This window comes from Panicum hallii, chromosome 9 (genome assembly GCF_002211085.1).
Source record: "Panicum hallii strain FIL2 chromosome 9, PHallii_v3.1, whole genome shotgun sequence".
NCBI classification, from domain to species: Eukaryota; Viridiplantae; Streptophyta; class Magnoliopsida; order Poales; family Poaceae; genus Panicum; species Panicum hallii.
The window spans coordinates 67,814,004-67,880,114 of NC_038050.1; the positions used below are offsets into that span (position 1 = coordinate 67,814,004).

Here is a 66,111-nt window from a genome sequence, read left to right on the forward strand (position 1 = left end):
CGCCCCTCATCCTCCGCTCGAGCCGGCAGCTCTCGCCGCGCGCGCCACCCGCCCACCCACCCACCACATGCCACCGCCTTCCACCTCCCTCTTTCCTACCTTCTCATCGCCCCCGCCACCGGCCACCGTCCACTGGTTGTTCGGCCCCCGCCCGGCCAGTGGCGCTCCCGTGCCGTCTCGCCTCCGCCGCCGGCCAAACCACCACCACCGCCGGGCCACCGCCGCCGCCGACCTCCTCTTCTAAGGCTGGTGACCATGGAGCCGCCTCCACCCCCGGCAACCCTAGAACCCTAAGCTCCGTCGCCTCGACCACCACCCGGCCGCCGCGCGAGCTTGCCGACGGCCATCGCCCCACGACCCACCCCTCGCCGGCGGCCGCTCCACCCCCTCCCCTAGCTCACCGGTCGCCGTTCCCCTTCTGCGACGCCTCACCTGCCACCCGCGCGCAATATATAGATTTCCCCGCGCCGCCGGTCCCAAATCCCACCAAACCGGACCTGCTGGTGTAGCTCCGCCAAACCTCCACTCGAATCAGTGCCGCGCCCCACCCCAGCCCACAAATCGGACGCCGTTGCCTCCTTGAATCGGCGCCCCTGCTCCCAGACGCCGGCGTTTGCTGGAAATGCCCAACGCCGACCCCTTGTGCCCTGCAGGAGCTGCCCAGTGCCATCCTCTCTGGTGCACATCCTACCGCATATGTTGGTCGTCCTCTGTCCGAATCACTACACCATGAACTGAGTCTCATTATCTTTATTTATGCAAATCTGGACAGTATGGTCATGTAGGGGCATTTGGTGATTTTATATATTTTCTTTCTACTCTAAATTAGAAAATTATTATTTTAATGAATATGATGTGTTGTAGCAAATATCCAAACTTGAAAACTGTCCATGGACAAATGCATTATTGAGTAGTGTCCACCGGCAAAAACACATGGTACGAGCAGCTCCAAGCCCGCAAAAACACGTCATCATCCTTGGATGGCCCGGTGTCATTATCGCACATGGAGTAATAAATAATGTTGACATGCCAACAGATAACTTAATCGTGTGTGTGTGGTGGGGGGCACTTAATCGCTTCCTCGCAGGTGCGCGCGTGCGGGAGCAGACAGCAGAGCAGGAATGGCGGGGCGGCGGCGGCAGTGGACGCTGGCGCTCGTGAGCGTGGCGGCGCTGTTGGAGCGCGCAGACGAGGCGCTGCTGCCGGCGGTGTACAGGGAGGTGGGAGCGGCGCTGGGCGCGTCGCCCTCCGCTCTGGGCTCCCTCACGATGTGCCGCGCGCTCGTGCAGACCTTGTGCTACCCGCTCGCGACGTGGGCCGCGGCGCGCTACGACCGCGCGCGCGTCGTCGCCGCGGGGGCCTTCCTCTGGGCCGCCGCCACCTTGCTCGTCGGCGCCTCGGGCTCCTTCCTACAGGTGCGCCCCCCGCCCCCGCCCCGCCCCGCCCCCAACCACCCCCTCCCCCGATTGATCCGTGCCGTCACCCACTGACAAGTGGGCCTCGATCTCTTGCAGATGGCGCTGGCGAGGGGCTTCAACGGCGTCGGGCTGGCGGTCGCGGTGCCGGCGATCTACTCCCTGGTGGCCGACTACAGCGACGACACCACGCGCGGCTGGGCGTTCGGGTGGGTGGTGATGGCGCAGACCGTAGGTTTCATCGCCGGGAGCTCCTTCGGCTTGCTGCTCGCGCCCATAAGCTTACTCGGTGTCCCTGGCTGGCGGCTCGCGTTCTACGCGGTCGCGCTCATCAGCGTTTGCATCGCCGCCCTGGTGTGGCTGTTGGCCGCCGACCCCCGCCCCGTGGTTACGAAGGACGACGCGGCCCCCGCGCCGACGCTTGCCGACCTCGTCCGAGAAGCCAAGGACGTGGTGAGGGTTCCGACGTTTCAGCTCATCGTGGCGCTGGGCGTGGCCGGGTCGGTGCCGTGGTCGGCGTTCAACTTCATCACCATGTGGCTGGAGCTCATCGGGTTCTCGCACGGGCAGACCAGCCTGATCATCAGCCTGGCCAGCATCGCTAACCTGCTCGGCATCCTGTTCGCGGGGTTCCTCGGGGACACCATGGCGCGGCGATTCCCCCGCACCGGACGGGTCGCGCTGGCGCAGGCGAGCACCGCGTTGACCGTCCCGCTGGCCGCCGCCCTGCTGCTCGCGTTCCCCGGCGACCCCTCGGCGGTGGTCCCGTACGCCGCCGTGTGCTTCGCCTTCGGCTTCACCGTATCCTGGCCCCCCGTTTCCACCACCAAGTAAGGCCACTGCATCTCACGACATCTCCCTTTGTGGCAATGGCAGAATCTTGTTCTTCCTGAGTTTCCAAAAAAATCTTGTTCTTCCTGTAGCTAATTACTTGCTCACTTCCATCCGATTGCAGTCCTATCTTCGCGGAGATCGTGCCGGAGAAGGCGAGGACGACGGTGTACGCGCTGGACAGGTGCTTCGAGTCGGTGCTGGCATCGTTCGGGTCGCCCCTCGTGGGCATCCTGGCGGAGCGCGTGTTCGGGTACCAGCCGGGCACACCCGGCAAGAGCGCGGAGGCCGACCACAAGAACGCCGACGCGCTGAGCAAGGCCATCTTCTCGGAGATCGCCGTACCGGTCACCATCTGCTGCCTCACGTACACCGCGCTGTACTGGACCTACCCCGCCGACAGACGGCGAGCGCAGATGGCCGCTTTGCAGGCGGCGTCGGAGGACCAGGACGACGACTGCGAAGCGAGTGTGGTTGCCCATGCTGCAGCAGCTGATGGCTTGGACCAGGCTCTGCTACCCGGGACAAGAACGGGGTAGCAAATTATGAAGAGGCTCTACTTGCCTGGCTATAAACCAAGGGGCAGATTCGGCGTACATTTTAGGGAAGGCATGTAAGGATTTCAAATATTTGTACTAGTTAAATGCCTGTGCCTTGCTAAGGGCATTTTTTTCACAAGAACATTAGTTGGTTGAACTGATGGGAAACAGAACCACTTGTACGTGTTTTGTCAAGAAAAAAGACCAATGCATGGATAATATGGTTTTGTTGAACCATAGAGGTGGTTTCCTGTCAACCACACAAGTAGCATGTATCAATGCCTTGATTTGATCATCCTGGCACCAATAATGAAGCATGCTGTAATTTATCTTATAAAGTTTATCGCTTTGCGTGTTTCTTGTATGGCGAAAATGCAGACACTAGTTTCCATTACTTTGTCAACAAAAACAATTCACGTGATAATATAGATTTGTTGAACCATAAAGAGTTGGTTCCCAGTCAACCACACAAGCATGCATTAATGCCTTGACTTGATCTTGGCGCCTTGTTGTAATTTATATCATAAATTTGTGACATGCTTGTTTCGTATATTGTTGTAAATGCAGATACCCTCCATTAGGCAATTCCCAGTGGGAAGTTTCATGGGGTTTCATTTTCATCAATTAGGATGCCACATATGATTTCTTGATAACATGGCATCTAATTTAAGAAGAGAGAGAGGAAACCAGTTGCATCCAGATGAAATCATCTGTACACGGTTACCAACTCTTGTTGAGTCATAAAATTAAATGCTATTTGGAGCCTATGGAACCACACTATGAAATTATGCATTGTAGAGATAGTTTCAAACATCATTTCATTTCTTTGTTGCCCTTGGAAACATCAATATGAAACACTCCACTGGGATTAGCAATTTGCATGAAATTGTTACATCCACATCACAAAATGTCCTGTGCATGTGGATATATGGCAAGAAAAGATTTTATGGTGGCCACTGGCCACACAACAGGCAAGCAAAATTGCATTGACATATTACTGCTCAAGACCTCTCTGACTGCAATCATATACTATCATAGCAAATCTACCAATGAAAAGGGATGAAGTCAATCTCTTTGGCTTGATGTACCCTTTCAGCTTGCTTAGATGCAGATGGTGTGCTTCCCAACCCATGCCGGCATTCCATCGAGCGGATAATGGCCTAATGGCGATGGGGAGAGGCCAGACAGCCAGAGGTTAAGAGCAGAGGAAAGGCAACGCTTCTTTTCCTATGGCCGCTGAGGTTACGCATTCAACATGCAGGAAGCAAATGACTGCAGCAGCATCAGTGGAGAATGCTTCCTTGTTGGCCTTGCTGCGGCGGCTACTGCTAGTGTCCGGATTCCTTTTTTTTCCTTTTCTTTTTTTTGCTTTGACGCCTTTTTGCCTCGTTTCTTTCCTCTTCCTCTCTCGGATTTCTGCAGAGTAAATTGGGGGAGGACGGCCCAGTGCCGGAGCAGAGGCCGCAGAACGAGGCGGCTGTGACGGCTGTCGGCACCGTTTGACGCGAGGGTGACAGCGGCGCGGAAGGGAGGACGGAGGACCATGGAGGAGCGAAGACAACATGCAAGGTATTTTAATGCAGAACACTAGTGCATGTATATACTTCCAGATTGCATTCCACTTGTTGTTTTGTTTCATCCTTTTTTTTTTGAAAGGTTTTTTTGTTCATCCTAACGTAACTGGGGTGAGATTTGTACTACTCCCTCCATTTTCTTTTGATAATTCTGTTTCACCTTAACACAATGATCAAGAAAAACAACCTTAATAGATGCAACACAAACATTTTAGTTGGCCGTCCAATGTTTTAACTTGGAACTCCTCATTACTAATGCTATTTATTACTATAGCCCATGCCAATAGCAAAGAGAACTGTCATTTATAAACATTTGAATTTTTGAAATAAGACTATAAAAAAGAATGGAGGGAGTATCCGACTATCTGCTCAACCATGAAACACGGACGGGACATAAATTGTCTTCTGTTCAGTGCAGATAACATGACCTTGGCTTAATTTTGCTTCGCTGAATTACGATGGTGAGAAATAATCGGTATTTACAAGAGCCAGGTGGCTGATTCCACATGATTGACTAGTACCTTTATGTCTATAAGTCTATAACCAATGGACAAGTTCGACGTACATTTCAGCCAAGGCATACAAGGATTTCAAATACTTGTATAACATGCAGGATGTATGTTTGAATGCAGGCACTCGCACATGCATATACTTCAAGGTTTGGTATTTCACTTGAAGTTTATGTTTCATCCTAGCGCAACCGGGTGAGGTCTGGTATCTGACTATCTGTGAAACCATGAAGCATGGACGGGAAAGAAATTGTTTTCTACTTAAGTAGAGATAATACGACTGGGGATTAAATTTGCTGAGCTCAATTATGATGATCAGAAACAATCGGTATTTACAAGAAAAGCTAGGTGGAGCAGCTATTTAACAAGGGACTGAATAATTGGAAGTTCTTTAAACTGAACAAACTTCTATAAAGCAAGATTCCACATGCTGTCACATAAATTATTCCCTTTATAAACCAATTACAGAGGAAAAAGATGAAATGAAATACGAGCAACCATTCATCAAACCACTAAATTTCTTTCCAGTGCCCACTGATCAACCCTGCATCAAGACGAAAATCTGTTTCAGTTTATGTGGAACTAAAAAGACCAAGCATATTTGTCATTCTTGCATCATGTTAAAAATTCGGGGTAGGCACACACCCATAGGTGGTTCACAATAGGCAAAAGTAAAGGAATAACTACTGAAAAATCATCAAGAATGATGAACAGGATCTTTGCAAATGCAACAGTTAGAACAATGATAGCATTAGGCAAAAACAGTATACGTAAAAGCAGAAGCAATTTAAGACTTTGATAGAGTTAACCAAGTTCGTTTTAGTAAAAAAAGGAAACTGAATAATGACAAAGTTGATAGCACTAGAAATTACCACCGCTAGGACGAATTAATAAGAATATTTACAGAAGGAATATATCTGCTACAAAGATTAGGAAAGTGTGCTCACCTACTTACAAATTCAAGAAAGTCTCACATCTGTCCACTAAATCCGAAAATGTCCGGGTTCACTATGTCTGCACTGCTTCCGATGCTGTGGCTCAAGTTGTTAGTTGGAGACTCAACCTCATCCACTGCAAAGCGGCTTGGAATGCAAGTACCTTTCCCAACAAACCCATGATTCCTCCCTCGTCCTTGATCAGGCAACTTCCCAAGGGCCACGTTGGAACTCTGGTAGTTAGATGAAGTGGAGCCAGGGTGGCCTTGCCCAAGAGTATTTCCGTAACTATCAATATCTTGTGAAGGAGACCAGCTGCCCGTAATATCATTTGGATTCTGCAATAAACCATACTGTGGATTTTTGGACTGAGAAGAGAGCAAGCCAGAGTCCACGCTGGTGCTTCCACCGATATAGCCGTAACTACGATTCAGCGAGTCAGTGCTCTCAGTCTTCAGAACACCTGGTGGTCTTGAGCTAACTCCCATAGCATTCTGATTAACCACATAAGGATTATTCCCACTTTGAAAATTACAAATTCCTGATGAAGGCATTGCATTTGAGCTGCGGTTCATGAGACCAGGAAGATTTGCTCCATGGGTACTAATCAAAGGCTGACTTGTTGAAGCTTGATTAACCATATCAATCCCACCCAACAGACTGTTTGATGGTGAAGATGATGCAAGGAGAGGTTCATGTTTCATGGATGGAGGAATGGATGCCAGAAAACTTTGTGATTGAGAAGGTATAACCAAGGGATTTTGATTAGGCGAGATACCCTCACTAGCCGGGAACGCATTTAATGATTGAGAGGGCATAACTATGCCAGAAGGTTTGACATCAATATTCTGAAGGGTTCCTGTCAGCAAGGAGTCTGGCTGTTGTTGCAATTCATGCAATAGCAAATTGCTATTTTGAGAATTGCTCACATTTCCCAATGCGCTAGGTGAATCAGTCATACCAAGTTTGTTATTCGGCCAAGCTCCAAAAGATGGCAATCCTCCAAGTCCTGGGCTGCTTTGAGGGAATGCCCCATATGCGTTATTCTGACACTTGTATATGGGTTGACCAAATGCTATTTCTCTCTCTCCATGGGGCTTGTTTCCTTTGATTGCAGCAAGTCGTAAAGATGACTGGTCCCTTCCAGGCAACGCCAAACTGCTTGTAGGTCGACCTAGGAGTTCATCCTGCAAAGCAGCCAGAGCCTGAGGAGGGATCTGACCGGAAGCAGCCAAAGCTTGGAATTCCAATCCTCCCAGTGGGGCAACTTTAGCACTAGAAGCAGGCGCAACAAATGGATGAGGTATTCCTGCATGATGCTGAGCTATTCTCTTCAGATAGAGTCTGAATTTCTGCACATAGAGAAAATTTCATCACTATTTAATGTAATTTATACCATGTCATCAGCTATGAAAAGGAATGAGGCTAACAGGATTAGTTGGACTTGAAGCTCAACAGATAAGACAATAAAATTGGTAAAGCTAATGGAAATTCATAAATATTGCAAAATAAAGGGAGCAGAGATGACCCTCATTTAAGAACATTTTCAGAGCGATGTCTGCAGTTAAACATTTCTGAAAATTCTGCCGAAAGCTGTTTATGGTTCGACGATGTGTTGCATGGAGAGTTTCGCCCTCATTTAAGAACAGTTTCAAACCAACATGTTTTCACAATGTTCTCGGTCACAAAATTTAGAGTTTGACTCTTTGATGCAATTACATCGCATTCTACAACAAAAGAATGGAGAAGCACTGAAACAATAATAAAAGCATAAGTTGCTCAAATCTGAGTTCAGTCCGGCAGAAAGCCCTCTAATTATATCACTAACAAAGTCAGATTAAATTTAGGTAGAGCACTGAGGCGCAAAATGTGCAGAAGCTCAAGTGGTGAAATCATGTGAAGGTACTAAAAAAGGTAATGCAATCAGAAGGCCAGAATGAAAACCTGCAAATGGCTGGCAACATTTTCCCTTGTTAAGCCAGGGACATTCATCAACTCCAAAATTTTCTTCGGAACAGCTTCTGCAGAAAATATAAAATAAATGTAAGCATGATGGTGGAGAGATGACTTAGTTCCTAGGGTCAGGTTTTTAGTAATGAACAGTGCTCAAAATCAATCAAGAACGCACATAACTGGCAGTATGAATTTACAGCAATTTACCATCTATAAAAGAACTATAAAAGCAAGTAGCAAAAGCTTACTGTCTATTCCAAGGTGATTGACTGCATTTACAAATTGTTGATGAAGCTCAACTGACCAAACAACTCTTGGTTTCTTTGATGTAGAAGAAGGATCGCCACTTTCAAGATCAGCTTCATCCTCTTCTTTCTCTCTTTTCTTTTTCTGAGATTTCCAACTACCATCGCCTCCATCATTTGCAGAGGAAGCATATTCGTTATCATTATTGTTTGGTCTGTTACGATCAGTGTCATCTAGGCTACCTGAATGCTCATGATCCTTGTTTTCATTGAATTTTTTCCTAACAACATGTTGCCAGATGTTTTTCAATTCCTCCATTCTGACAGGTTTTATCAAATAGTCACATGCTCCATGCTTTATTCCCTTCATCACAATATCCGTTCTTGAATCAGCAGACATCACTGCAAGTTTCATCAAGTATTAGTGATGTGTTTCAGGAACACAGATTAGCATACGCAACATAAAGTAAACAAAATAAAAGGAAAAATATACTTACTAATAACTGGAAGGTCCATCTCAAGGCCTACAAGTTCAAGTAACCTGAATCCGTCCATATCTGGCATGTGGACATCACTTATTATAACATCAAAACCACGCCTATTCTCTCGCAACATAGTTAGTGCTCTTGTAGCCTGAGGACATGTTGTCACTGCAAAACGAAAGAAGAAAAGTCAACAAGGCTTAAGCATTAAAGAATATATACGAGGAAATTCAACAACACAAATCAAGAAAAAATTGAGACTGAGACATCCTTAGTACGCAAGAACAAGCTAACCAAGCAAGATTCTTTGCCTACAAAAGAGAAGAAGTTACTGAAAATTTGGACCTAAAAGAAAACAAACAAAATCCATAGCATGCAGCATTGTGTCATGGAGCAACAAGAAGGGACCGAATTACATTCAAAACCACAATAACAACAACAAATGTTGGATAATTCACCTACTACTGTGTATTTTTTTCTCGAACATGCAGGAGAGCTGCGCGTCATTGTATTAATAGTAAGAAAGCGGTCCGAGTACATGCCGGCTCCACGGCCTGGGTTAGTTTTTTGTTACATATGCGCCGGAAAAGAATAAAACCTACTATTGTGTATTTGTATTGCATTGTCATGAAATAGAAACATATCATAGCCAATTGCTTATTGCGGCTAATTCATGCATATCCAACTGACGGGTTTTGGCTTGTTCGTGGGAAGTCAGTCAACTGAAGCAAAAATGGGTAAGGAAAGCATGCCCAGGGCCTTGAATTCAATCAATATTCAGAGCCTTATATCTAGCAAACTGAAATAAACTTGTACTTTGCACTTTCTTATACTCCCAACGGACTGATTTGTAAGGCATATTAGCATTTTTCATTTTGGCCAAAATGTTGGGCGGACCAGCTTACCGAGGCATACAGCTGCTATAGCTGGCTGTCATTGATTACAAGAGAACCAATCACAAGAAGCAAGTTAAGCACTCAGCATACATGCATGCATTCATATCCGGAAGCTGAGCCAATCACCATACGCACGAATGAGGCACCCGGTTCTGAAATCAATATAGCGCACGCTCCCACCCTCTCATCTTGGTATGCATTTTTCCACTCCTGGCGCCTAAGAAAAGGGTCTGGAGGGAGTATATTCTATCAAACTATAGTATTACCATTGAAACTAAGCATCCAACAGCTATAGTTTCATAGCTCTAAGTTACACAAAGATATGCCCACAAATTCTCAAATATAACATGGAGAAATACAATAGCATCAATATACAAATACAACCTGATTCTCCCCTCACTCTATTTCACCATGCGCACATGTGGGTAATTTGTCCACAAAAGAATCACAAGAAACAAATATTTCAAGGAATTATGGATTTCTCGTAGATGGATACACCCAGAGTAAATGGCGACATGGCATACAAGGAGTATTTGGGTTTAAATATATGCCCAACATAAGATTATCAGGACGCAAGAGGGCATGATGTCTGCATCAACGATCCACCACAGATATAGTACTGGTAGAATCCGAATTTAGCTGGGTCGAATCCTCGAAATCTAATCTTAATACTTCAAATGCACAGGCGCTCTGAGTTAGAAGGTAGCAACAGTAGACATGCGCGTACAGTCATACTTCCCGTCCACTCAGATCTCTAGCCACCCTCCTTATGCAAATACATACCATCAAACCAAGTCCAGATACAAACGGGTCAAAATTTACTCAGAACCCGTTAGGAATCTCCCCGTTTTAGATTGAATAGTAGAACAACTAAAAATTCCCCAGAATTTACGTAAGGGGCGTATCAATCGCACGAAGCAGCGCCGTCTCTAACTCCGAACAGATAAAATCGTACAAAGCACGAAACATAAGCCAACATATTTTCCTTAATCGATTCGAGGCAACCAATCACCTCGCGCTCGCTACAGAACGAAGCACGCCAAAGGAAACCAGCCGAGGCGAGAAGGAGAGGGGGCGGGGAGCTAGCTCACCGTCGTATCGGCACTCGAGGAGCATCCTCTTGAGCACAACGAGGCACGTCGGGTCGTCGTCCACCACCAGCACCTTCATCCCCACGGGGAAGTCCCCTCCCCGCGCCTCCGCCGCCGCCGCCATCTCCTGCGCGGGGGGAAACCAGCACCCCGCCTCGCCTACCTCCCGCCCGAATCACGCCTCCATCGCCGCCGCAGATCCGGCGCCTCGCCGCTCACCAGGCCGCACCTCGGGAGCTCGCCGCTGCGCCGCCCGCCTCGGGAGCCGCCGCGGATTCAGGGACAGATGCCGCAGGCAGGGGGGGGAGAAAGGGAGCGGCGAGGCAGGGAGGGAGGAAGAGGTGGGGGGAAGGAGGGAGGAGGAGACTAAATCGCTAAGCGTGATTAGTAAAGCAAGTAAATCACGCGATTGGCCGCGGGCAGGCGGCGATTAGGAGTTACTGCTGCTAATGACGCCGCGGCGGGCGCTGCTGCTGCCGGGCTGCGGGGCGGGCTGCGGCTGCGCGTCCTCTCTCTCCTCCCTGTCTCTGCTTTCCACTTGCGGCGGCCGGGCCGCGGCGCCCTTTTCTCTCTCTCTCTCGAGATGGCTGCGTGCGCGCTTAGCTGGCCGCTACCGGGTGCTTCCTTTTAAAAACGGCTCGCGTTGATTTTGTCTTGATTTCCTTCCAATTTTTTGGAGGCCCCCATACATGGGACTTGAGCTTTCCATCTTTCGCGACTACTATTGATCGGGACTCTGCTGGAGCGCCTGAGTTGAAGTTGGTGAGGAGGAATAGTGCTGCTGTACTGCATGCTTGGACTGTAGCTTGAGCTTTCCTTTTTATGCTTGCATGTTTAGGGAAAGTCCTTGTTTGCCCATTTTTAGGATGTGATTTGTGCATCTTATTTTTTGGAATTTGAAGGTTTCGGCCTAAACGTGTTACGTGATTGTAGTATACATGCATCCATTTTCTTATATCTTATTATTTAATAAGCTCCTTTTGAAGTTTTCACGTGAAGCCAACTAGAATTTTAGGTGGACGCTCTAAAAAATAGATAAACTCTAGAAATTCTTACAAAAATTAGAAATATCCTGTCATCGATCCAACAACTCTAATCATAATAGTCATTGAATCTGTTATCTTTCCTAATAAATTTCCCACCTCTACCATTATAAAAATAGACTAAAGTAAACCCCTCTAAACATGTATCTAAATTACCCACCTCTGCTATTATAAAAAATATCTAAAGTAACCCCCTAATCTTCATGTAAATTACCCACCTATGCTATTACAAAAATAGTTCAAATAACCCTTAAATTTGCATATAAATTATCTAATTATGTCATTATTAAAAGTTAAAGTAACCCTAAAACTAAATCTAAATTATATAATTATAACAAAACTAGCATAGTGCACGTGCGATGCTACGGGTAATATAAATTTTACCTATACGAGACCATCAATTTTATACCCTTTCAGTCCACATACAGATCGTGCCGTGACCGCGTGAGATATTGATTGTCCGGGTTCGGATTAGGATTCTGATTGATTTGTTCAGGTTCCGATTAGGATTTGAAATGACTTTGAAATGACTTGTTCGGGTTCCAATTAGAATTCCAATTGACGGACTAAAAAATTATTATTTGCTTTAGAAATAGTAGAGATATTAAAGTGCACCAATATAATATTCTAAATTACTATTTCTATCGTTATTAATATATTATTTATGTTATTGCTTATGTAAAAATACTACCCATGATATATGTTACCATGTATTCATGCATGATAGAAGGGATAAGAATACCAATTCACGAACAAATGGTTCGATTAAATATATATCAAACACACATGGAGGGCAGTGGTGGAACGTGAGCTAAAGGTGGGGCAATTTGAAACAGCGGTGTGAAATAGGTAAGAAATAAAGAGTACTTGCATGTGCATATGCATGCATGGAGGCATGCAAGAGAGAAATTTTTATTGGAAGGGGGTCCAGGGCCTCCATTGTGTTCCGTTAGTACATGGAGGTACGATGCACAATGAAATCTATTGCAACTATATAATGATAAATATATATTTTAGAGTATGTGTTAAAATATTTAATAGATGAAAGAAGGCGTGAGATAGATAATTATAATTATTAGCTATAAATTTTATTTTTGTATTAATTATAATTAGCTCGTAAGGGAGCACGGGTTGATATGCTAGTTACTCGTAATTGGAAGGGTGGAATCACTTGCAACGGTGGACAAATGCGGTTTAAAGTTTTAAATACGGCACCAGGGGTGTATGGAAAATAGGTTGCATGTAAAGCATTTTGCTTAAGTAACTAGGGGTGCTTATATTCACACTTGTACGTGATAAGCATAGGTGAGCTTTATTTTGTAGGTTTGTTAAAATTTTCAACATTGTTTACGAGCGGAACCATTGAGGCTTGGCGCAGAAAACAACACTTGATTGCATTGACCCTTTGGTCCATCGATGCTAGTTTTTTCTCTTTTCATTGTTTCTTGCATTGGAACATCTATTTTAGCCCAAGTTTAACCGTATCTCTTCCAATCCATATTTTCTTAAGATAGTCCAGTCATATTGACGTAACGAAAGCGGCTTAACTATCGACACTAAAAATTCCATCCCTCTCCAATTAGACAAACAAATGAAGGTGCTAACTCGAGGACCCCTGTCTTTTGGATGGTGATGGATACCTATTTTTCCCTTTCATGCTAGTCAAGTACTAGTCTATATCATGACCTGCCACTCTATCGTCAGCTTTTATCCTTCAAGATTACCAGCGGAGGGTGAACCTAGAATTCGAGAGCAATTAATTATTGTACCTGACAACCAGCTCAAGTGGGCAAACTTATTATTAAATCTGATTATTTGAGAGCAAGTTTGAAATAAAAAAGTGTGCAACCTTACACGACCATTTGCCCTAAAACATATCTAATATCTAGGAAATGATAATTATTAATACTAGTTTTTTTTTGTTGCAAGTGGTGTCCACTTGCCACGTGTTCTAGCTTGTAAACATGTGCATGGTACTCTCGGTTCTACAAGTATACAGAGGAAAAAAAAATCTCCAACTGAACAAAACATGTTCGATCTTGGAGGAGAAAATAGCAGGCAGCAATATGGTTCGAAGTGAATAGATATGTCCAAAAGTTTCATGACTATTTCCTTTTAGCTGGCAAAGAATTTGGCACTCCCATCTGCTCTACTACTACAAGTTGCTGTCAGAAGCTGTCTCAACATCTCGCCCCGATCCCAAGCTGAAGCATACTCGCACGCACTCGTCAACTCGTTGCTACGACGAATCCTCGAAGATCACCATCAACTTCACTCATCCTCATTGTTCTTTTTTTTTTTGAGATTCACTCATCCTCATTGTTGCAGCCGAGCAAACACGGCAGTTGGCTCAAGAGAAAATAAAACGAGCTCCCAACACCTGGGCGCGAGCCGCGGCCACAAGGTGGGTCACACGACGCCCCACCAGGGAGAGGGAGGCGCGGACCGCGCTCACTGACCGCGCGTCTACGCGGCCATGATTGGTCAAGGTTCACTCGCGGTTGGGGATCCGGATCCTCTGAGGTGACGGGCGTGATGCGCTGCATGTGCTGGGATGGGACTGGACTGCCCGGCCCCGCAACAACACACGGCCGGGGGCGGATTCTGAAGCGGACGAGAGGGCCAGATGTGTGCAGTACTAGGCTGGCACGACCGCACGAGAGCCAGCAGGCCAGGGACACGGCATGATGAGCGGATCATGTGTTCTCCTGGCACTTGGCGAGCTACTTGGCTGCCTGATTACTCAGGCGTGGCCTACTTGTTAGCAGAAATACTGTGCAAGCTTAGAAAAATACTGCAAATTGATGCATCACGCTGGATTACTCAGGCATGCACGGTCTACTTGTCACCAAAAGTAATGTGCAAGCTTAAACAAATATTGCAACTTGAAATACCATAGGTGCTGGGTTCATATATTCATACGCCATCGCCACCTGAACCAGTACTAGTATCTCTAAAAGAAAATTTGGCACGTACACTGATGCGTGCCATCCTAGTCCCAATCAAAACTGAGCAAGGCATCCGGCAGCCGAAGCAATCTTTCTAGGTAGGGGTGCCGCTCAGCTCACAGTTTCCGGGCATAACAAATCGGCTGCTGCCAACGCGCGAAAGAGCACGGCGCAGCCACCACGGCGGAGCATCGGAACCGCCGACGGATTTTGACCGCCACCACCAGATGCGTCACGCGTCCCTCCACCGTGTGTGTTCTCTCCGTCACCGGCCCACCCCACCCTAAACCCTAGCTAGGGACATAGCGGTAGAAACTGGAAAGGAAGGAATCGCTTCCCTGGAACCAAATCTCCTCCATTGGTCGGAGGCAAAGCCCTTGAGATTCCACGACTACATTTCGAGTCGTCTGGAAAGCGATTAGGCACACAGACCACTCGCATCCGTGTCGCGTCATGGACTCTTAGTGCTTTTGATGTTAACCATGGTAACGTGCTGGGCAACAGTTCGAGATGCGTGCCACGGGGAATGGCCGGTCAGGCTGCAAAAAATGCAGCATCTCATAGTGCCACAAAGCAGCGTCGTACAAGTACAAAGGTGTTCGTGTCAGCAAGATAGATAGATAGATAGATACCTACGAGATGTGTGTGCCGGGTGCCTGCCTCTCTGCCTGATCGCGATTCCTCTTGTCCAACCAAGCACGGTTTGATTCGAAACACATGGACGCGCACGAATCTGCCGCTGCGTACAACAAGAAGCGGCCAAGCCCGAACACGATAGGGTCAGGTCAGGTCAGGTGACTCGTTGTTATCTTTTCGCTTGAGCCGAGGACCAGGTGACTGGCTACCTGACCGGTAGCTGTAGCCGGGAAAAGAATACGAGGATAAGATCTGGATCCTAGCATGGCAGCCTCCACGGGGTGCGAAGCCGAGCCGAGCCGTGGCGATGCGATGCGCGTACGAGATGCTGCTGGCCTGGGGAATCTCGGGGCTCCGCCCGCTTTCCCGATTTCTTTTCTGCGCGCCCCGAGAAAGGATGGATAGCCGGGGGTAGTTAACTCCGCCAGTGGCTAAACCCCCACCTGAAGGCGAATCTTTTGTGCGTGCCACTCACGGCCGCACAAGTGGTTCCGGCGGTGGCGCGCAAGTGTAGTGTGCTCCTGTACTTGTTAGAAGAGGGAGGAGCAGGTCACCACTGGTGTTTTTTTTTTTTAACCGGGGTGCTGCTACTCCACGTCGTCCGTCGTTTCCAAGCGCTCGTTTCGTTGGATTGGACGCCGGTGGTTTCCTTGGTGGCCATCCGTGGCCGAATCTGTTTTCTTTCGTTCACGCAAACGCTTCGCGGAGGGAACGGCGCTCGGCGCGCGGTCGCGGTCCCGCTAAAAGCGAATTACCACCGGTTGATCTTGATCAAGTCAGAGCGACACGCGTGCTGGGCGGTGTCCGTCGCGCGCACGCGGGTGATGGCCGTTGCTGTCGTAAGATGGGAGTAACCGCTGGCCGTCAGCGCGAGCCGCGGCTCCCAACTGGCAGGTCGCCACAGGGCGTAGGGCCGGACCACGGGTCCACGACGGGCGAGTCCTGGATGGGCGTCACGGCCCAGGACCACCATCTCTGACCGACCCAACAAGCCGGTGACTCCAGCTAGTACTAGTGTCATCCGGCCAATGGAGAGGCAACAGCTTGCAGTAGCGCATCTCCTCAGGCTTTTCATATCCCTCATCTACACGAAGATACACTGCTACACGCCTGGGGACGACGTGAGGCGGCCCGCGCGGCGGAAAGACGAGTCCGACTTGGGTGCCGCCGCGCGGCGGGCGCCGGCTCCCAGGGGCCGCGGGCGCCTTGCACTTTCGGTCGCCTTTTCCCCCATCACCCGCCACCGCATCATCCGCCGCGGGCAAATTTCCCACGCGCGCGAGCACGTCGCCCTCAAGGTCCAGTCCCCCACCCCCGCGTCGCCGTGCCACCTCGACTCTGTTCGTGGCTATCCACAAGGGGGGAAGGGGAGACCACGACGTGGCGGCTGGCGAGGCTCCGGCGACCCCGAGCCACAGCCACCGGTCGGTTGGATGGCAGCTCTCTGCTCTGTAAACAGGGATCAGAGGAGAGATCTGCTTGCTGGCGCGTCCAGGTGTCCAGCCCCAGCCCCCAGCTATGTTCAGCTACTAAAAAACATACACGGTCGCATCCCTGTCTGCAAACTTATATGGTCTAAAGTTTAACAATTTGTACACAGCTCGGCAAAATGGTTTTTCTACAAGGCAAACACCAAACAGTTGGCTGACACAGCCTATGAACCTGAAGGAAATTCTCCTAATAGAATGCTCAAGTGTTGAAACGAGGGTCATCAGGTGCTTACCCTGAACTGTAGCTTTCTAACCACTACCAACAACTTACTACAACGAATAGGAGCCGTGCATTTCAGCATTGTCCAGCAAGCTCTTCTTGGTCCATAGTGATCTTTCCAGACAGATGGCTCAGGAAATTAGTGTGCAGCGCATGACCAGCCTTTGTCACGGAAAAAGGGAAAGATAAGTTCAGGTGCCACAACAGAGCTCTAAGGATAGCATAAACAAGGTAACAAAGTAGAAGGAGAAAACAGAAAAAAAAAACAATTTACAATCAGTTTCCATTAGACAGAATCTTCTTGCACAGAAAGGGTGCACAGAGAATATGCTATGGTTTCAGATAAACCCTATTATCTCAGAACCACATGTTGCTTCAAAGCGAGAGGTTGCGATGCGCTAACGAAAAAAAAGGGGTGGCCTATAGTTTAAGGTCACATCAGAATAATGAGTGTCAAAGCAATATGCAAGGCTTTAGTTGAACTGGCCTATCACAGTAATGGTACTCTTTTGGGGTAACAGTAATTTTCCCTAACTTTGACTAGGCCTCTGATCCATTAGCAATCTGACGTGTCTGGTATTTTAACTGCCATGAACTACATAATCTTTGTACCTACCACTAAATGGTATCGAGAATTAACTTTGTAAAGGGAGTAGTCAACCAAAGCTAGTAAAGGCAAGGCAAAGCGATGATACAGAAAATTAAACACCCTAAAAAAGGGAGACCAACTCATAAAAGTTAATAAACTTCACGTAATCACATCAAATGAACACTTTATGTGAGAGTTGAACTAACATAGGCTAAGATCCACCGTATCATTAAGATATGGTGAAACTTCATGCTTTTTTATTAATATCATATTATCAAGAAGATAAGCAAATCAAACCCAAAGATCAACAAATCAGCAATTTCAGAAATGATGACTGGTGAACTTATACAATCCAAAATCCAAATAATGGAAGAAACCTGCAGAATATAACTTATGAGGCTCAGCATGCATTCATTCAAACTAGTGTACGGAGCAGCATGAGCCTGGAACTTGTGAGGTGGCTAGTCTATTGAACAGGAACCTATCTTAAAAGGCAGCTGCTAACTTGTTATAAAAGTATACAACAAACACACAGTTGAATTTAAAGAACATACCTTATAGGCAACTATATGAGCAATTGGGAAACCCTGGTTACCATTCTGTGCAAGAAGCGAGAAGTCACCTATAAGATCTAAAATCTTGTGACGGCAAGGTTCATCTTCAAACCGCAGCGGTGGATTTAGCCAGCCACCAGACATGCTGTCAATTGCCAAAAGAAAGTAGTATACAGTTATTTGATATAATGAAAAACAGAAAATACTGAATTTGAAAGACGCAGCAATTTCATTCCTACTCATAAGTCGCGACGTCATCGATGTCCAAAGTTTGAAAGAAAAAGGGGGGGGGGGGTTGCAATGTATGGCACACCAACTTTGGATGGTCAACCACTAGCTGACTTGATATGAACTTTGGCTTTTGTAAAGCAGTACATATTCATATTTAATTAATCAATACAAAAGGATGAGATTCACTGTGATGCTACCGCGGGGAGTATATATAAAAAAGCTTCTACGAAAATAAAATTGTTTGAAGCTTGGTCTACATGTCCATACTAAACTAGTTCATACAAAGGTAAATATGAAACAAAGCACCTCTCAGTTTTATAAATTCTCTAAGAGCAAAAAGATCATCTGTTCTAGCCATTTTTAACATATGGTATTTGAGAAATGAAGCAAAAAAAGGTTAATGTTATAGTTGCATTAGAGATGTCAAAATACGCCCAAATCGTGTCACTCTGTATTGGCAACATAGCAATAGAATATAAATTTGTTTATGAACCTATATCAACAAGGAGCCCACCAATATGCAGTTTTGCATGAAGTTAAATAGACAAGTAACATTTTCCAGAATATTAATTCTTCACCTGCAAACCATAGCATTTTCTAGTGACCCTCCTTTGATGAGCCCAGAACCACGCATTTTTTCGATCTGCAAAATTCAAAAATGCAGTGAGCCAAAACATGTTCACCAATAAAGAACCCCATAAGAAATTATCTCTGTAACACCCAAACAATAAAAGGAGAAAATGTAAAGCCAAGTGCCACAAGGCCAGCAAATTTGCAAGAAAGATATAGTTTTCAGCAACATTCCAAGAAAAAAAAAAGAAAAAAAAACACAGAACTAAAACCAGCAAACTTGTGAGGATGACCAAGTACACTAGAAGATGAAAACCATGTATGATGTATCACAAGATCATGACAAAGTACATTAGCATGAAACCATGCACTAGGCAAGTAACTTAGTCACACAGTATTAAAAGAGGTCCTATCAAGTAATTCATATATGTAAATGCAGATCCAATACATGTTAATAGCACGTAATCGACACAAGTGAAGAAAAACATATACTAGATGTATGAGACCTCTTCAAATATACAGAAAGTTCTTGCCGGAGCAATCTCGCTTGAGTATATATTAGCATCCAGGTATGTAAAAAACCATTGACACCCAATTGCTGGCACCTGCAATACAATGCACAGTTTGATCACGGTACAAACATGTTTCAAATATTTTCACCATTTTTATAGTCCAAAAGTAGTAAGATAGGAAATATGACAGGCATCTGCCAGAACCAATGCACAAGTATTTTACTAATGCAGACAAGTGAGGATACCCTTACCTCTTCCTGTTTCTAAAAAGAACATTTGATGATCATTCAGATAAGTGGTAATAACATTAACTAGAACAAAGCTAAGCCACAAAAGTTCCCAACATGAAACAAAATAAGGCCCCCAAAGGTCAAATTTGGGTAACACTGATCCATCTTAAAGTTTATAGTGACCGAAGACCTCAGCCCCCTTGCGTTATTCCATATACTGGTACACTGTTACTGATAATTTTATAACCTGTGCATCATTGATTCATATGAAACGAACCAGTTGCATATCCAGAACGAACTAGTTTTCCTGATTACCCAAGGAAGAGATGAATATACCTTTGGGAAATCAATTCCATAGCTGATGCGGATTCGTGAGCTAGGGAATGCAGCTACGAAGCAATCATCTCTCTGCAAGTAAACAGGTTCATGAATTTGGGGGGCCAGTTTCTCCAAGTTTTGGCCACTTGTATCCTCTGCCGCACACAAACCTGCACTTCGTATTGCCTCTACCCACTCTTGTGCTGATCCATCAAGCAAAGGAATCTGTCATTGCTTAAACAGTTTCACATAAATCGAGAAGACAACAAGTTGCAACAATCTTAGTTTCCTAGGAATCAAACATGGACAACTCACACCTATGCAAATGCAACTATAAGTACCAGTAACAAATTGCCAGTTGGGAGCTAGAACGAAGTGGCAACAGATCAAACGTCGACGCACCTCGTCGCCACCGCTGACCTCGACGCGGCAATTGTCGACGCCGAGCGCCTCCATCGCGGAGAGAAGGTGCTCCACCGTGCGGACCCGCGGGCCCCCGCCTTCGCCCCGCCGAAGCGTCGTGCAGAGCTGCGACCGTGGCTCGGCGTTCCCCACCTCCGCCGCCACCCTCGCCTCCTCGCCGTCCACGAGGAAATACCTACCCTCGCCGGCGTGCGTCGGGATTAGCGTGGATGTGACGCGCGCGCCCGAGTGGAGGCCCACGCCAGACCTGCTCACGGTCGCCGCCAGCGTTTGCTGCGGCCGTCCCGTCTGGCCGAAGGGGTTAGTCTGTAGAGATGGGTTTCAGATAAAGATTCTCAAACACTAAGGTGTCGCTGACTTTACTCACCGGCTTCCAGGAGAAGGCAGCGCGGGAGACGGACTTGAGGGCTCGGGCGGCGGAGGAGGACATGGCGACGGCGGGGCAGCGAGCAGCAGCGGAGGCACTGCTCAGCTCGGTCTAGCTCGTTAACGAGCTGGCTCGGCTCGTTAACAAAACGAGCTAAAACCTCAGCTCGGCTCGGCTCCTTTCGTAGAACCAAAGGGGACAAGAAGCTTTTGAATGCTGAACGCGAACGCAGGCAACGCAGGATCAAACCATCAGAAGAAAGGCATTTCGTTGAACTTTTGTAAGTAAATCTAGCACCCGAAAGCTCATTTGTTCTGCTGCAGATAGCAGTATCGACCGCAAATTCAAAAGACCCCGGAAGACTTCCCTTGTTCCAACTCAATCAATCAAGCACCATCTGCCAAAGGTAAAACCATGATGAGGCCTACAAATCTGGAGTCAAATCGCCGGCAAGGCAGCACGGAAAGGGAAAGGCAGATATTGAATGAGGATGAGGTCAGTTGATTTGCTGGTTCTGGAGGGGACGGCGTGAGAGCCGAGGAGGGGAAGGACACGTCCGGTACCTCTGGGCCATCGCCATCGATTGACGGCGCGAGCTCGAGCGGAACAGCAGAGGCGCGCTTCTCTCCCCTTCTCCGGCTGCTGCTACTGTGGGCTGTGACTTGTGAGCTGAATCGGACGGGCGCGCCGCGGGAGACGACCTAGACGGAAATGGGGGAGTTGGGGATGGAGTGGAGCGGCGGCGCAGCGTGCGGCTTGGCCTCTCCTGGAGGCTCTGGCGGCGCGAGACGAGATGAAGTACACGGGCTGATTACAAGGGTTGACGGCTTGTTAGGCTTTGACGGCCTGGGCTGCTTCGCTGCATTACAAGTCCTATGGATGAGCCTATTACATAGTTTGAGAATGTAGAAAAGTGGAAATCATTGAGATGTAACGAGGCAGATTAAATTCACAAAAACAAGGCCAAGCCCAAGAGAGCTTTCATGAAACAAACAATACCATACCTCCCAGAGATTAAATGGAACAGCATAGTCATTATATAGTTGAGTGATACCCTTGAGATTCAATGAAACCTCTTTTGCCTTAGCAGCTTTAGCAGTCTCTGTATCAGCAAGAATGCTGTAACGAGGGAATGGATGGCTTGATGATTTGAGAAGCACTTCAGTTCTCACTCTCCTCCTTTTGTTCAGCTGGATGGTGCCGCCTTGGTTCTTGGTTTCATCTCCAGTCTCCATCTGGAAGTTCAGGAGATCCTTATGTAACTCTCCTGCTACATTGCTAACTGCCAGGTTGACTTGTCAAGTATCTCAGCTTTTCTAGCATAAGCTCTAGCTCTTGCAGGCTCCCCGCAGGGCACAGCAGCTTCCAGTTGTGGACAAGATTCACTATCTGGTGCAGCACAATCTGTACATCCTTCCAGCTTCCATTCTGAAAGCAAAGAGAGATTCTTAGCTTCCAAAGCCCCCACAGGGCAGCAAAAGTAAAAATATTAACAACAGCATTTCTTTCATTACTAACCCAAAACTTGCCAATGGATGTAAAGTCAGAGGCTCAGAGCCACAATTTATGTTAACTACTTCAGAGATATGGCACCAAATTTGTGCTGCTACCACACAATCAAATAAGAAACGGTGGGATGTTTCCTCCTCATTACAGAAAAGGCATTTTTTATCCTCTATTCTTTCTTTTACTCACATTATCTCCAGTCATTTATGTAATCATATCACCAGTATTTAAGCAAGTTCTTCGCAGCTATTCATGGTAAAATAACTCGTCTATTAACTACCAGTAGAAGGTAGTAAAAAACACATTTGTCTAGTATTTGATGGGCATGCTATAGGCAAACCTTACCAAATCCAGCAACTTTTTTATTCATATTAAACAGGACACGTCAAAACATACTACTAGCTTTGTTTCTGTATTATCAAGATGCATGGGCCTTGGATCCTGTCCGGGAAATAAGCATATGAATGATAGAGTTGCAGTATAGACCATAAAATTCAGGCGAACTACACAAGAAATGAAGGTAACCTTCAACTAACACACAACATGATCAATGGCTTGTGCTTATGACTACCCAGAGACAACATAATTAAATCATCCACAATATAGTGGCCCCCGAATGATTTGCTCGTGTGTCAATAGAAAACCCCCAGAATAGGATAATTATCACCAAAACACCAGATAATGTTTCCAGTATGATGAAAGTATTAATGCATCCATAGTTCAAAATTTTAGTGTAAAAACAAGGATTAGGGCACACCTCTTCTGGATGCATATGATTAACACTCTGCAGAGAAACCAAATTAGAACCACCATACTCCAAAAGCTCATTTTCTAGACCGAGCTCGATCAGTGTCCTCTATAGATGCTCATGGAAAACTGTGTCCAGACATTGGACACTAAGTTGGATGATCTGTTTGATTGATATACTCGCTTCCAGAAGCTGGATCAACAGCAGTTGCTAAACCCGATGAGTTATCTGAACCATGCATTCCACTTTTCCCAACACCCTTGAGGGTGCGTAGAGCATTCATAACTATCTCATAGTACTATTCACGCTGCAACATTATCATATCATGGTGCCTTTGATCAATTTGACTATTGATAACATCGGCATTGGAGTCAGGTTCAAGTGCTTGAGATTTCTCCAGAGGCAACAGGACTACAGCCTCATAAAATCTGAACCCCCCACACAACACAAATAAAAATAATCAGCTAGCGGATATGAAAAAAACGTTATCAAGATTGATATATTTTAGGCTGAAAAATACCACAGCAAGTGATTAACCTTAGGTTCTCAAATCTCTTGCATATGGCACTCAAATTCAGCAGTCTAGAATCTTAGTTGAGAGGTTGAAGGCATCTCTAGCAAGAATATCTCTTTTATTAGGGTTATTAATCATTTTCTTTCAAAAAAAGGGTTATTAGTCATAGATGGTCTCTCAAGGCATTCCACTGCCAAGTAATATTTGTAGTCTGACTCATTGAAGTAACTAGGGGAACCCTTCCTCAACTTAGTACTGATTTCCTCAACAGTTCCTCTGTCCTCTGGGCCAATATATATAGTACTGCAAAAATCATATAAAATTACAGACCTAAATTCAAACAGTTGAGAAATTTTGAACACGAATGTTGCACTTGTAATTTCCCCGTTTTCATATTGGCAGAGTAAGGAAAGGGAGGCTGACAGTATTACCTCCATGAGTGCAGAAATAAGCCGCATCGCAAGCTGATCACCATTCTCAAAACATACCAATTGATGAAACGTTAGTTGAACTAATTTCTTGCGTAAATCATTGCCCAGTGTCTGAGCCAAGCGGGAACCGTTATGCTGGAAAAGAAGTTGAAGCAAAAAGAGTGCTTACCTTAGTTGCGTAGGAATCAAACATCGAAAGCTCACACTTACGCAACTAAAGTACCAGTGACTAATTGGCAGTTGGGAGCTGAAACGAGGTGGCAACGGAGCAAACGTCGACGGACCTCGTCCCGCCGCTGACATCGACGCGGCAATTGTCGACGCCGAGCGCCTCCATTGCGGAGAGAAGGTGTTCCACCGACCACCGTGCAGACCCGCGGGCTGTATTGTCCGGGTACACTACGACGAATCGATACAGGATTGAGATAGAATCAGGGTAGGGAAAGAAGCAAATCAAAGAAGCAGAGGAAGGGGGAAGAACAGACAGAGAAATAGTGCACGACATGACCGTGGCTCGGCGTTCCCCACCTCCGCCGCCAACCTCGCCTCCTCCGCACCGCCCACCAGAAAATACCTACCCTCGCCGGCGTGAGTCGGGATTAGCGTGGCAGTGACGCGCGGGCCGGAGTGGAGCCCCACGCCAGACCTGCTCACGGCCACCGCCAGCGTTTGCTGCGGCCGCCCCATCACGGACTTGAGGGCTTGGACGACAGCGGCAGAGGATATGGCGATGGCGGGCCAGCGAGCAGCAGCGGAGGCAGGCACAGTTTGCAAAACCCGAATATTTACATAAAACCCCCTAAACCGGATCGTATATTTACACAAACCCCCTAAATCGGACCGCGATTATGGATCGCGATCCAATTCATGGGGTTTTATGTAAACGTTTGGATCTCGATTTACACATAACACCCTATACACTTCTTCAGAAAACCACCGGCTCGCAGCCCCGCGCATCCGCCCGTCCGGCGACGGCGACGCCGCCTCAACATGGCGAGCGGACCTCCACTCCTCCCCCGGTTCTCCTCCGCACTCCCCCTCCATTATCCCCTTCCTCGATCCGGCGACGAAGCGGCGATTTGCTGGGGCCTGGGTTTGGCGGGGACGCTCTGCGGCAGATGACGGTAGCAGGGGGTGTCCGGCAGCGCGTGTTCGTGGGTTTGGCCGGCAAGGCCTCACGGACTGGCCAGACATCCTCCTCGTATTTCCGCGTCTTCGTCGGCGGCGGTCCTCCCTCCTCCGACTGATTTGAAACTGCTATTGCTGCCATTGATCAGTTCAGTCCACGCCATACTGATCCTAGCCTCGAGCGATAACTTATCCAGATTTATGGATTTTCTTACATGCCGCTTGATTTGGTGCCATTCGATGGGCACTGCTTAAGTGCTTAGTGCTTACCCTCGTCAGTGCGTCATGGACGGGAACTGATATGTGCTTGCAGTACTCCTTCATGTATGCCGGGTACGAAGCTGCGGAGTTCTTGGTTTTTTTAAGGAACAGGAGGGGTTTTCTTTTATCCATACTGATTATATCCTTATTCTTATCTTTACCTATTTCTAAAGCAAGGATTGATTCATTGGCCTGTTTTGGACTTGGACTTTATTTTACTCATGGGCCGAACCGTTCGCTCTTTCATCCACAGCCCGTTTCTCTTCCCTTTTTTTCCACGGCCACCGCCCCACGCCAGCGCCTCGCGTCGGAACTGGTGCGCGGCAACATCGGCCCATCTCCACCTCCAATCTATTTTCTCCTCAAATACCGAATCAAATCAAATACTAAACCCATATATCTTGCAAAAATCAAGACCACAGAGGGGAGAGATCAGAGGTGGAGGAGCTGACTGGGGAAGCCGAGAAGAAGGTTGGGCGGCAAGTACTGGCGGGCGGCGGTCCAGCCTGACGGAGATAGGGACTGCGGCCGACCGCCATCAGCGCAGCTGAGTCTCCCTCGCCGTGGCCCAGCAGATGGAGTCGTGTCACTCGTGGATGCGCTATGCTCGATTCAGGTGGAGCTCGGCTAGACTTGGATGACTTGCAGCTGCAGATCTTTGCTCGGTGAAAGGGAGCAGATTGGATTTGTGTAGATTTTGTTGCTCGACCGGGAAGAATATGGGAGCTTGAAATTAGAGAAGAGAAAGGGGCATGTAGGTGGCTAGCTGCTGCTTGGATTGGATTTGGATGGTAGTAGAGAGAGATGGGTGGAAGAAGCTAGCTGTTGTGCTTCTTGTGGAGAACAACGAAGGGAACAAAGGAACAGAGAGGAGTGGCGGCGGCAGCTTGGAAAAGAGAAGAAAGGGCTGGCCAGCGACTGCATTTCGTTTTGATATGGGTGCATCTTGAGTTCTTGACCATCAAGTGCCCAACCAAGGACAGGAGGGGTTTGATATTGGATTAGCGGGCCGAATCTTCTAGATGCATTGAAGTTATTAGATGAATCGAGATGCCAGCCCATTAAATATTTGGATAAATAATATCTTGGAGGAGATGATAATATTTGCCCCAAATATGCATGATGTAATAAATATTAGGGTCAGAATCAAATTCGAGGTTCTCAAAGCAAAGTAATAGAATTTGTATTCTTACAGTAGCAGCTAATGGACATTATACTATACGTAATATAATTCACCAGTATTTTATCATCTTCATCTATAGAGATATGGTATATATCCGTAACATCGCATAGGTATATTTGGTAGTATATTTAAAAAGAAGAAACAGGGAGACAAATTCGAGATCCAAACAAAGAGAGAAAGGAAAAAAAATAAGCTAGACTACAAATGATTTTCTATCCACTGAACCATCAGAAGGGACTTATGCGCTCGCGCACGAAGTGCAGCCCAGGAAAGCTCGCACTGAAAAAGACGACGTGCTTTTGCTACAGAAAGGAGCAGCTTCTGAAGATTAGATCATTCCTCACCATCCAAATACTTTAGGACATCAGGACATGAGGATGATAACTTGCATGAAGAAAGGAACATTTAGTTACCCTTTGAAGGTCTCCAGAGTTTGGTAGGATGCAAATGGATAGGTATATGCACTTGTATAGTCTGTCAGTAGGCTTTGGCAAAATGGCAGTGATGAAATAGATGGACTAGTGTTTCTTCAGTGTTTTGGAGCACAGCACATAGTTATAACTTTGCAAGATACATATTTTTCTTCTGAGAAACTTCGTGATGCTCAGTTTGTCTTTTAGAAGAAGCTAGAAGAAGACTTTATGTTTATACTGGCATGATGTTTTCCAAAGCCACCTGAATGATTGATGAATGATTGATGGGGATTGGCATAGTTCTTGGTTGTAAAATGGGGCGCCCACAATTAAGAATGAAAAAATTACATGTATACCATTGATAATTTAACTCATCCTTTCTATACCATCCAACTTTAAACCATCCCTTCAATATTATTTCGTTGGTTCTTATATTTTTCATCCCTCACGTGCCATTGCCGTTATCTTTATGGTTCTAAGGCTATCCGCACTACTTCCTCCAAATTTTTCCTCTAAAAGGAATATTCTAGCCTAGTCAGCAAGATTCTTTACTCTACTCCAACTTTTCTCGCACTCCTATTCCTCTAAATGTTTCCTCCATATCCAACTACCAATTATTCTATTCATTTCCTATCAACTACCTTCATCCACTTAAAAAACAATATACGTACCCAGGATGCATGGAATCTACATGCACTTCGCCCGTGGGTGTGCAAAGGCTGTTGCATGGCTTCATCGTTTGGATGTCTCGTACTCCAGCATTTCGCCCGTGACCAAAGGCCTGCATATCGGCTTGCATGTCCTGTCACTTTTGGCACGTCGGCGGGAATATATTCTCTACGTGATGCTCGTGCAATCGTGCTCCAGTGCTCCGCGAATATATTCTCTGCAGGCTACTCGCGCAGTATATATTGTGCGCCAACCTCTCTTGCATGTATGCTTGTTCATAACCACAATATATCCAATGGCTGCGTACCCTGGCTCAAGCTCGTTGGCAAAGTATTGGAGGATGGAGGAGGAAGAGGAGGACAACTTCACCGCCATGGTTGATGATGACGACGAGCTTGTGCTTGAGTTGGTCTCCATAAAGGAGGCCGAAGGATCTCGTCGTAGGAATAACAGGCCCCCCAAAGAAATCCGGCCACGAGACCATGGTTCCGGGGATATGAGGATCCGCCTGGACTACTTCTGCGAGAAGCCTGTGTACAATGATTTTCAGTTTCGTAGAAGGTATGGACAAAATACCAAACTTATCATTCTATATGATTCGTGAACATATGAAGACATTTTGATTTGCAGGTTCCGGATGCGACGACATGTGGTGGAGCGCCTAGTCGAAGCCGTCACGGCCGTCGACCCATACTTCATGTACAAATACGACGCACTACATCAGACACCCTTGACGGGTCTTCAGAAGGTCGTTGCATCCCTACGAATTCTTGCTTATGGCTTGCCGTCTGACGCAGTAGATGAGTATGTGCGTATTGGTGAGTCCACAGCTCGTCAAGCTCTACAGCACTTCTGTGCGGCTGTCGTCAAAGTATTTGGGGATTACTACCTACGTGCTCCAAATACAAATGATGTTGCTAGGCTACTGCAGATTGGCGAGGACCGTGGGTTTCCAGGGATGTTAGGTAGCATCGATTGCATGCATTGGGAGTGGAAGAACTGCCCAATTGGATGGAGAGGGATGTTTACGGGTCGCGGTAAACATCCAACCATGATCCTAGAGGCAGTTGCTTCTAAGGATCTTCACATCTGGCATGCTTACTTTGGTATGCCAGGTAGTTGCAACGATATTAATGTGCTTCATAGGTCTCCCGTGTTCTCATCGTACGTCCAAGGCCAGGCGACTCCGGTTTCATTTGCTGTTAACGGGAACACATATAATATGGGGTACTACCTTGCCGATGGGATTTACCTAGAATGGCCAGCTTTTGTTAAGACCGTTCGCCACCCTATGGAGAGAAAGACCAAGCACTTTGCTAAGTGCCAAGAAGGAGCCCGAAAGGACATTGAACGGGCGTTTGGTGTCCTCCAAGCAAGGTGGGGTGTGTTGCGTGGGCCAGCATACGGTTGGGATCGTGCTAATCTTAGTGACATCATGCAGGCATGTATAATAATGCACAACATGATTGTCGAAGATGAAGGGCCAGGTGCACGAAACACAAGCTTCGATCGAGTAGGACAGCTTGCCGTCCCATACCGCAACACTCAAGAAAGGAACGAGTTCATTCAGGCACAGCACAGGCTCCGGAACAGGACTGCACATCACCAACTGCAGTACGATCTCATTGAGCACCAGTGGGCAAGGTTGGGAGTCAATGCAGAGTAGCATGCGTATGCTTATTTGTATGTGTAATGAATAATTGTATTCTAAGGATGTGTACTCTCTAGTGATCATTATATGTTCGTATGTCAAGTTTGTAAGGGTCAGTTTGTATGTCCAGTTTGTAAGGTCAGCTTGTATGGCAATTAAATAAAAATGTGTATTATCTTGTATTGCACTCACAAGAGGGCACACCAGATAAATCTCACTATTCAATTCTAAAATAAACTGATCAAGACTTCATCAGGTAAATAGTTCAAAACTTACAACAAATAAATAATTCAAGACTTACAACACACAAATAAATAAATGATAGTTCAAGACTTACAACAAATAAATAGTTCAAGACTTCAACATACAAATAAATAAATGATAGTTCAAGACTTACAACAAATAAATGATAGTTCAAGACTTACAACAAATAAATGATAGTTCACACTTGGCGGCTCCTCTGCCTTCTTGCTGACACCTTGTACAGTATCTCCTCATGAAGCGCCTCGTAATACATGCGAAGCTCAGGTGTGCAAGAATCAAGGTCCACCTTAAGAATCCTCTCATCTTCTTGCTTTTCTCTTTCAAGTCTCTCCCTCTCCTTCTCTTGCATCTGCATATTGAGTTTGTCGCGCATGATCTTTATCTTCTCCTCCTCAAGCTGTAGGATGGACTTGTTGTGTTCACGCATCTCATCGAACCTCTTTTCTTCAATACTTGCAAGATGGTCAAAGCGGTTTACTTTCTTTGAATTTTCTTCTTGCCACATTGTCATCTTTTGCAATGAAAGGGCTTGCAGATTGGAAGCGTATTCCGAAGATGATGTCGATCCAGATGGACACTTCTTCTTGCAAGCTTTTGCTGCATCCCTGCCAATTGGCCTCTTGCCGGTGCCTGCTGGTGATGCCTCATCCCCATCCAAGTCAATAGTGTTAGAACCAACTGTTTTCGAACTTCTCTGCTTTACGTCTTGCCATTTGGGCTCATCCTTCATCAGGTCCCAGCAATGCATGAACTGAAAATTGTATCCCTCAATAGCAGCAAAGTCGGATGCTGCTAAGGTTGTCTGCAAGTGGACATAGGAGTCACAGAACATTAACAATAAATAGAACTGAAATTACATCAACAATCGAGCACCGATCGCAGCAATCACAAATAATGGCGTACCTTATCAGCGTCCGATGTCCCACTAGCGTCATCCCGAATAGCCTTTGCCACGTACCCAGCGAACTTCGTTGCTTCTTGTTTGATCTTATCCCAGCGAGACTGGACAGACCTCAACGTCCTTTTTGGGAATGAACCCCGCCTCCCATTGTATTGTTTCATAACACGATCCCAGAAGTTGTCTCTCTTCTGGCCAGTGTTCACAATTGGGTCACAACTTATCTCTAGCCATGACCTCACAATGTTGACATCTTCCTCTACTGCAAAGTTGGCCAATTTGGTATTACTGCCCCCTCTCTTCCTACCTCCATTTGATGGACCACCAACAATTGCTACCTCCTCTACCTCGTCATCCGTTGGATTGTGCATTTCATCTACATTTGCTGAAGGCTGCAATTGTGGTGACATGTGTGGATGCATACCTCCAGCATTGGGTGGAGGCATACCTGCTGCAGTCATGGGAAACATACCTGCTGCAGTCATGGGAGGCATTCCCGGATGCATGACCTGATTGGGGTTCCAAGCACTTGGGCCGGTCTGGTACATAAACACGTACGGGTTCAAGCCGCCTTGGTACGGAGGATTGCCACCATGCCTATTTCCATCAGGCTGCTGGAATTGGGTTGGGTCCATCCTGAAAATGTGGGAACAAATCCAACTTCAAGCCTATTCAAAGAAACGTACAATCGCTGCCCCCCGCCCTGGCGCGCCTGTTAAAATTAGGTCCGCTTGCCTAGGACTTGATCTTGGTACCAATCGATAACGATCAAAGTCGAATCGTGAGCCTATTAATGAAGCAAATTCAATGAAACAACAACTGGTACCATATAGAAGGGGCCATAAACTGGTACCAATACGTCGAAACTCATTGCCCAAGGGTAGAGGAAGACCGTTTCCACATCAAAAACGCAGACTACTAGCGCAAACATGTAATAGCGTATTCGGAATTGTAATCTGATTGAAGCTAGTGATATCAAAGATTAGAATCGGATAGAGCAGATGGTCCAACTACAGAACTTCTTCTTTTTCATTACTTCCATGGTCGTGCCCCGTGGCAGTAAGATCCTTGGCTCCTCTTCATTCTCTACGGGGGGACCAAACCCCCCATGGGTTCTACGCCCCCCCCCCCCCCGCCGGCCCACCCCGAGCGCGCGGCGCCCCCGCAGCCCGCCCCTGCCCCGCCGCCGCCCCAGGTCGCCGCCCCCGCCCCGGCGCGCCGGCCCAGGTCGCCGCCCCCACCCCAGGTGTGCCGCCCCACCCCAGGTCGCCGCCCCAGCTCGCCGCCCACGCCCTAGGTCGCCGCCCGCCCCAGCGCGCCGCCCCACCCCCCGCCCCGGCCCCAGGTCGCCGCCCCCGCCCCGGCGCGCCGGCCCAGGTGGCCGCCTCCGCCCCAGGTGCGCCGCCCCACCCCAGGTCGCCGCCCCAGGTCGCCGCCCACGCCCCAGGTCGCCGCCCGCCCCAGCGCGCCCCACCCCCCGCCCCGGCCCCAGGTCGCCGCCCCCCGCCCCGGCGCCGCCCCAGGTCGCCGCCCCCCCGCCCCGGGTCGCCGGCCCCCGCGCCGGCCCCAGGTCGCCGCCCCCCGCCCCAGATTGGCATGCAACCAAATACAACGAACACACAGAGAAGGAAAAACGCACATGCGGCTTCGTCGCCCCCGCTCTGAATGGCCGGTGGAGCTCTCGTCCGACGAGGTACGGGATCCGCCTGGATCTGGCCGCCGCCGCTTCCCAGCCTGCACGGACGGCACCGGCAACTTCTTCTCAGGCGAGCTCTCCTCTCTCGCCTTCCCTTCGTAGGCCGGGACAGCCCCGCTCCCTCCTCCGCCGCCGCACTCCTCAGATCTACGAAGAGGACATGGCTCCTCCAGGCTTGCAGCGCCTCCCGCGCCCGTCGCCTTGCACGCCGTCTTCCTCTCCAGGGCGCCCAACCGGAGAGTCGCCAAGATTGGACCTCCTCGCCCGCGCTCCGCCTCCGCCTTCGCCCTTCCAGCCGAGCGCGCGAGATACTTGGCTGGGGGGGAGAGACGACGTCGCAACAGGATGGAGGAACGAAAGGATTTCGCTGTATTTGCCGGAACCGGGAGTGGGGTGGCGACCTGGGGTGGGGCGGCGCACCTGGGGCGGGGGCGGCCACCTGGGCCGGCGCGCGGGGGCGGGGGCCGCGACCTGGGGCCGGGGCGGGGGGTGGGGCGGCGCGCTGGGGCGGGCGGCAACCTGGGGCGTGGGCGGCGAGCTGGGGCGGCGACCTGGGGTGGGGCGGCGCACCTAGGTCGGGGGCGGCGACCTGGGCCGGCGCGCCGGGGCGGGGGCGGCGACCTGGGGCGGCGGCGGGGCAGGGGCGGGCTGCGGGGGCGCCGCGCGCTCGGGGTGGGCCGGCGGGGGGGGGGGGGGGGGGTGGCGTAGAACCCATGGGGGGTTTGGTCCCCCCGTAGAGAATGAAGAGGAGCCAAGGATCTTACTGCCACGGGGCACGACCATGGAAGTAATGAAAAAGAAGAAGTTCTGTAGTTGGACCATCTGCTCTATCCGATTCTAATCTTTGATATCACTAGCTTCAATCAGATTACAATTCCGAATACGCTATTACATGTTTGCGCTAGTAGTCTGCGTTTTTGATGTGGAAACGGTCTTCCTCTACCCTTGGGCAATGAGTTTCGACGTATTGGTACCAGTTTATGGCCCCTTCTATATGGTACCAGTTGTTGTTTCATTGAATTTGCTTCATTAATAGGCTCACGATTCGACTTTGATCGTTATCGATTGGTACCAAGATCAAGTCCTAGGCAAGCGGACCTAATTTTAACAGGCGCGCCAGGGCGGGGGGCAGCGATTGTACGTTTCTTTGAATAGGCTTGAAGTTGGATTTGTTCCCACATTTTCAGGATGGACCCAACCCAATTCCAGCAGCCTGATGGAAATAGGCATGGTGGCAATCCTCCGTACCAAGGCGGCTTGAACCCGTACGTGTTTATGTACCAGACCGGCCCAAGTGCTTGGAACCCCAATCAGGTCATGCATCCGGGAATGCCTCCCATGACTGCAGCAGGTATGTTTCCCATGACTGCAGCAGGTATGCCTCCACCCAATGCTGGAGGTATGCATCCACACATGTCACCACAATTGCAGCCTTCAGCAAATGTAGATGAAATGCACAATCCAACGGATGACGAGGTAGAGGAGGTAGCAATTGTTGGTGGTCCATCAAATGGAGGTAGGAAGAGAGGGGGCAGTAATACCAAATTGGCCAACTTTGCAGTAGAGGAAGATGTCAACATTGTGAGGTCATGGCTAGAGATAAGTTGTGACCCAATTGTGAACACTGGCCAGAAGAGAGACAACTTCTGGGATCGTGTTATGAAACAATACAATGGGAGGCGGGGTTCATTCCCAAAAAGGACGTTGAGGTCTGTCCAGTCTCGCTGGGATAAGATCAAACAAGAAGCAACGAAGTTCGCTGGGTACATGGCAAAGGCTATTCGGGATGACGCTAGTGGGACATCGGACGCTGATAAGGTACGCCATTATTTGTGATTGCTGCGATCGGTGCTCGATTGTTGATGTAATTTCAGTTCTATTTATTGTTAATGTTCTGTGACTCCTATGTCCACTTGCAGACAACCTTAGCAGCATCCGACTTTGCTGCTATTGAGGGATACAATTTTCAGTTCATGCATTGCTGGGACCTGATGAAGGATGAGCCCAAATGGCAAGACGTAAAGCAGAGAAGTTCGAAAACAGTTGGTTCTAACACTATTGACTTGGATGGGGATGAGGCATCACCAGCAGGCACCGGCAAGAGGCCAATTGGCAGGGATGCAGCAAAAGCTTGCAAGAAGAAGTGTCCATCTGGATCGACATCATCTTCGGAATACGCTTCCAATCTGCAAGCCCTTTCATTGCAAAAGATGACAATGTGGCAAGAAGAAAATTCAAAGAAAGTAAACCGCTTTGACCATCTTGCAAGTATTGAAGAAAAGAGGTTCGATGAGATGCGTGAACACAACAAGTCCATCCTACAGCTTGAGGAGGAGAAGATAAAGATCATGCGCGACAAACTCAATATGCAGATGCAAGAGAAGGAGAGGGAGAGACTTGAAAGAGAAAAGCAAGAAGATGAGAGGATTCTTAAGGTGGACCTTGATTCTTGCACACCTGAGCTTCGCATGTATTACGAGGCGCTTCGTGAGGAGATACTGCACAAGGTGTCAGCAAGAAGGCAGAGGAGCCGCCAAGTGTGAACTATCATTTATTTGTTGTAAGTCTTGAACTATCATTTATTTGTTGTAAGTCTTGAACTATCATTTATTTATTTGTGTGTTGAAGTCTTGAACTATTTATTTGTTGTAAGTCTTGAACTATCATTTATTTATTTGTGTGTTGTAAGTCTTGAATTATTTATTTGTTGTAAGTTTTGAACTATTTACCTGATGAAGTCTTGATCAGTTTATTTTAGAATTGAACAGTGAGATTTATCTGGTGTGCCCTCTTGTGAGTGCAATACAAGATAATACACATTTTTATTTAATTGCCATACAAGCTGACCTTACAAACTGGACATACAAACTGACCCTTACAAACTTGACATACGAACATATAATGATCGCTAGAGAGTACACATCCTTAGAATACAATTATTCATTACACATACAAATAAGCATACGCATGCTACTCTGCATTGACTCCCAACCTTGCCCACTGGTGCTCAATGAGATCGTACTGCAGTTGGTGATGTGCAGTCCTGTTCCGGAGCCTGTGCTGTGCCTGAATGAACTCGTTCCTTTCTTGAGTGTTGCGGTATGGGACGGCAAGCTGTCCTACTCGATCGAAGCTTGTGTTTCGTGCACCTGGCCCTTCATCTTCGACAATCATGTTGTGCATTATTATACATGCCTGCATGATGTCACTAAGATTAGCACGATCCCAACCGTATGCTGGCCCACGCAACACACCCCACCTTGCTTGGAGGACACCAAACGCCCGTTCAATGTCCTTTCGGGCTCCTTCTTGGCACTTAGCAAAGTGCTTGGTCTTTCTCTCCATAGGGTGGCGAACGGTCTTAACAAAAGCTGGCCATTCTGGGTAAATCCCATCGGTAAGGTAGTACCCCATATTATATGTGTTCCCGTTAACAGCAAATGAAACCGGAGTCGCCTGGCCTTGGACGTACGATGAGAACACGGGAGACCTATGAAGCACATTAATATCGTTGCAACTACCTGGCATACCAAAGTAAGCATGCCAGATGTGAAGATCCTTAGAAGCAACTGCCTCTAGGATCATGGTTGGATGTTTACCGCGACCCGTAAACATCCCTCTCCATCCAATTGGGCAGTTCTTCCACTCCCAATGCATGCAATCGATGCTACCTAACATGCCTGGAAACCCACGGTCCTCGCCAATCTGCAGTAGCCTAGCAACATCATTTGTATTTGGAGCACGTAGGTAGTAATCCCCAAATACTTTGACGACAGCCGCACAGAAGTGCTGTAGAGCTTGACGAGCTGTGGACTCACCAATATGCACATACTCATCTACTGCGTCAGACGGCAAGCCATAAGCAAGAATTCGTAGGGATGCAACGACCTTCTGAAGACCCGTCAAGGGTGTCTGATGTAGTGCGTCGTATTTGTACATGAAGTATGGGTCGACGGCCGTGACGGCTTCGACTAGGCGCTCCACCACATGTCGTCGCATCCGGAACCTGCAAATCAAAATGTCTTCATATGTTCACGAATCATATAGAATGATAAGTTTGGTATTTTGTCCATACCTTCTACGAAACTGAAAATCATTGTACACAGGCTTCTCGCAGAAGTAGTCCAGGCGGATCCTCATATCCCCGGAACCATGGTCTCGTGGCCGGATTTCTTTGGGGGGCCTGTTATTCCTACGACGAGATCCTTCGGCCTCCTTTATGGAGACCAACTCAAGCACAAGCTCGTCGTCATCATCAACCATGGCGGTGAAGTCGTCCTCCTCTTCCTCCTCCATCCTCCAATACTTTGCCAACGAGCTTGAGCCAGGGTACGCAGCCATTGGATATATTGTGGTTATGAACAAGCATACATGCAAGAGAGGTTGGCGCACAATATATACTGCGCGAGTAGCCTGCAGAGAATATATTCGCGGAGCACTGGAGCACGATTGCACGAGCATCACGTAGAGAATATATTCCCGCCGACGTGCCAAAAGTGACAGGACATGCAAGCCGATATGCAGGCCTTTGGTTACGGGCGAAATGCTGGAGTACGAGACATCCAAACGATGAAGCCATGCAACAGCCTTTGCACACCCACGGGCGAAGTGCATGTAGATTCCATGCATCCTGGGTACGTATATTGTTTTTTAAGTGGATGAAGGTAGTTGATAGGAAATGAATAGAATAATTGGTAGTTGGATATGGAGGAAACATTTAGAGGAATAGGAGTGCGAGAAAAGTTGGAGTAGAGTAAAGAATCTTGCTGACTAGGCTAGAATATTTCTTTTAGAGGAAAAATTTGGAGGAAGGAGTGCGGATAGCCTAACATCGTTTGATCGCTGCCTACGTGTCAAAGATTTTTCACCGCTTTTCCAATTTTACCCCTCCTATCTTCGGTCTCATCCAGTCAACCACATCTCATCTCCTCCCAAATCTCTCCGCCACGGCGTCCTTGCCTGGGCGCCGCTGCCCGCCGCTCGAGCGGGCCCGCGCTGCCGCCGAGCCACCGCCTAGCCGCTGCTCGAGCGCACCTGAGTGGCGGTACGCCATCCCCGCGGGGCCAGCACTCCAGCGGACAGCCTGCCCGCCCGCGTCCCCACGCGCCACCTGCGCGCTGCTCGGGCCGTGGCCGCCTGCCCCCGCTCGCGCGCGGCCTGCTCGGATCAAGTGGGCGCTACCCGCTGGGAGCCTCTGCCAAACGCTACGAGCCTGGGATCGAGTGCGCCGCGGCGCGGCTGCGCGCGAACGCCTCGTCATTCTCGCCGCCGCACACCGTCGTTCTTGCGGACAAGAAATTTCCCGGCGTACCATCCTTCCTCAGCGCTCTGTAGCAAGCATGCTCGCATGCATCGGAAGCTAGCGCAAATGATGGCTCTGATCTCCTCTTCTGTTTTCTCTCGTGCTGTGCTGTGTGCTGTTGGTGGGTTTAATTTGGGGCGTCCCGTCGCTGCTGCAGACGGACAAGGCGTCACTGCTGGCTGAGGTGATCGAGCACGTCAAGGAGCTGTAGCGGCAGACGTCGGCGGTGCTGGGCGCCGCAGGGGAGGGCGAGGGGGAGGCGGAGGAGGCGGCCGCGGCGCGGCAGCACCTGCTTCTGCCGACGGAGTCCGACGAGCTGGCGGTGGACGCAGAGGAGGACGGCGAGGTGTGGACGCAAGAGGAGGACGGCGAGGGGAGGCTCGTCGTGCGGGCGTCGCTGTGCTGCGAGGACCGCGCGGGGCTCATCCTGGACATCGCCCGCGGGCTCGCCGTGCTCCGCCTCCGCACGCGCCGAGATCGCCGAGACCTGTTTTAACGGCGGTAAGGTTTGTTTTCCGTCAAAAATAACGTTCAATGGCACAAGGGACGACGTTAAATTTTCAATGGCACTGAAGTACGATCTAAATTTCAACAGCACAGAGAGGATGAGTTAAATTTCCAATAGCGAATTTACCCGTTAAGAATGACCTTGCTGACGCTGGGTCAATGAAACGACAGGAGTAGCCGAAGAGCGCCATCAGAAAGACTCGAACGCATAGTTGTGACAGTAGATTATCGGTTGTGCCCATGATTGCCAAACACAAAACGCCTTTGTATTTGAGTGACCTCGCAGAATGTACTCCAGTTCCTAAGAGACATCGTTAATTGCTTGAAACCACAAGCACGCACTATGGAAGTGGAACCTGTCGACGCAGCGCTACGGAATCCGAATGGTGGGCGAATACCAGTTTGCAACACAAACCAATGTTGTATGCATCCATACCATAATTGACATGCGGTATAGCTGACCCAAATCGATACAAACATCAAACAGGAAAGGGGTAAAACGAAAACCAAACCGGTGCAACTAAAAGGGCCTTAAAATTCAGCATTTCCGATAGAACGATCACCTTTCCAGCTACTGACATAATACCTCGATCCCAACAAACACATGGAGCTACAGAGCTTACAGCCCTGAAAGAATAATCTACTACCGAACTGTACAATCTCATGGTACATACTAAATTTCAATTTCCTATATGAAAACAGACAAGTATTCAACAGCCTGAGTTTTCCAGCTGTTTTCCCACTTCAGGTAAAACCAGAGGAGCAGCGTCTGCCCGCAGAAGTAGCAAGTAATCAACACTGAGCTCTGAAACAACTTAACACACAGCAGCTCCTTAACTTGCACCGACTCAAAATCAAATAAAAGAAGGCCGCTCATGTATAAACCCTGATTGATGGTCGGTGCAGCCTCGGGTTCTTGCAGACATGCAAGTGTAAGACAGGAACAATAGAGATCAAGCCCAGGTGAATCTGGAGGCCTTTGGCTCTTTCTCTGCTTGATACATCAACAGATGCAGGACCCATACTTTACAATGCTGAGGATACAATTGAAAAATGGCTAATAAGGAGAGAGTAATTTCTCCTCAAGTTCACGGAAACCACGGTAGACATTCTCCGTTTGGTTCTGCGGAAGGTTTAATCGCCTGACCTCAGTCATATACCTGAAGTTGCAATACAGTGCAAGAGAATGGTCAAATACATCTGTGAAGTGGTAGCATGGTTCACACAACAAAAGCAGTAAAACAGTGGAATAATGTGCATGAACTATTTTAAGAGTCTTTGGGTAAGTTTAAAACGTTTAAACAACTGTTAAGTACAATTGTATGAAAAAATGCAGTTCAAAGAGAAAATTGTGAATGTAACTGCAATTCATACATAAATTTACCTGTTTGCCAAACTAATTATTTTATCTCGAGCACCTTGATTTGCAGTTCCTGTTTGGTTCAGCGAAAATGTTCCATCTAAAAAGAATGAAGCCCCAGCACTTGTGGTGCCTAGTCTATGTGCAATGACAGACATCCCCCACTCACGAAGGATTGCAAGAACTGATCTCAAAAGGCGCAACTTTAGATTTAGTGAAGGCATGATTGCGCCATTTGATAACAGTTGATCATACACGGCAAGCACTGGTTCAGGAAGACCTTTACAGGCACCAAGAAGAGCTCTTGCAACATCATCATCACCAACCAATTCTTCTCCTGAACTTAATCTATCCTGTAGGGAAGAGCAGGATAATGTGAGTACCACAGTGGAATGCCCTCAGAGTTAGCCTCAAGCATGCAGGTATATAAAGAACACAAAATACACATTACCAATGCAGCCTTCTCAAGGTGAAGGCATATTATATCCAAAGGTAAACAAGCTCCATCTGCAGGATCAAGTTTCGAGCCTACTCTTTTCACCACAGAACATGCTTCTGCAACACCACCTCTTGTAAGTGCCTGGTCAAGGAGTCTAGCCCAAATTTCTCGAACAATTTTGCTATCAGCATCTCCAGAGTAATTAGCAAAGCTCAGCATTTCAAGGCAAACCTGACAAGACATTTCAAGTCATTTAGCAAGAAATAATTTACCAATAACTCAATATATGTGCAAGACTTATCTTGTAAAAGGTGCACGTAGTACCAATAGACAACAGACGCTGTCTAAAATTAGGTTCAGACGATCAAGAAAATGTACTGGAAATTCATATCCTGACCCCAGTTATGAGTTTTAAATACAGCACAGCAAATTGATTTGGTGGAACTTGCCTAGTGTGTAGAGGTGCAAGTAAACAGGGTTTGATGTATCCAATACGAGCACTACATTTGATGTATCCAATACCATCACATAATTAAGGAAATCCTTTTAAAATCAAGTTCACATGGAAAGAAAAGTTAATTTTAGCCCGTCACCAGAGTTAATCTTTCTATTGCCTTTTCTGTTGTCCGTCGGCGTTCTGCTTGACTCCTTGTCGATTAGCTTTATTCGCTACAAATGATTATATTCCTGTTCTTTCAAGTTTCACCTAACTCTCTATCTCCTATTTCAACAATATCCTCAAAACGTTGCATGTCCACAAACTTTGCTTTCATGCAGAGCAATATAAGTGCTATGGATGAGCTTATTACATAGTTTGAGAATATAGAAATCATTGAGACGTAACGAAGCAGCCAAGAGAGCTTTCATGAAACAAAACCATACCTCCCAGAGATTAAATGGAACAGCATAGTCATTATATAGTTGAGTGATACTCTTGAGATTCAATGAAACCTCTTTCGCCTTATCCTTAGCAGCTTTAGCAGTCTCTGCATCAGCAAGAATGTTGTCACGAGGGAACGGATCACTTGGTGATTCAGAACTGCTTGGAATATTTTCAACCCGCGCTGCCATGAGCTCCAGTTCATGTTTGATTTGCATTTGGAAGCGAAGCACTGCAAGTTTGCCTTCAAGCAAATCCACCGTACTACTATCAATAGAATTTCTAGATGAATCAGCAGCGATGCTTGCACTTTTGGCCTGAAGCACTGCATTTCTGAGATATTCATACCTGGATTCCAGAAGGTGTTATAATGTTATTCCATATAAATGATGGAGATTAAAATATTAAAGAAAATAAGGAGGGAGACCTTTTTTCAAGAGTTGGGGCTTCTTCAGAATTGGAGCACTGTCTCTCTGCCAATATTAACAACATCCTGGCCGCAGCAATATGCTCCCCCTTAAGAACATAGTACCTTGCTAGGAGCTCGAGATACTTTGTTTGACTAGTTGAGATAGGTGCACCTAAATCTCGCAACTTAGCAGCTCCTGATGTAAGTGAAGAAACCGCCCGGACCTTATACAGGGAAAAATAGGAAGTCAGGAACAACATACTGGTCTCACACAACCTGATAATGACTTAAATGAAGCGTGAACAATAATGGCTTGGAACTTGGAAGGATGTACAGACAGGAAAGGCATTTATGTAATCATATCACCAGTATTTAAGGAAGTTCTTCGCAGCTAGTCATGGTAAAGGGACTTGAGTATTAACTACCACTAGATGGTAGTAAAAAACAGAACTGCCTAGTATTTGATGGGCATGCTATAGGCAAACCTGACCAAATCCAGCAACTCTTTTATTTATATTAAACAGGACACGTGAAAACATACTAATAGCTTTGTTTCTGTATTATAAAGATGCATAGGCCTTGGATCCTGTCTGGGAAATAAGCATCTGAAGGATGGAGCTGCAATATAGACCATAAAACTCAGGCAAACTACACAAGAAATGAAGGTAACCTTCAACTAACACACACCATGATCAACGGCACGAGCTTATAACTCCCCATGGAAAACATAATTAAATCATCCACAATATAGTTGCCCCCAAATTCACTTGTATGTCAACAGAAAAACCCCAGAAAAGGATTATTATGACCGATACTAGATAATGTTTCCAGTTTGATTGAAGTACTAATCATGTATCCATAGTTCCAAATTTTAGTGGAAAAACAAGGATTAGGGCTCACCTCTTCTTGATGCTTACGACCAGCACTCTGCAGAAACGAAACCAAATCAGAACCACCATACTCCAAAAGCTCATTTTCTAGACCGAGCTCAATCAGTGTCCTGTATAGATGCTCATGGAAAACTGTATCCGGCCATTGGACACTAAGTTGGATGATCTGTTTGATATACTTGCTTCGAGAAGCTGGATCAACAGCAGTTGCTAAACCAGATGACTTATCTGCACCTTGCATTCCACTTTGCCCAACACCCTTGAGGGTGCGTAGAGCATTCATAACTATCTCATAGCACTGTTCACGCTGCAACATTATTATATCATGGTGCCTTGGATCAATTTGACCATTGATAACATCGGCATTGGAGTCAAGTGCTTGCGCTTTCTGCAGAGGCAACCGGACTACGGCCTCATAAAATCTGAACCCCACACACAACAAAAATAAATATAATCAGCTAGCTGATATGAAAAGAAAGAAAGTTATCAGGATTGATATATTTTAGGATGAAAAATACCACAGCAAGTGACTAACCTTAGGTTCTCAAATCTCTTGCATATGGCACTCAAGTCAGCAGAGTCTGGAATCTTAGTTAAGAGGTTGAAAGCATCTTTAGCAAGAATATCTCTTTCCTCAGGGTTATTAGTCATAGATGCTCTCTCAAGGCATTCCACTGCCAAGTAATATTTGTAGTCTGACTCATTGAAGTAACTAGGGCAACCCTCTCTCAATTTAGTACTGATTTCCTCAACAGTTCCTCTGCCCTCTGGGCCAATATAGTACTGCAAAAATCATATAAAATTACAGACCTAAATTCAAACAGTTGTGAAATTTTGAACACGAATGTTGCACTTGTAATTTCCCCGTTTTCATATTGGCAGAGTAAGGAAAGGGAGGCTGACAGTATTACCTCCATGAGTGCAGAAATAAGCCGCATCGCAAGCTGATCGCCATCCTCTGAACATACCAATTGATGAAACGTTAGTTGAACTAATTTCTTGCGTAAATCATTGCCCAGTGTCTGAGCCAAGCGGGCAACATTATGCTGGCAAATAAGTTGAAGCAAAAAGAGCGCTTCCCCAGATCTCCTAAGCAACCGCCTAAGACACTCCATTGCCCTCACCTGTTGACACAATTGGTGCAAGTCAGAAAAAAATAATTAAGCCAAGCTCTTTCTCTGCTGAATAATTTCTAAGTGTAACCTACCTCCATAGCAGTTAGTTCTGCTGATGTATATAGCAACCTTGGCTTTTTACTTGATGCAGATTGATCTGTGGGGTTAATATCTCGAATCTGGGAGTTGTACGGACTCCTTCCGTTGACACTTCCCCCAGAACCAATAATAGGCCCTGTTTTGTAGAGTATTGAACCAGAATCACCCAGGCCAGCAACATAACCATACAGGCCTCTTCTCTTGTTTCTTCTAGATCTTAAAAATGTTTCCAGTGAACGAATCTTACTCTCAAGAATTTTCATGGCCCCAGCTGACAGCCTGCAAACAACTATGCCATCCTCATGGTCCTTTGTACCCCCAGGCCCTCGAATCACCATAGTAGGAAGCTCCCATATGGGATATAGTAGTCTTGAAGAGCACAAACAGAGCCCTTCATATGCACCAGAAAACAAAGGCTCTGCTTCTTGAACAACTTGACCCATACTAAAGCCTCCAGCCTGAGTCCGTGTATTAGATAAAGCAGTGGTGCCATCAATTTGAGGCATCCCAACAAGTCCAGGGTCCTCAAATGCCTCAGCAGCTTTCTCAGAAACAGCATTGCTTATCAGACTATCTTCAGCACAAAGTAGCTTAGCAGCTAGCATTAAGCACATCGCTGCAGCCTCTCCAGCACCGAAGCGGTTAAAGAATTCTTCAATTTGTGATCTCAAGGTGTTCCCATCAAACAATTTTCTTAGAATATCAACAGGCCTGTTAAAAATTACCTCCATCAAACCCATAGTATTGAATACAACAACCCTCCTCCGAGGTAAGATATGCTGGGTAGGAAGATCTCCTTTCGCCCACAGTTTTATAGATGCCTTCTCGGAAGGTTTTCTGAAACCTGTGAAACATTCCACATCAGCGTATAAAGACTGCATCGTGAAAGCAGCATCTGGAAGTGGGAGGACATCAGAGGCACAAAGCATTCGACCCTCAACAGGCAAAGCAGAGACTGTTTCTCTTAGAGCTCGGGAGCTTCTAGAAGCCGTTCCAAAGGTACTTGGAAGGGATAGCTGTGCAGCTGAATCTTTCTGCACAGCCAGAAGAGATGACATGGCTGTAGCGGATGAATCTGACATTATAAGAGCACCAGCAGAATAGAATGCAGACTCAACTTTTAAAGCTAGATCCTCAGGATGAGCTCTGCCAGCCGCAGAAACAGCACCAAATGTAAGCCCACCACCAACCCCCAGGGGTGGGGACGGCCTAGTAGCAACAATTTTTAAACAGGTCGGCCTCTGTAAACTACTGTTCAATCCAACTGAAGAGCCACTTCCACTTGATGTAGTAAGGAATAATCTCTTCCCATCTGATAAAACAGCAACAGCATGAAGCCATTTCGATTCCATAGCCGATAGAGGTGAGATGCAAACAATTGATGGTTTTGGTGATCGTGCAGATCTTTGTGCATTAGGCCTTCGACCACCATAAGGAGCATCTCGTGGATCAACAATGTTCTTTTCTTCAGTGACTTTTGTCAAAGGTCCATCACCATTAGCTCCTAAATCAAATAACTGCAATTTCATGCCTTCGGTGCGAGCATAGATAGTGTTCCTCTCGTCATCGATGACCATATCAACAATAGGATCAACTGTTGAGAATTTGAATGCATTTGGCAGGACCCACCTGAAAGTCATGATGGCTGAATAAGCAGATGGCCTTTAATAAGCAAATAAAGCATCATATTTCTGGTCTTACAGCAGTACATACCTGGAAAGAAGGCTGCCAATGCCAGTAGTAAGACAAACTTTACGGCAGCGTTTACGCCAGCCTGAACCAGTTGTATACTGCAATTCATATATATGCCCATCACGTCCAGCTAGGAAAATTTGGCCCTTATCCGTACATGTGATGCATGTCATTGTGACACCATCAGTGGCAATCATGTACTCAGGTAAAGGTTTTAATGAAAGCTCAGCATACGGATCTGTTCCATCAGCACTAGCAGAACAACAAACTCCAACAAGTACCAGCTGGGACAGCAGATGTAGGTGAGTGTACATTAGCTTGGAAAAGAATTTTTTTAAAAAAACATATCATTGAGATAAAAAAAAGGGAAATGACAACTTGATTTTTTGTGATGTATATGAGCAATGCATATGAGCAATGTGAACATCAAAGGCATGATACTCCACTAAATAAACTTGATTCATGCCTTCATTATATTCATCCAGCATTTACTAACTGTCCTTACAGAAGTAGCAGCCAGCTATCTGATATTCTGTTAGATGGTTCAAAACAAATTCAAGGCAGGGCCATTCAATATGGTTCGACTGATAAGTGATAACCAAAGTATCACCAATATTTCTAATGAACAAAATGTATTTGGTATTTCATACTGTTAACATAACTATTAGATTCCACATGATACAAAATCTTCAACAGGATTAAGATGACAATTGATGGTTGACCCATAATTTCAGAAAGAGATCTTCTGGTCATATCTTCTTGTTTCATTTACATAGTTTACAATGTTTAACAAGGTAAAGCGATGATATCAATACATTGAAAGAATAAGCAAAGCTATTACATTGAAAGAATAAGCAAAACTATAAGGCACACATTTGACGACACAGCAGTTCAAAGTGGGTGCTTGCATTGGTGAAGATGGACTCAATTCCCTTGTCTCGTTGCCCAGCCACTACAAAGGCTCTATCAGATGGCTAAACATCAAACATTGTAAACCACACATGAAGGCATCCAATGGTCCACTACTCCAAGGAATGTTGAAGAGGCATACACCATGAAAGTTCAAACCTACAGATAGCTAAAGGGTACTGGGAAGAGTATTTTTATAATTTTACCCAGAACCTATTTGTCAAATGTTTTTGCTTCATTTGGTGTGCTTTAATCTAGTGATTGAATTTCGCAGGCAATGTATATTACTGTGGATTTTGCACAACTTCATATGTCGATTTGATTAGCTATCATGTATTGCATGCAAAAGTATGAATTTATGAAGTGACATTCAAGGCCAGCATGTGTGTTGCAAATCAAAAGGGAACATATAAGATATAACCATCCTTACCTCAACAGGAGTTGCTAAAACTAAAAGGTATTGAATGGCTTCGATGAAAATCCCAGGCTTCGCCTTAGCAAGGCCAACAGCACAAATTGCTTGCTCATCCACATTATGCTCTTGACACTGCCCATCCCTGGGAACAAAACCATGAAATGATTATATGCATCAAGTATGGCATGACCCCATTGAGAAAAAGGTATCATTGGATAACTTATGAGAAAGTGGAATCATTTGTTCATCCAACTTTGCTGTTTATTTAATCAAACTAAATACATGGGATCAATCTCAGACTATTAAATAGTACCGCCGATTAAATGTGCTATACATGTTAAAAGAGGCATCACTTCATGATAATAATAGATGGAAGGCTTGACAGAGATAGCTCGATGCTTAGGCCATCCCTGCTCCAATGGACCACAGAATATTCTCACTGTACAATTAGACAAGTGATTTTAACAATGGCCAAAAGTTCAGGACTTGCACAGACCACACAATCATTTAATTCAAAACAGATACGAAAAAGGGCCATGGAAGGAAATAATAAAGGACTCCAGACTGGTTAATGCCCGCATCAATAGCAAATTGACAGTGATTCGGATACCAAGTAAGCATTGTGTTCATCATAAATTCCATTTTTAACTGTTTAAGACTAATCACACATGTACAGAGAAAAATTAAACGAATCTCAGTGGTTTACCATTTATCAAAACGCCAGATGAAAAATGAATTGTCAACCGTTGCCCAGGCCCGGTGTATGTCAGAAAAGATCCCACAAAGGGCTGTTCCTTCACCAGCTGCTGCATTGTATCTTTCAATCAACATAGGAGGGAGTTGACGAGTTTCAGCAACTTCCACCAAAGGAGGCCACTGTAGCAGAGACAAAAAGTCTTAAAAGGGCATAAAGTGCATTTTCAAAATGTTTGTGGAACAACTTCATAGTTAACTTTGAGGCATTGCTTAGAATGAACACAGATGGTAGAAAAGAGTCTGAAATAAAAGCTTCTGAAATAAACAAAAATCTTCCAGCAATTGAGGCAAAAAAATCCAACATGCACCAATCTGTGTAAGATTCTTCGTGTTTCACCCTAACACCCTAAGATTCTTCGTGTTTCACCCTAACACTTAAAACATGAACAATTTCGTAAACCAACAAACAATGCAAAGCAAAGCAAAATCACATAAATGACCATCTAAGTGTGAACAGTGACCAGACCACTATACCCCTTGCTCAACCAACCGAACCAGACAAACTGACCAGCTCCTACAGTCCTGACTCCTACCTTAATTAATTCGATTCCCAATACTTAAAATCTGTCCTTTGAGTGAATGATGTCACCTATCAAAAAGAAGCTCAGCATAAAACTATTCTTTTGTTAAATGTTACAGAGTTTTCTTTTCAATAAGACTGTAAAGTGCCAACATAGTTCAACCTTGTCTCAGGCTCAAGTGCTCAACATTATCACTTTTGATCCCATATAAGCCAATGTTGAGCTAATCAGTTTAAAATAGGAATCTCCCATGGTGGTTTTCACTATTTCAAAACTACCACGGCTCGGAGTATGCTAATTGCCACTTGTTTGCCCCCAAATGTCCAAGTTTCACCATAGCCTAAAATACTAAAAACTATTTTACCATTTCCTAATGTTAGCTTCGGGATTCGCATCCTCCTATGGAATCACCCATATGTCACCCCTATTGTAAATTACTCCTGTGATTATACATGCTACCAATCCTGGGCTCTCACCTAATGTTTCCTAAAAATTGCCCCAAAAACAGGCCAAATCCCCGCTCGTCGTGTTTTCTCAACCCTCACTTTTCGATTCCTCACAACCCCATTGCACTGGAACAGAAAAATGACGTGAATCCCCCAGAACAACTGCTGTACCACTCGAATACAACGGAAACGTTCGCCCAGAACGGATGCTTAAACAGATCAACGGCTCAAGTGTGCGCAGCCAGCGGAACACACGCAGTAGACGGCAGGTCGCGCGGGGCTTACCTCCTTGGGGTGCGAGGAGTAGGGGTGGGACGCGTAGCGCGAGGCCTCGAGGGCCTCCTCCAGGTCAGGCTGTGCGGCGGCGTCGCGGCCGATCCGCTCCGAGACGTGAAGCCCCGCCGAGGCCACGTCGGGGCCGATGGCCTCGTCCTCCCCCCACGCCATGGTCGGAGCGCCGCGGCACAACGCGGAGGTGCGGGGGACGGGAGAGCGATGAAAAACCCTAGAGCGCGAGGGAAGGGGACGGCGGGGATGTTTGGCTGGTTTTTGACTTTTTCGTGGGCGCCGGGCGGGTTCCGGATTTTGCCGTGGCGTTATGGGAAATTTTCCTTTTTCATAAGGTGGGAACCGTAAGAATTGAGGGGTGTTTGGTTATCTGAGATTTATTTTAAACTGTCAAATATTTCAATATCAATTATAAAGATTAAATATAAGCTAATTGTAAACTAACTACATAAACCTATAGCTTATTCACAAGACGAATCTATTAAGCTTAATTAATTTATAATTAGTACATGTTTACTTTAGCATTACATGAACTAATCATGGACTAATTAGGTTTAATAGATTCATCTCGCGAATAAGTCTAGGGGTTATAGAATTTGTTTTATCATTAGTTTGTGTTTAATAAATTTAATTAGAATTTAAATATCTGATGTGATAAGGGCTTAAAATAAGACCCCATAGAACTAAATACCCTCTAAGAGTCCGTTTAACGTTGAACCGATCTGGATGACTAAATTTTAGACCAGTCTCAGTGTCCAGTTTATTGCACAGTTATCAAGACTGAAAACCTAGTAATTATGCTGGAGGAGTGTCATAGTGATGAAACTCCCCTCGCATCCCATGAAACTCCCCCTCATCTTTCCTCTTAATGACCCTATGGCTTATCATGTCACCAAATTTGTTGATGTAGCGTGACATTTAATGCCCATGAAACTTCTCATAAAATCCCATTGAGACTAGCCTTCTTCCAGTCACATCGGATGTTCGGGCATCAATTGTAAGTGTTAAATATAGATTAATTACAAAATCAATTGCATAAATGAAGTCTAATTCACGAGATGAATCTATTAAGCATAATTAAACTATCATTAGCGTATTTTTACTGTAGCACAACATTGTCAAATCATGGATTAGGCTTAATTGATTCGTCTCGTGAATTAGCCTCCATATATGCAATTAATCTTATAATGAATCTATATTTAGTACTCTAATTAGTGTCAAACATCCGATGTAGCAGAGACTAAAGTTTAGTTGGGTGATCCAAACAGACCCTTAAACCATATTGCGTTAATTTTCAAAAGTAAAAGTGTGTTACTGTGAATGAAGTAGGATAAGTGGTAGATAATACTATGAACTTAGATCTAAAGTACTATAATTTATGTTTGAATTTCGAACGAACATACAAGTTCTTAGTTGATCGTAGTTCATATAATAATTATTAGAGAAGTACGGCTCACTTGATAATTAATAACCACCGCGCTACGTTTTGAATTGTAACATTTTTATCTATAATTATAAGTAGAACATCAATTTGCATTGATTATGTAAATAGGTGATTGCTCACTCTAATTTGTTCGTTCTAGACACCGTGTACATAAAAAAGGTAGTAGTAATAAAGGTTTTGCTCACTTTTGCTTATACGCTAGCTGCGGCGTGTGAGGGCTAATTTAATAAAAATCTACCACCATCAATTTTTAATGTAGTACTAAACTTAACATTATGAAGAATATATACTTACAAAACTTGTATACTGTGTAGAATAAAAGACATGTAACAACCAAGGACAATTTGATTTTCTTCTAGATATAAATCCAATCTAAGTTCTTTTAGATGCTCTACTTTTTTCTAGAAAAACTGAAATTGATTTAACGAATGAAACGTACGGACAGTTTCTAAACTTATCAGAAATGTCATTTAAATCTAAGAGCTTTGAAATACAAATAAGGGTTTGCAAACTTGTTGAAATGAATCACCTAAGTCTAAAGTGATGAAAGCACCCTTATAATTTTGACTTGTATCATCCCCATATTGACACACCATATCATCCATCACAAGTGTACTTAGGAACTCTAGGCGTAACACATTTGACAAATTTTAAGGACAAAACTGTATTTTCAAAATTCACTAATACTGTCCATATATTTTACTACTCTAAAGTAAAAATAAAATAAAGAGATTCCGTCGAGCTTGTATTGTTTCCGCACCCCAATCTCCTCTTCCCAACATGGCACTAGCAGGAAGCACTTTCACGCCACTCCTCCGAGTTCCAACCAACAGCGCTATCACGAACGGACTTGACCAAAAAGACTCATGATAACATGAACAGCCTCCCCTTTTTCCGTGGAAAAAGAGAGAACCGGAGGACACGACCGCGAATCCACCCATGCATCACATAGACCTGGTCCACGCACCATGCTCTCCTGTCCTCCTATTTATCCGGCATCCGCCATATGGACCACCCGGACCTAGCTCATGCATCAGCGCTGCGATATCCAATTGCAGCAGGAAGACAGCCAGTCCACGACCTGGGACACGCCTGGACCGAGCCTCGTACACCGCAGTCCAGGTCACGGAGCTAGGCCCCACTTGCCAGGCTGGCCTCCGCCCTGGACCCGCACCCACGGGGAACGGGCGCCGTTAATGGCCGCCGCAACGGTAAACGTTACCCCTGGAAACGAAGAGGAAAATAGCAGCGGCGCCCGGATCCCCTCCCCCCTCGCCTCCAGATCACATCACCGTCGCCTCCGCCTCCAAATCCATTCCTAGGCTGGTGCTGCTGCTGCGAGCTCGCTCGGGTTGGGCTCAGGGCTCTAGGGTTTCGCCTCCCCGCTCCCTGTTCTCATCGCCGTGGAGCTTGGCCCGTCGGGTTAGGGTTGGCACGCGGCTGCGGGGTCCGTGGGGTTGGGGTGCGGCCGATGCGGCGATCGCCGGCGATCGGGAGGCTGTAGCAGCGGCGGGGGAGGGGGATCTCCCGGGAGGATTCTCCGGCGATGGCCGCGGACGCGCTCACCATCATCCCGGGCGCCGTGCTGCGGAATCTCTCCGACAAGCTCTACGAGAAGCGGAAGAACGCCGCGCTTGAGGTGAGGGGTTTCGATTCCTCGCGGGGCAATGGTCTTCGAGCAATCGCCAAGGATTTAAGGTGTAATTTTTGTTGCCGTGGGGTCTTGTACAGATTGAGGGGATCGTGAAGCAGCTCGCAACGGCTGGGGAGCATGAGAAGATTTCAGCGGTCATCACGCTGCTCACCAACGATTTCACCTACTCGCCGCAGGCAAACCATCGGAAGGTTTGCATAGACCGCTGTGGTTCATGCTTTAGGTGTTGACGGGGTCAGATTTGTTGAGTTCTGTGGTGCTTTGATGTTAGCAGGGTGGGTTGATTGGCCTTGCAGCAGTTACCGTCGGACTCACCAGTGAAGCAGCTCAGCATCTCGAGGTTTGCTACCGCTAATGTTTAACTCTTAAATTCTGTTTGGTTTATTCATATTCAAGTTCATGCAATGTCATCCTATATGCGGTGAAATCTATACGGGTAAAGGAAATCTGAAATCGTATGACTGTTTGGCTTTAAACCTGCATGCCTGATTTTTATGAGTTCTTGCGTAATCCTTAAAATGGCAAATTGGCAACAATGGATGCTGAATTGTCAACGGTGGCATCGACTTGTCATATCAAGCACCACCATTGGATCATGCATTGCTCTATTGGTGTATAACGTGCTGAATGGTGTCTATTAGTCAACTATACCAAATGCTGGAGTCTAATTAGTAGATGAAACAGGAAGTCAATGACTTCATTTCTACCGGTCTTAACTCTAAGTAGTTTAGCTTTCCTTTTACATCTATTGAGCTGGGGCTCAGGTATGAATTGTATATAGTCCATTCTATTAGTGCTTAAGGAAATTATGCTTGCTGATTCACCATGAAAATAGTTTACTTCTGTGGTTGAGATGGCCTCCCACTTTCAGCTACTTCCTTTCTGGCATTCTCTTAAAAAAAATTGCATTTGAGGTTTGGAAATATTAGTTCTGTATGGTGTTCTTCATACCGTGAACTCGTAGGATTTTATGGAGGCATGTTACTGCCATCTTATTGAAATTGATATGATGGATCAGGAGGAGATATTGATGAGAAATATTGCAAGGTTGTACATAATTTTCTCATCATGTGGTTAGAACTTGGGCATGTAGACAAAATTGTTAGATGGCATTGTGTGGTCATGTTCAAATCATTTAATTCACAGTTGCTGTTACACGTACCATAAACTGTTATTGTGCCGCTTACATGTCTACCCAGCAGAGAAGCACCATTTGTCATGTGGTTGTGCTATTATTCTGTTTTGTCCATTTGACCGTACACTAACTAAGCTCTGTTGTTTTGTGCTTCCAGCAAATTGTGCCTCCTGTGCTTAGTTCTTTCATGGACCAAGATAGCAGAGTGCGCTACTATGCTTGTGAAGCACTATACAACATAGCAAAGGTAAGCATTTAGTTCAGTGATGAAACATGAATGGTATGTTTGCTTTACACCAAATGAATTTCTATCTGTAGGTTGTAAGAGGGGATTTTATCATCTACTTCAACAAGATTTTCGATGCGTTATGCAAGCTTTCTGCAGATTCTGATGCTAATGTGCAGAGTGCAGCTCATCTTCTTGACAGGCTTGTCAAGGTATAGTCGTCTGGACTTTACGCATATATCCTAGAACTTGTCCCTTGTTCTCTTCTTAATTACCTCTGATAAGACAATTATTTATCAACCAGGATATCGTAACTGAGAGTGATCAGTTCAGGTATGCTGCGTATGATTTGGCTTTTCAATATTAGTTTTATGCTTATCTTAATGCTAGTGTTGATTTCTGATTTACCTTATCTTGTTTTTGCTCTTTAGCATCGAAGAATTCATACCGCTCTTGAGAGAGCGCATGAATGTGTTGAACCCTTATGTGAGACAATTTTTGGTGGGGTGGATAACAGTGTTGGACAGTGTTCCTGATATTGACATGCTTGGTTTCCTTCCTGATTTTCTCGATGGTAATCCCTCCCTTTTCTCCAAGTGCATTACTTCTATTGACTATTCAGCAACCTTTCTATCGCGACACCTGCAGGTTTATTCAATATGCTTAGTGATTCCAGTCATGAGATAAGGCAGCAAGCCGATGCAGCACTTTCAGAGTTTCTGCAGGAGATAAAGAACTCACCAGTAAGGCTGCTCTCCTGAAACTTGCTCTATATACCTGTGTCAAATCTTTTAACAGCATAGACATAAAAGACATCTTGTCGATTCATATTCCTCCAATTATCCTTTTGTCTTTGTATTAGGTTCTTTCATGTTTTATGCTTTCAATGCTGATTATTCTACCTTAAATGAAAAGAATGTAGATTATGGTCGTATGGCTGAAATACTTGTTCGGAGGGCAGGCTCTACTGATGAATTCACTCGGTTGACGTCTATCACATGGGTAATTTTGTCTTTTATGTTTTTCCTGTGATCTTAGAATTCATAGAGGCTATTTGGATACTTGCAGGAATGTTTGTCTGATGGTTTATCCTTTAAAGTGCAGATCAACGAGTTTGTGAAGCTTGGTGGGGAACAACTCGTTCCTTACTATGCTGATATATTGGGCGCTATCTTACCATGCATATCTGACGAGGAGGAGAAAATCCGAGTGGTATTTTCCTGTGTTATGCTTTTGATTCATATAATTGCTGCAGATGTAAACTGTGTGGTGTGTGCCTGTTCAGGGCTAAACTTACATTTTTTTTTTGTACTTATTGACTTCTTTGTTTGCAAGGTTGCACGTGAAACAAATGAGGAACTTCGTGCTATAAAAGCTGATCCAGCTGAGGGATTTGATATCGGAGCAATTCTTTCAATTGGAAAAAGGTTCTCTACTCAATCCCTTGGATATGAAATTAAGTTTAGCTGTCAGGCACCTTCTTTGTGGTAATTTAAATTGTTTATACCCTACCTGTGCAAGTAATTTGAGAATTATATTGACATGACATTTGTGATATGGCATTGACATTTTCTCCCTTTCTTTACAGAGAATTGAATAGTGAACATGAGGCCACTCGAATTGAAGCATTACATTGGTTCTCCACTCTGCTGGCTCGGTACCGTGTTGAGGTACTGAAAGACTATAATGCTTTTTTGGACTGCATTTCCAATAAACATCAACAAGTTATGACCTGCATGTTTTCAAGCTTTGACATTGTCCTGTTTTTAATTTGTCAACTTTGAATTGGACATATGAGAGTTGCAATTCATTTTGATTAAGAAAGTACCAAGAGTCATATGATTTATTTACATATTTTCTGGAACAGTTCTTGGCGTACCTGGATGATATTTTCGATCCACTTCTAAATGCACTTTCTGATCCTTCAGATGCGGTGAGTTTTTTAAAAGCCTTTCAAACTGCCATGTTTGTTTTGAATATTTGAAACTACACGTTCTGGTCTGTTGGTTGGCCGATATTATATTGCTATATGTATATGTGGTGATTTATAGTTAGGTATTTGATATTTGATAATTCAAGCCAGGGTTGGAACCATTTAGAGGGCACAGGTTGCTGTGGTGTGGTCTAGCACTGTAGCACCACACCGCACCACCAACAATAGATTAGTTTGCTAATTTGCTTATATGATAAGTTAGCTTCTTAGAGATGAGTGCTAAGTTAGTTAAGATATGGTGATTTCGTATGGTTAGATAAGGTCTGTTAGGTGATTTGTTACTTTAATTAGAAGGGGTCTATGGGCTATGACTATGAAGGCAGCCATGAATACTAGAGTTGAGGCAAGAAAGAAAGAAATAAACAAAGCCCCCAGGGCATCTTCACCTCCACCCTGCTCCTGGAGGGCAGGCTTGGAGTAGCTTGTATCTAGTCAATTGCTTCTCGTGAATTGAGAGGATGAGCATGCTACTGCCAGTTATCTAAACATATCATCAGCCAAATTTGTAATCACTGATTTGAATATATTCCAATTGTTGTGCTGTTAGCTATTATAAATCCACTATGTTGCTCAAGGCTGAAAATCTGATATTCTTTGACGAACCTCGGATTGGGTGTATTTTATTTTAGCAGGAGTCTATGGTAGCTACGAAACCATGACAGACTACTTGCTGCTGTAGAGTATCTATATAGGTTTAACCACCACTAATACATTCTGCTAATGTAGCTTTGAGCATGGTGGATGTTTATCACAGCATTTTACTTGTGCAGGTCGTCCTATTAGTATTGGAAGTTCATGCATGTATAGCTGAAGAGCCTCACCACTTCCATCATCTTGTATCTTACCTAATCCGCACCTTCCACAACAATCATGTTCTGCTGGAGAAGTATGTAACTAAAGCTTACTCTGCTTTTTCAATCATATCTCTTGGTTTTAGGATGCGTGATTCAATATTTGGTGAACATCCTAGAAAATAATGATTTGAGGTACTTCTATAGGCGTGGTGCTTTGATAGTCCGTCGACTCTGTGTTCTTCTGGGTGCTGAAAAAGTATATCGGGAGTTCTCCACTATTCTTGAGAGTGAAATTGACCTTGATTTTGCATCCGTCATGGTTCAGGTGTGTGCTACTTTTCCAACATTCTTCTGCTGCCACATGTGATTGTGAGATTTATGTATTATTTTTTTAACTACCTGCAGGCTTTGAATTTGATTTTGCTCACATCAACTGAACTTGGTGAGCTCCGCTCTCTTCTTAAGAAGTCGTTAGTGGATTCCTGTGGCAAGGACTTGTTTCAGTCATTATATGCTTCGTGGTGCCACTCTCCAATGGCTACGATTAGCTTGTGTTTACTTGCTCAGGTAATGACTGATTTGCAAGTTGTGTTGCTTACTAGGACTCCATTTGATCTTTGGATGTGCTTTCTAATGTGTGCAGGCATACAGTCACGCGAGCTGTGTTATTCAGTCTCTGGGAGAAGAAGACATAAATGTTAAATTTTTGGTTCAATTAGATAAATTGATCCGTCTCTTGGAGACTCCAGTATTTGCTTACTTGCGTTTACAGGTAACTTGTTCTGATGATCCCTTCCTGCAAGGTTATGTTTCTGTTTCTCATGCGCCTTTGAATTCTGAAATTGTGGGCTTTCTACTTGGCTGATTTAATACGATTTCTTGTTCTACATGATCCATGACATGATCGTTATGAATCAATATCTGTACCCTGATGTTCATCTGTACATTTACTATATGCCCGCTGCCCTTTTGGTATAAGGTTCTCTCAAAATATTTGCCATCTCTTAATGCTTTGACATTCTCGATGCTGCAAGCAAACATGATGGGGTTTATGTGGTGCAACATGTTATGGAAACTGTGATAACATGTATGCTGTGCAAATTCTTTTTGTTTGTCTGGTACAAAGATTTAGCTGTTACACTGTTCTTACTAATCATTTTGGCATGGGAGCTCCATAACATACTTTATAAAAAATGCAGCTTCTTGAGCCTGGAAAACACACCTGGCTTCTGAAAACTCTTTATGGTCTCCTGATGCTGTTGCCTCAGGTATGTTCAATATGTCTCCTCCGCTGTGGTTCCTACAGCCTTTCTTTGCTTAACGTTTAATGAATGTTTAGGTAACATGAACTAGACAAAAAATTCATGCTGCATGCTCGAGCCCTGTAGCAATTGAGCTTCTTGCACATTTTCTAGAACCAGTTCATAAGCAAAAGACCAGATAGTTGTTGCAATCTTTCATTAAGATATGTTTCTCTTGAATGGACTTCACCTTTTGAAGGTAGTATTTTTATTTTGGTTGGAATAATGAATTAGTCTTGGCTATTCCATCCTTCTTTCCCCAATAAGAATATCTATTTTCCCAAAATAATGATTATTAATGTTTCCTAGTATAAGGATTGTTTGATACTTGGTACTAATTGTTAAGAGAGTCTGCTACAGGGAGACACATTATGATCGAACATTGAAACTATCTGTTGGAATAGCGTCTGATGTACGAAATTGTATTTCCATGGTCCTCATGTTCTGCTTGCTTCCACCTTGTTGTGCTTCTCCACTTTGCATGTGGGATGTGGTCTTTCTAGAATATATCCTTTTTGTTAAAATGAATTGAACTGTAGTTCATTGTTCCTCCTATGAGGTCTAACTTCTGTAACCAGATTCTGTTGGAGAGGTTACACAAGCTGCATGTGCCCTCTTGAACATTTACTAAAGGGAAGTTGGCACTCGTTAAAGTGTAATAACTTGGGCTTCATATCTTTATCCACTATTTTATGCAGCAAAGTGCGGCCTTCAAGATCTTGAGGACTCGACTGAAGACTGTGCCGTTCAGTGAAAATATTAAGCGCACATCTTCAGCAAATCCGTACTCTCAGATTCTGCAAGTGACAGAAGACGGCAGTCGAAACCAAGACACACAGAACTATAGTGCAATCAATTTCCCATCCCTTCTCCTGCAATTTGAAAATATGCAGCAGCAGCACCGAAACCATTTAAAGGGTCAACTGCAATCCCGCAAATCTGCTTCAGCTGCAACATTATCGCAGGTCTTTTCCTTTTTCTTAGATATTTGATTGTGCTATATTTGATTAAGTTGGTATTGTTGCTACCGAAGAAACAGTTGTGCCCTCACTCCAGTTCCACATATATTTTGAACTTTTTGCAGTTGTGGTTAAAATTTCTGGTTGTGTGCTCCTGTTCCACATGGAGTAGTATTTAGGTTTCCTACCTGTCAAGCAACAAATAGTCTATATTCTGTTGTTTCATTTCTGCTTTAACCTCTAGGTCTGCCTGGATTTGCACCTCTATGAATATTAATAATGAGTGAAACACACCATAGGCCCCTAAACTATTCCTGCATCCTCATCTGGGTCCATAAATGCTCAAAGTGATTATCTAGGTCCTTCAACTTTTCAAAGTGGTTCATTCTTGAGTTCACTCAAGGTCCAATCATGGACCTCGATTCACACTTGTATTGAAATACTTAGAAAGTTGAAGGACACAGATAATCATATTTGAGAGTTCATGGACCTAGATGAAGATGCGAGAATAGTTTTAGGGACCTATGGTGCATTTCACTCTATTTTAAGTTTGCATAACACTACCAAAGTTTGAAATTACAGGGTGTACATTGTTTCGTTAGGACAATCCAAGAATTACTCTGTTAATGTTCTATTTATGTGATTCAAAAGTATACTGAAGTATTTTTTTAATGTCAACTCTGTGACAAAAATTATTGTTTTAATAGAGTGATTGTTGGCCAAAGCCTTCTCTTAATGAAATGAAATTTGCCCTGTAACTTTAAAACCCCTCTTGAGCCTATGATTGTTACTGTTGGAAGTTCTGGCTACGAGGTGCTTTTCAGCTGGAAAACAGATTGCTGGCTGAAAATCCCTAGAGATAGCAACTTATCACTGCCAGAGACATCAATTTGTCCTGTGGTAGCAGACCATAGACTTGCACTTGCGCTGTTAGCTTTCTTTAACAATATGACTGTAACTTGGTTAAACATTTTTAATGTAAAGATGCTTATCACCTAAAAAGAAGATTGTTATCTAACCTTCCTGAATCACATATAGGAGATACAAAGATATGAAGAAGCACATTCCTCTTCGCTATCAGAGATTAGCAGGCTCCCATCAGGAGCACCCAAAGGCATTTCATGATGCATTTGGTTACTCGGGATGTGTGATATATTTGCCGGACGCATCATCACAAATCTGTTGGGGCTTTGGTTAGTCTCCTTGATTTTTTCAAAGGAGGTTGCATAGGGTAAATAGAGTGTAATCTTTTTTGTTTCATTCCTAGATTTTGTCAAGGAATGACAATTATTTGTTGGAGAAAGCTCGTTTCCCCGCTCTAGTCATTCTTATTTTTTTCCTAGCCGTTTCACTGCTCATCTGGTTTCTGTAATTTTTCAATTGAAGGCCAAATGAGCAAAGTAGTATTTGGAGATATGTTACTACTGTTCTGCTTATCGATCTCCAATAAATTAGCGATGCAATGTAAATTCCAGTTTCTGGCTCCTATTATATGTTATATGATATTCCTGGCCTTTGGTTTGGTTTAAGGGCCTCCAGCATCGCATGTCACATTTCTTCCGTGACGTGTACGAGTAATCAATATCCTGAATTCCTGATCATGTAAAGTGCACCTGGGTTGCCTGGATGTGCTTATAAATGGACAACGACCAATACTTTTGTGAACCTTGACTTTAAAAAAGCATTATCTACGTGAAATAAAATAAGCTGCTTGCAATATTTTTCTCTTATCTATCTGGCTTCATCTTTAGGGCCATTTCCTTCGCCAAATCTGAATATGGCTCATCTCTGAGCTCCGAAAATCACTTCACGTATATTTGTTTCTTTCCAGCTACCACTCGACTTCCACTGTGCAGACTGCAGAGGGCTAGGGACGGCCCAGCAGCTTGTTGCAGTGGCTACTGGTCTGTCGATTCTCAGGGAATAGATCCAGCCATCTAGAGTATAGATCCGGAGCATAATTTGCCAAAAGCTCAAGAAGATGAAGATCTGCCATGACCGACGCGCATTCATCCGCAAGGCATATTTCTATCTCGCAATCGTGTCCAGCGAACATGCACGGCCAAATCCGATGATTCTTGCTCGCTTCCTCCGATGCCGTCCAACGAAAAGTAAAAAGGCAGGGCGACATTCCTTTGGTTACCCGCACATTGTCACTGCTCGAGTCCCATTCTCGACGCCGCACTCACTCGTCAATTTCGCGGACGAGCGAATCTGTCGCTGGGAGAAGATGGCGGCCAAGTGCCAACGGACTGATCGTCTGGGCTATGATATGAAGCCATTTCAGTAGCTGTGGTGGCAGTGTTTTCACGTGAACTCACCATGGTTTGCCGTCGCTGTGGTATAGTTCCACAGAACACAGGATGAGCAGGGCGTTGATGGTTTTGCTTGAGACACCCATCATTATACTGAATATAAATCCACCGCATGCATCCGACCTCAGCTATTCTGCACACAAGTATCGAAAATGTAATTTAGAACATGATAGCAACTATTATGGTTTATTCTAACTTTAGTTTTCCTGAACTAGTAATTCTACTTGTGATATTCTACGCTTCATGATAGTAGGCCTGGTTGGACGGAAGACAGCAAATCGAGTTCTCCGCATCAGCTAGTATTTTCTTAGAGAGCGATGATTGCATCAGTTGTTGAAAATATTGAAAGATGTAGGGTGGTTAGTTTACATGGCACTGGCGGAGATTGATTGGAAGAAATGAGTTCCGGGTTGACCTTTCTTCTTCAAAAATAAAACTTTTACACCCAGTAAACGGAAATAAAGAATTGTTGACTATAGATTCCATGGACAATTGGGACAAGCCAGAGGTGCAAGGAAGATGCAAGATTCTTCAAAGAAAATTGGTGGCAAACTACAACTTGAGTTCTTGGATGGAAACTGAGAAACATAAATTAGCTGACCGAGTCTCATGGGGGAACAGTGTCACACACCTTGGTATGACTTTTATGAGCCCAAAGGGACATTATCCCCAGGTGATCTTCTCTTCAGCGTCTCAAGGGTTGGGAATATCTGAACCTACGACAAATTGTTGCTTTGTTGCTTAACGTACCAAAAATCACGTAAGACTTCCGGTGAGAGCATGATGATGGTGCGCTGCGGACCACAGTTTATTCAGATTAAACGATGATGGTAATTATCCAGCCTGAAAAGGAAAATGAGTTATCCAGAAAAGGAAAAAAGAGCTTGTCCGAATGATTTTGTTTAAATCCCAAGTCATTTAGGATCTCAATAAGAATATACACCTAGACTTTCCAAAAAGAAAAATAATATACACCTCGATCTCATTATCGGAAAACTGGAACCTCCAATAATTGGAGACATGTGAAAAGCTGAGAAAAATGGGCGCAAACACTAATTTGTCAAAAAATATGTCACACATCAAATGACGGCATTATACGCAAACAAAGTCAATGTCTGAAAAAGAAACGACATTAAGAAAGGAAAAAATAATGTAGAAGCAAAGTCAGCCAATGCGGTGAATAGAAGACGTTTGAGATGCCACAAGATGCAAACAATACCACCATTTAACCTTGGTTTCCTGTTTTTAATTCTTCCAACATGGCAGTTGCAGATGCCATCATATTGAATCAACGAATACGTCCAGATTTGCTGAACAAATTGGACAAACTGAGGAACAAAATAAGATTGGTGGAGCTGAAAACAATATTGCTCTGGTCCCGCTCTGAAGAATCTCTAAGCAAGAGCTCTACTTGTTTATTCTAGAAGTAGCTTTCACTGTGCCATCAAACAACAAACCAGTGTCGTACACTTCTTGGATTGAGGATTTGAAGCGCAGACCTGGAACAACTCACAAGTTGGCACAAATCATCATTGGAGTTTCAGGAATGCGGCGGAACGGCGAAAATACAGCGCACACATTGTTCGTGTATGCGACGGGCCTTGTCCGTTTTAGCAAAGCTTATCGACAGTGCAAATACGACTAGAACTGTGATGATCCATTAACTATAGCGATATAATGATCAATTGACCGTCAATCCTATAACTTTTGCTTTGCAGATGTATACATGATTTGTGACCTCTGTTGCTACAAACAGGCATAAAAACGGTGACAAAAACCCGTTTTCTCTAGTCCATCCTTTTGGGTAGATTCTTCTTGTCACGCAAATAACAGTAAGAGCATGGTTCCTTTTCTGGATGTACTTTTCGTTTGAGTGGTTTAGAAGAACCGACAAGTTAGAACAGACACTACTCATGAAAAGCAGCTCCACAGTTTACACGAAATTCTTAAGGCCGCGAAAAGTGGGCTTTCGTTCACCATTACCGTCAATTCAGGTTCAGGATAAGTCATAAGTGGCCATCCGAGATCCAACTGTGCCTGCTGTTTTTTAGCTTCATCCAGCACGACACAAGGTCTGGGCTTGCATTGTATTCTTTCAGTTGCAGGACATTCCTTCTGAAGAGACGCTACTCCCAAAGGCCAGAGGCACAGCTCTCAATGAACAAATGCCAAATTCATACGGCACGTTGTAGATCGTAATGTAAAACTTTGACTCGTAGTTTCCATCGGACTTAAGTTACCCGGGCAATGCAGAATCCTGAAGCCGGTATAAAAAAAACACTGATTATCACTTGGGTCAGGTGAAGTGGTCAGATCCGCTATTTGTGCTCCCTGAAAAAAAGAAAGTTAGAGCATCTCAGATTACTCGTCTCTCACATCCTTATATATTTTTTCTCTCCATTATTAATACTATTTTTTATATTTTTGGTAGTAAGTACTATAGCAGATTACTCAATGGATAGGGTGGAGAGAGCAATCTTCTATATTTGAGCAAAAGGAAGGTGTATTTTAGCGATTACAAAATTTTTATTGGTATTGACGATGAAATTGGTAATCTACTGGAGATGCTCCTGTAACCGTCTCCCAAGTTGAGATGATGTTGTAACCGTCTCCCAAGTTGAGATGATGACATGCAAAACTGCACAAGAGGCCTAAAAAAATAGAGAGATAAATGACGGGCAGTATCTTTTTAAACTGCTTGTATAGATTATTCAGGGAAAACCACACTTATCTCTAAATTTAAATGATACACGCCCTGCCCTGCTTCCGTACTCCCTCCACCTCCATCCTCCAACCGCAGCCAGCTTCGCTGTATAAATACCCCTCGCGTCTCCCGTCTTCGGACTCATCCCCTGTGCTACACATCTCATCTCATCTTCTTCTTTGCCTACCAAGCTCTCTCGCGTTCTTGATTTTGCTTGTGAGCGATGGCCAGCCTCACCGATCTCGTTAACCTCAACCTCAGCGACTGCACCGACAAGATCATCGCCGAGTACATCTGGTTGGCCTCCCTCTGCTCTTGCACTGCTAGTGATCTGAATTGTCTCAAGCTTGTGTTTGTATTGTATTGTATTCGATTTGTTCCGTCTTCGCTAGTTGCATTCAGTGTCTATGATAACCCACAACCTGAAATTTCACCGTTTGGCTACAAACGCAGCATGTCCTGAATCTACTCTACTACCGATCGCTCTACTTTTACTGTCTAAGTCTGAATATCTATCTGATGCCATCTCTTCTGTGCAGGGTTGGAGGGTCCGGCATAGACCTCAGGAGCAAAGCAAGGGTGCGTAGTTTCTGTTCACGCCATGACTTTCTGAATCATGACCTATACCAGCTCTTGTAGTTGGCTGTAACTGAACCATGTCCATATTGCCATGATATATTTCTCACCGTTGTGTTTTGGAGCAGACGGTGAAAGGCCCAATCACCAGTGTGAGCCAGCTCCCAAAATGGAACTACGATGGCTCCAGCACCGGGCAGGCTCCCGGAGAGGACAGCGAAGTCATCCTCTAGTATGATCCTCATCTCCTTGCTGCCTCTGCAGCTCTGCTCATGTTTTTTAGTTTACTTGCATAGCACCTTTGTTCTTTTGTTGCTTATGCGGTTGCGCCTTTTTATTTCACTCTGAAGCCCTCAAGCCATTTTCAAGGACCCGTTCAGGAGGGGTGACCACATCCTTGTAAGCCTTCGCTTCTCTTCTTGTTTTACGTTTCGCTTAGAAGTCATAGACACGGCCAGAAGTAAAAAAGGAGGAAGGAAAAAGGGGACCAAAAGGTCATTCTCAAACAATTATTCTGTTTTTTCCTAAAAAATGCTCTGGTACTAACCTTGTATTTCTTTTAAAAAAGGAAGTAAGATAAAAAAGAACTGTATTTTAGGTTGAAACACGTGAGTAAAAGTGTTTCGTTTTTTGACAAGCAAGCTATGTGGTTGGTTTGTTATGTTCTTATTCAAACTACTCTATATAGGTGATGTGCGATTGCTACACGCCACAAGGCGAGCCAATCCCCACTAACAAGAGATACAATGCTGCCAAGATCTTCAGCCACCCGGATGTTGCAGCTGAGGTGCCATGGTATGAACACTGGCCGAATCTAAGTCAATATTTTTCAACCTAGAAATATCAGTATTTTGTTCTACTGTATCAGATGAAAGGGTAAAAGTACAACTAATATAATATGATAAAATATGCAATAACCAACAAAGTAAATTGTTTATTATTGTAGCATACAGCAGCTTAGAACATTTTGTTGATATGAATAGCAAGGATGAAAAAGAAAAGTTTTCAAGGACCACTGTATTTGGAACTTTCTTTCTATCTAGTACCTTTCTGTCATATCTTGTTTCTCATCACTCATCAGGACATATCTCTGAATTCAAACAGGTACGGTATTGAGCAGGAGTACACTCTCCTTCAGAAGGATGTGAGCTGGCCCATTGGCTGGCCTGTTGGTGGATACCCTGGTCCCCAGGCAAGAAAACTTCTTTTCAAAATTATCACTTCATCAGCTTTTGAATTCTGCAAGTTATATAAAACAAGCTATTGGATGTAAGCTAGCACAAGATTTTTTAATTAACCCTTGACCTAGTTAACATAGTGAAGCTTTTAATACTGTAATAGTATACTGAATCTATACTTGGGCTTCTGAATTCTGATGATCAATTCAACCCAAAAGAAACAGGCTTTGCAAGCTTCTCAACTCTTCAGTGCATTTCCTTTTTAAAACAGGGACCATACTACTGCGCTGCCGGTGCCGATAAGGCCTTTGGGCGCGACGTCGTCGACGCCCACTACAAGGCCTGCATCTACGCCGGCATCAACATCAGCGGCATCAACGGCGAAGTCATGCCCGGCCAGGTACAACAACCAACAACCCTGCAAGTTGCAGGCCGTCACTCTGACCAAGCCCAGCATGGCACATGAATATCTATCAAATCCTATGCGATGGATGCGTAGTGATTCTGAGCCGGATGGTTCCGTGTCTGTCTAACAGTGGGAGTTCCAAGTTGGCCCGTCCGTTGGGATCTCTGCCGGCGACGAGATATGGGTTGCCCGCTACATCCTCGAGGTCCATTCTGCTCCCGTCCAGATTGATGACTCCTTTGCGCCTTTGGGTTACTGTTACGTTGGAATTAACAGTGTCTTTTGTTGACTGATTGCTTCCAGAGGATCACCGAGATGGCCGGAGTTGTGCTGTCCCTCGACCCGAAGCCAATCAAGGTTTATTTACAGAAAAGTTCTTTTTTTAACTGTTTCAGATTCTGACAAGAAGCTGGTTGCTGACAAATGGTTCGCCTTGTGCTTGCTTGTTGTGTTGGCAGGGTGACTGGAACGGCGCCGGCGCCCACACCAACTACAGCACCAAGTCGATGAGGGAGCCCGGGGGCTACGAGGTGATCAAGAAGGCGATCGAGAAGCTGGGGAAGAGGCACACGGAGCACATCGCCGCGTACGGCGAGGGCAACGAGCGCCGCCTCACGGGCCGCCACGAGACCGCCGACATCAACACCTTCAAATGGGTACGCATATTCGACGAGCAGGGGTGATTCTTGCTTGTGTCTGGGCGCGCGATCGATCTGCGTCGTCCACAAATTAAAGCGTTCCTGCTGCTCACCCCGCTGCGTCTCTGTGCAGGGCGTGGCGAACCGCGGCGCGTCCATCCGCGTGGGGCGCGACACGGAGAAGGAGGGCAAGGGCTACTTCGAGGACCGCAGGCCGGCTTCCAACATGGACCCCTACGTCGTCACCGGCATGATCGCCGAGACCACCATCCTGTGGAAGGGGAACTGAAGATGATCGGTCGAGCCGCCGCGCCCAACGCGATCACATCCGACGTTGGTGTCTGTTGGATTTTTGGATTTCGATTTCCCGTCGGCAAGGCCAGGCCTCTGATGGATTTTTAATTACTTCGCTTCCCTGTGACCCTGTACTCTGAAAGTCCGAATAATGGCTGCACTGAATTTGCTTTTGCCCTAGGTATATGTTGGATTGGATGTTCTTCCCGTTGATCGGGGTAATGTAATACACCACTTTGAGTTATTTATTTTTGAAAAAAAATATTGTACTTTTTTGTGGAAAGGAGAAGAGCAGGCCATGGAGGCCACTGCCGAAAGAGCTTGATGGGTTGGGATGGCTTTGGTTCGCATGGACAGAGCCAGAATCCTGTGGTGAGGTCGATAGGCAACTTTTCAGAGCTAGCACCATTGTCCATATTCTGGCTGGATGGAAGAGCTCCTAGGGACATCACACCTAACCTGATCATAAGTGGACTCGAGGCCTGTGGAGAATGGATTCGGTT

At 45.3% G+C, this 66,111-nt stretch overlaps 10 protein-coding genes and 2 long non-coding RNA genes across 22 annotated transcripts; 7 read left to right on the top strand and 5 right to left on the bottom strand.

The window, feature by feature from the left end:
- Positions 1–485: 485 nt before the first annotated feature.
- LOC112877100 (protein spinster-like) lies at positions 486–3,143 on the top strand. Its single transcript, XM_025941306.1, has 3 exons — positions 486–1,415; positions 1,515–2,245; positions 2,371–3,143. The coding sequence occupies exons 1-3, from the start codon at positions 1,122–1,124 to the stop codon at positions 2,783–2,785; spliced, it is 1,440 nt and encodes a 479-aa protein (XP_025797091.1). The 5' UTR covers positions 486–1,121; the 3' UTR covers positions 2,786–3,143.
- Positions 3,144–5,134: 1,991 nt separating this feature from the next.
- LOC112874864 (two-component response regulator ORR21) lies at positions 5,135–11,056 on the bottom strand. 2 transcript variants are annotated; one of them, XM_025938428.1, is made up of 6 exons: positions 10,471–11,056; positions 8,499–8,651; positions 8,005–8,403; positions 7,748–7,824; positions 5,824–7,155; positions 5,135–5,412 (listed from the first exon to the last, which is right to left on the bottom strand). In XM_025938428.1, the coding sequence occupies exons 1-5, from the start codon at positions 10,592–10,594 to the stop codon at positions 5,839–5,841; spliced, it is 2,070 nt and encodes a 689-aa protein (XP_025794213.1). In that variant the 5' UTR covers positions 10,595–11,056; the 3' UTR covers positions 5,135–5,412; positions 5,824–5,838. The 2 variants fall into 2 exon arrangements, with proteins under 2 accessions (XP_025794213.1, XP_025794212.1); XM_025938427.1 differs by having other exon boundaries at positions 5,816–7,155.
- Positions 11,057–16,652: 5,596 nt separating this feature from the next.
- LOC112874804 (probable UDP-3-O-acyl-N-acetylglucosamine deacetylase 2, mitochondrial) lies at positions 16,653–26,312 on the bottom strand. Of its 9 annotated transcripts, XM_025938344.1 has the most exons (12): positions 24,286–26,312; positions 24,085–24,199; positions 22,865–23,935; positions 21,606–22,029; positions 21,165–21,460; positions 20,602–20,998; positions 20,153–20,540; positions 19,830–20,014; positions 19,258–19,356; positions 18,760–18,824; positions 17,951–18,095; positions 16,653–16,969 (listed from the first exon to the last, which is right to left on the bottom strand). In XM_025938344.1, exons 6-12 carry the CDS (start codon positions 20,662–20,664, stop codon positions 16,883–16,885), a joined length of 1,032 nt encoding a protein of 343 aa, XP_025794129.1. In that variant the 5' UTR covers positions 20,665–20,998; positions 21,165–21,460; positions 21,606–22,029; positions 22,865–23,935; positions 24,085–24,199; positions 24,286–26,312; the 3' UTR covers positions 16,653–16,882. The 9 variants fall into 9 exon arrangements, with proteins under 9 accessions (XP_025794129.1, XP_025794127.1, XP_025794126.1 ...); XM_025938342.1 differs by having other exon boundaries at positions 22,865–24,199; positions 25,642–26,312; XM_025938341.1 differs by having other exon boundaries at positions 24,024–26,312.
- A 1,482-nt stretch (positions 26,313–27,794) lies between these two features.
- On the top strand, positions 27,795–29,120 carry LOC112873375. The gene is made up of 3 exons (XM_025936341.1): positions 27,795–28,015; positions 28,085–28,202; positions 28,896–29,120. Exons 1-3 carry the CDS (start codon positions 27,795–27,797, stop codon positions 29,118–29,120), a joined length of 564 nt encoding a protein of 187 aa, XP_025792126.1.
- Positions 29,121–29,547: 427 nt separating this feature from the next.
- LOC112873377 (glutathione S-transferase T3-like) lies at positions 29,548–30,761 on the bottom strand. Its single transcript, XM_025936342.1, has 2 exons — positions 30,273–30,761; positions 29,548–30,171 (listed from the first exon to the last, which is right to left on the bottom strand). The coding sequence occupies exons 1-2, from the start codon at positions 30,759–30,761 to the stop codon at positions 29,548–29,550; spliced, it is 1,113 nt and encodes a 370-aa protein (XP_025792127.1).
- Positions 30,762–33,292: 2,531 nt separating this feature from the next.
- Positions 33,293–34,506, top strand: LOC112873378 (glutathione S-transferase T3-like). Its single transcript, XM_025936343.1, has 2 exons — positions 33,293–33,781; positions 33,883–34,506. Exons 1-2 carry the CDS (start codon positions 33,293–33,295, stop codon positions 34,504–34,506), a joined length of 1,113 nt encoding a protein of 370 aa, XP_025792128.1.
- Positions 34,507–34,933: 427 nt separating this feature from the next.
- Positions 34,934–36,259, bottom strand: LOC112873379. Its single transcript, XM_025936344.1, has 3 exons — positions 36,039–36,259; positions 35,852–35,969; positions 34,934–35,158 (listed from the first exon to the last, which is right to left on the bottom strand). Exons 1-3 carry the CDS (start codon positions 36,257–36,259, stop codon positions 34,934–34,936), a joined length of 564 nt encoding a protein of 187 aa, XP_025792129.1.
- A 579-nt stretch (positions 36,260–36,838) lies between these two features.
- LOC112874807 lies at positions 36,839–38,773 on the top strand. Its single transcript, XR_003225042.1, has 2 exons — positions 36,839–37,766; positions 38,521–38,773. It is a non-coding gene; the product is annotated as an uncharacterized LOC112874807 (long non-coding RNA).
- On the bottom strand, positions 38,268–48,246 carry LOC112874803 (nuclear pore complex protein NUP155). Its single transcript, XM_025938338.1, has 13 exons — positions 47,989–48,246; positions 46,687–46,856; positions 45,996–46,122; positions 44,678–44,940; positions 42,958–44,593; positions 42,662–42,874; positions 42,286–42,533; positions 41,761–42,172; positions 40,879–41,084; positions 40,454–40,799; positions 39,584–39,802; positions 39,157–39,485; positions 38,268–38,932 (listed from the first exon to the last, which is right to left on the bottom strand). The coding sequence occupies exons 1-13, from the start codon at positions 48,148–48,150 to the stop codon at positions 38,830–38,832; spliced, it is 4,434 nt and encodes a 1,477-aa protein (XP_025794123.1). The 5' UTR covers positions 48,151–48,246; the 3' UTR covers positions 38,268–38,829.
- On the top strand, positions 38,913–39,782 carry LOC112874806. Its single transcript, XR_003225040.1, has 3 exons — positions 38,913–39,054; positions 39,203–39,554; positions 39,646–39,782. It is a non-coding gene; the product is annotated as an uncharacterized LOC112874806 (long non-coding RNA).
- Positions 48,247–50,646: 2,400 nt separating the features above from the next.
- Positions 50,647–59,026, top strand: LOC112874844 (protein VAC14 homolog). Of its 2 annotated transcripts, none has more exons than XM_025938403.1 (20): positions 50,647–51,074; positions 51,167–51,280; positions 51,361–51,429; positions 52,382–52,471; positions 52,543–52,662; positions 52,755–52,783; positions 52,882–53,024; positions 53,099–53,193; positions 53,366–53,452; positions 53,555–53,662; positions 53,786–53,877; positions 54,039–54,120; positions 54,318–54,383; positions 55,214–55,329; positions 55,442–55,562; positions 55,643–55,804; positions 55,881–56,009; positions 56,437–56,505; positions 57,237–57,503; positions 58,536–59,026. In XM_025938403.1, exons 1-20 carry the CDS (start codon positions 50,982–50,984, stop codon positions 58,620–58,622), a joined length of 2,139 nt encoding a protein of 712 aa, XP_025794188.1. In that variant the 5' UTR covers positions 50,647–50,981; the 3' UTR covers positions 58,623–59,026. The 2 variants fall into 2 exon arrangements, with proteins under 2 accessions (XP_025794188.1, XP_025794189.1); XM_025938404.1 differs by having other exon boundaries at positions 50,648–51,074; positions 51,364–51,429.
- A 3,621-nt stretch (positions 59,027–62,647) lies between these two features.
- LOC112874674 (glutamine synthetase root isozyme 5) lies at positions 62,648–65,870 on the top strand. Its single transcript, XM_025938140.1, has 11 exons — positions 62,648–62,813; positions 63,056–63,095; positions 63,221–63,324; positions 63,443–63,491; positions 63,781–63,887; positions 64,197–64,284; positions 64,542–64,670; positions 64,807–64,881; positions 64,980–65,033; positions 65,135–65,332; positions 65,448–65,870. The coding sequence occupies exons 1-11, from the start codon at positions 62,740–62,742 to the stop codon at positions 65,601–65,603; spliced, it is 1,074 nt and encodes a 357-aa protein (XP_025793925.1). The 5' UTR covers positions 62,648–62,739; the 3' UTR covers positions 65,604–65,870.
- Positions 65,871–66,111: the final 241 nt, after the last annotated feature.

What these genes read in the sequence shown, in the direction of transcription:
- LOC112877100 (XM_025941306.1), top strand. Translation starts at nt 1,122, where the DNA reads ATGGCGGGGCGGCGGCGGCAGTGGACGCTGGCGCTCGTGAGCGTGGCG. An exon ending in CCTCGGGCTCCTTCCTACAG is followed by an intron (nt 1,416 to 1,514) that starts GTGCGCCCCCCG and finishes GATCTCTTGCAG; the next exon opens with ATGGCGCTGGCGAGGGGCTT. An exon ending in CCCCCCGTTTCCACCACCAA is followed by an intron (nt 2,246 to 2,370) that starts GTAAGGCCACTG and finishes ATCCGATTGCAG; the next exon opens with TCCTATCTTCGCGGAGATCG.
- LOC112874864 (XM_025938428.1), bottom strand. Translation starts at nt 10,594, where the DNA reads ATGGCGGCGGCGGCGGAGGCGCGGGGAGGGGACTTCCCCGTGGGGATG. An exon ending in CCTCGAGTGCCGATACGACG is followed by an intron (nt 8,652 to 10,470) that starts GTGAGCTAGCTC and finishes TTCGTTTTGCAG; the next exon opens with TGACAACATGTCCTCAGGCT. An exon ending in ATGTTGCCAGCCATTTGCAG is followed by an intron (nt 7,156 to 7,747) that starts GTTTTCATTCTG and finishes CTCTATGTGCAG; the next exon opens with AAATTCAGACTCTATCTGAA.
- LOC112874804 (XM_025938342.1), bottom strand. Translation starts at nt 20,664, where the DNA reads ATGTCCTCCTCCGCCGCCCGAGCCCTCAAGTCCGTCTCCCGCGCTGCC. An exon ending in ATGGAATTGATTTCCCAAAG is followed by an intron (nt 19,357 to 19,829) that starts GTATATTCATCT and finishes ATTGTATTGCAG; the next exon opens with GTGCCAGCAATTGGGTGTCA. An exon ending in CTTTCTGTATATTTGAAGAG is followed by an intron (nt 18,825 to 19,257) that starts GTCTCATACATC and finishes TGAATTTTGCAG; the next exon opens with ATCGAAAAAATGCGTGGTTC.
- LOC112873375 (XM_025936341.1), top strand. Translation starts at nt 27,795, where the DNA reads ATGGAGGAGGAAGAGGAGGACAACTTCACCGCCATGGTTGATGATGAC. An exon ending in GATTTTCAGTTTCGTAGAAG is followed by an intron (nt 28,016 to 28,084) that starts GTATGGACAAAA and finishes TTTGATTTGCAG; the next exon opens with GTTCCGGATGCGACGACATG. An exon ending in CCTTGACGGGTCTTCAGAAG is followed by an intron (nt 28,203 to 28,895) that starts GTCGTTGCATCC and finishes GACATCATGCAG; the next exon opens with GCATGTATAATAATGCACAA.
- LOC112873377 (XM_025936342.1), bottom strand. Translation starts at nt 30,761, where the DNA reads ATGCCTCCCATGACTGCAGCAGGTATGTTTCCCATGACTGCAGCAGGT. An exon ending in GGACATCGGACGCTGATAAG is followed by an intron (nt 30,172 to 30,272) that starts GTACGCCATTAT and finishes GTCCACTTGCAG; the next exon opens with ACAACCTTAGCAGCATCCGA.
- LOC112873378 (XM_025936343.1), top strand. Translation starts at nt 33,293, where the DNA reads ATGCCTCCCATGACTGCAGCAGGTATGTTTCCCATGACTGCAGCAGGT. An exon ending in GGACATCGGACGCTGATAAG is followed by an intron (nt 33,782 to 33,882) that starts GTACGCCATTAT and finishes GTCCACTTGCAG; the next exon opens with ACAACCTTAGCAGCATCCGA.
- LOC112873379 (XM_025936344.1), bottom strand. Translation starts at nt 36,259, where the DNA reads ATGGAGGAGGAAGAGGAGGACGACTTCACCGCCATGGTTGATGATGAC. An exon ending in GATTTTCAGTTTCGTAGAAG is followed by an intron (nt 35,970 to 36,038) that starts GTATGGACAAAA and finishes TTTGATTTGCAG; the next exon opens with GTTCCGGATGCGACGACATG. An exon ending in CCTTGACGGGTCTTCAGAAG is followed by an intron (nt 35,159 to 35,851) that starts GTCGTTGCATCC and finishes GACATCATGCAG; the next exon opens with GCATGTATAATAATGCACAA.
- LOC112874803 (XM_025938338.1), bottom strand. Translation starts at nt 48,150, where the DNA reads ATGGCGTGGGGGGAGGACGAGGCCATCGGCCCCGACGTGGCCTCGGCG. An exon ending in ATCTGGCGTTTTGATAAATG is followed by an intron (nt 46,123 to 46,686) that starts GTAAACCACTGA and finishes TTTTGTTCCCAG; the next exon opens with GGATGGGCAGTGTCAAGAGC. An exon ending in ATAATTAGTTTGGCAAACAG is followed by an intron (nt 38,933 to 39,156) that starts GTAAATTTATGT and finishes TTGCAACTTCAG; the next exon opens with GTATATGACTGAGGTCAGGC.
- LOC112874844 (XM_025938403.1), top strand. Translation starts at nt 50,982, where the DNA reads ATGGCCGCGGACGCGCTCACCATCATCCCGGGCGCCGTGCTGCGGAAT. An exon ending in GGAAGAACGCCGCGCTTGAG is followed by an intron (nt 51,075 to 51,166) that starts GTGAGGGGTTTC and finishes GGTCTTGTACAG; the next exon opens with ATTGAGGGGATCGTGAAGCA. An exon ending in TTGCATCCGTCATGGTTCAG is followed by an intron (nt 55,563 to 55,642) that starts GTGTGTGCTACT and finishes AACTACCTGCAG; the next exon opens with GCTTTGAATTTGATTTTGCT.
- LOC112874674 (XM_025938140.1), top strand. Translation starts at nt 62,740, where the DNA reads ATGGCCAGCCTCACCGATCTCGTTAACCTCAACCTCAGCGACTGCACC. An exon ending in TTGCCCGCTACATCCTCGAG is followed by an intron (nt 64,882 to 64,979) that starts GTCCATTCTGCT and finishes GATTGCTTCCAG; the next exon opens with AGGATCACCGAGATGGCCGG. An exon ending in ACATCAACACCTTCAAATGG is followed by an intron (nt 65,333 to 65,447) that starts GTACGCATATTC and finishes GTCTCTGTGCAG; the next exon opens with GGCGTGGCGAACCGCGGCGC.